Source organism: Gracilinanus agilis, chromosome 3 (genome assembly GCF_016433145.1).
Source record: "Gracilinanus agilis isolate LMUSP501 chromosome 3, AgileGrace, whole genome shotgun sequence".
NCBI lineage: Eukaryota > Metazoa > Chordata > Mammalia > Didelphimorphia > Didelphidae > Gracilinanus > Gracilinanus agilis.
In genome coordinates this window covers 362,384,639-362,456,727 of record NC_058132.1, presented here as the reverse complement: position 1 = coordinate 362,456,727, position 72,089 = coordinate 362,384,639, and positions in this window count along the sequence as shown.

The following is a 72,089-nucleotide window of genomic DNA, read 5'->3' as shown; positions in this document are numbered from 1 at the left end:
CCAAGGTCATACAGATAGTTAAGTGATAATGGGAAGAGAAACACTTGGGGTCTATTTGGTTTACACAGTGGATTCTACTCTCGCTCCATAACTGACTGATTTTCCTTCCATTTCTAATACACAGGTGATTTTATGGGGCTAAAAACTGCACCTTGAAAATATTTTTTAAAAATTTATGGAGATGAAAGAGCCTGGATGACAGAGTGAAGCACCTACACTCTCCCAAATCCCCTTCTAAATTTTAATATAAAGCCTCAAATTGAATTCTGGAGCAGCAGAACCAACAAAAGGTCAGTGACACAATTTTCCCAGTCCAAGAAAACTTAAGAAGTTAGCAGGAAATCTCTGTCTCTCCAAGGTAGTAGTCTGGCAAAGTGCAGTGAAGGCTGTGCCCCCAGCAAGCCAGCAGCAGAAGTAGCAGTAGCAGCAACAATTTAGGGAACTCTCAGCTCATGGACAGTAGTAAGGAGGTGGGACAGCTAGTCAGAAGAAGATTACAGAAGACCTTTTGCTGGCACTCTATTGCATTACCCATGCACAATTCTGGGTCCCAGTCCCATTATGAAGAGGAGTACTAGCACACTGGTAGTTGCAGCTACAGGGCAATAGATCTTAGATCCAAGGCAGAAAGGAACATTAGCAGACAAGGGGGAAAGGCACTCTGGTCACAATTCTGGAGTAAAGAACAGTGGTTAAAGAGTCACAAAAATTCACTGAAGAAAAGATCTCCTTTACAAGTAGAATTGGACAAATGGAAAAAGAAGTACAGAAGCTCTTATACCACAATAATATCCTAAAAATGAGAATCTGGCAAGTGGAATCTAATTACTTTATGAGACATCAAGAAACAATGAAATTAAATTTAAAAAATAGAATAAAATATTAAATATCTCTTTGGAAAAACTGATGCGGAGAATAGATTGAGAGAGAAAATAAATATTATTGAAAGTCACACACCAAAAAAAGAAAGAGTGTAGACATCATCTTTGGAGAAATTATCAGGAAAAACTACTCTGATATCCTAGAACCAGAAGATAAAATAGAAATTTAAAAAATCCACTAATCACCTCCTGAAAAAGATCCCAAATGAAAATTCCTAGAAATATTATTGCCAAATGTCTAGAGCTCCAGGTCAAGAAGAAAATATTGCAAACAACTGAAAAAAATTCAAATATCATGGTAACACAGTCAGGAAAATACAAGACTTAGCAACATCTACCTTAAAAGATAAAATGACTTAAAATATGATATTCTAGAAGGCAAAGAAGCTAGGATTGCAACAAACAATCACATACCCATTAAAACCCGATATGATCCTTCAGGCAGTGGGAGGCAACAGGGGTGGATATTTAATGAAAAAATATTTTCAAACATTCCTGATGAAAAGATCAGAGCTGAATAGAAAATATGACATTCCAACATAAGCTTCAAGAGAAACACAAAATGATAAATATGAAAGTGAAATCATAAGGGATACAATGAGATTAAACAATTTACATTCCTAAATAGAAAGATGCTACTTGTAACTCCTAAGAATTTATAATTATTAGGCCAATTAGAAGGAGTATAGAGAGGCAAAGGGCATAAGCATAAGTTGACTGTGTAGAATGGTTTCAACAGAATAAAATTAAAGGTGACAAAGGAAATCAACTGGGAGAGGACAAGGAAAGGAGAGGGAGAATAGAAAAAATTATTTCACATAAAAGATGAATAAAAGGAAGCAGTTTTACAATGGTGGTAAAGATGTAGGGAAGAGAGATAGGAAATGTTTGAACCTTACTCCCATCAGAATTGGTTCAAAGAGAGGGTAACATATCCACTCAGTTGAGTATAGAAACCTGTGTTACTCCACAGGGAAATAGAAGGCAAGGTGATAAAAGAAAAGCTGAAGAATTACTAAAGAAAAGGAGGGTGGATTATAGGAGGCAGTAGTCAGAAGCAAAATAGACTTTTGAAGGAAGATAGCCTAGCAGGTAGTCTTTTCAGTTGTGTCTGACTCTTTTGTGACATCATTTAGGATTTTCTTTGTAAAGATACTGGTGTGGTTTACAATTCTTTCTCCATTTTATTTTAGAGATAAAGAAACTGAGCAAACAGGTCTGAGAATTACATAGCTAGCAAGTGGCTGGGGCCAGATTTGACTTCCTAATTCCAGACCAAGTACTCTATCCACTTCCAGTTTAGCTGCCCCAGTTAGCAGTTCCAGATTTCATTACAAACTAGTAAATATCAAAAGAATCTGGTACTTGCTAAGAAATAGAGTAATGGATCCGTGAAAATGATTAAATAGATAATACAAAGGAGTAAATGACCATTACAATCTAGTGGTTGACAAGTCCAAAAATGCAAGATTTTCTGAGAAGAACTATTTGAGAAAAATTGCTGGGAAAATAGGAAAGTAGTTTGGCAGAAATAAGGTGTAGACCACTATCTCACACCATTTACTGAGATAAAGTAAAAATGGGCACATGATTTAGACCGAAAGGTTGATATCAAAACCAAATAGAGAGTATAGAAAATTTTAGTTGTCAGATCTGTGGATGAAGGAAGAATTTATGACAAAACAAGAAACAGTAAGGATCATAGGGTGGAAAATGGACCATTTTGATTACATTAAATTTAAAAGGTTCTCCACAAACAAAACCAAGATAGCCAAGATTGCGGGGGGAGGGGAAGCAGGAAATTAGAAAAAATTACAGCAGCTTTCTCTGATAAAGGTCTAATTTCTCAAATATATAGAGTAAAGGCAAATTTATAAGAATATGAGTCATTCCCCAAAAGATATATTGGTAAAAAGATATGAACCAACAATTTTCAGAAGAAGAAAACAAAGCTACCCATAGTCATATGTAAATAATATTCCAAATCACTATTGATTAGAGAAATGCAAATTAAAACAACTCTGAGGTACCATCTCATGCCTATTAGATTGGCTACTCTGACAGAAAAGGAAAATGACAAATTTTGGAGAAGATATCAAAAATTGGGACCCTAATACACTGTTCGTGGAGTTGTAAACTGATTCTAACCATTCTGACAAGCAATTTGGAAGTAAGCCCAAAGAGCTATAAAACTGCATACCCTTTGATCCAGCAATCCCACTATCAGGTCTGTATCCCAAACAGATCAAAGCAAAAGGAAAAGGATATGTGCGTGTGTGTATGTGTACAAAAATATTTATAGCAACTCTTTTTTGTAGTCATGAAGAATTGGAAATAGAAGGGTGTGCATCAGTTGAGGAGTAATTGAACAAATTATAAGATATGAGAGTGATGCTAAAAGAAATTAGTATAATGCTTTCAGAAAAACCTGGAAAAATTTACGTGAACTGATGCAGAATGAGGGGAACAAAACCAAGAGAATGCTGTGCACAATAACAGTAATTTTGTGCAATGATCAACTGTGAATGACATAGCTACTCTCAGTAGTGCAGTGATCCAAGACAATTCCAAAGGACTTATGATGAAAAATGCTATACACCTCCAAAGAAAGAACTGATGGAGTTTGAATATAAATCAAAGCATTTTTTTAACTTTTTTAAATGTTTTCTTATTTTCCTGGGGTTTTTTGCAACACAGATAAAATAGAAATTTATTTTTCATGACTGTACAGTTATAATCTATAGCAAACTGCTTCCTTTCTGAAGGAAGGAGGAAGAAAGTGAGAAGTAAAGAATTTGGAATTCAGAAAAAAATTTAAATGTTAAAAATTGCTTTTACTGTAAGTGATATATGTCTTCTTTCACAAAGTGATGAACATAGAAATATATATTACATAATATTATACATGTATAATCTATATCATTTTATCCACTGTCTTGGAGAAGGGTAGGACAGAGGGAGAGAACATGAACTGAAAATGTCAGAAAATGATTATTGAAAATTGTTCTGACATGATCTGGGGAAAAAATTAAAACATTTAAAAAAATTAAAATAAAATCCACATAAATAGTGAAAAAATATTTTACATGTAATTGAGGGAGAAATAAGATTTAAAATTAATTTTTATAATAATTTGTGAAGATAATAAGGACATAGAACATAAATCCATGTTGGTTGATACATAATGCAGAAAAGTTAGAAATCCAGAGACCTATTGGTGGCCCTGACACTACTTAAACTATACAATCATTTCATACCTCCAAGTCTGTTTTCTCACTAGTAAAATGAGGAGTTGAACCACATAATATCTAAGGTCCCCTCTAGCTCTAAAGTCCAATGAGCTCAGGATATAGATTGGTGAAGTGCACTAGTACTTTAGTCTGTTGCTTTCAGAAACAAAAAGGGGGAACTCGCCAATAAAACAGCAGGAGGAGTTTTTATACTACAATAGAGATGCCAGGAGAAAAGGTCTCCCAGAAATCTTTAATAGATCTGTATTAGCTACCCTTTCCAATATTGCTTTTCCCATACATAAAAGGGTATGCAGTTTACAATAGGTCTTGTAACACAAATAGTTGAATAACAGTGCCATCTGGTGGTACATGAAGTATGTGTTCTAGAAATGAAATTTCTGGATGCCCAGGAATCTTGCTGCATTTTGAAACTGCCCCAGTTTACACAGGCATGCTTAAAGGGATCAGCAAATGTCTCCTCCCTTCTTCTCGCCCTCACTACCCACCCTCAGCCTTCCAGAAAATGAAATTATTTAGATTGAAGGCTTAGAATATGGGAAAGAGCTTAGCATTCACTTTACTTAGTGTCAAGAAATTGGATGGCTCTTTAATCAAGAAGACTTTGGTTCAAATCCTATGTCAGATATTTGCTAGATCTTTGTTTCTCTCAGTCTCATCTGTAACACAAGCATAGTAATGACATTTATTACACAGGATTATTCTGAGGATAAATGAGATAAGTGGCACGAAGCACTTTGCAAAATTAAAAGACTTATATAAAATATCTGTTGTTGTTGTCTGTGAGGTATGTCTCTTTATTTCCCCAGAATCCAAGATTTTCAGCTACCTTTTGTGTTTTGGCTTCTCCCATTGGAATATATGTTCCTTGAGGGCAGAGATTATCTTTCTTTCCACTTCTAGTGGAAGTCCTAGGTCTTAGCCCAGTGCCTGGCACATAGTAATAAATGCTTGTTGACTTGACTTGTTACTGTGAAAGCAAGTATTGCTGAGTTTCCTAGAAAAGACAAAACTCTTTGATCTCTAAAGGATAGACTTCTTTAAGAATGAAAAAAGAGGGAATGACTAGGTAGTTCAGTGGATTGAGAAGCCAGGCTTAGAGACAGGATGTCCAGGGTTCAAATTTGGTCTCAAACACTTCCTAGCTGTGTGACCCTGGGCAAGTCACTTAACCCCCATTGCCTAGCCCTTATCACTTTTCTGCCTTGGAACCAACACATAGTATTGATTCTAAGGTAGAAGGAAAATCTGTTCAGAGATGTGAATGTCCTTTTTCCCTCTCTCCAAGGATGTCCCAACAGAAACTGCCACCACAGGCAATGCTCTGTTTCATGTAATCACCAGCAAAAGTCTCATATATTGACTATACCCATTCCTCAATCCTACTTTAGATGCTTCAGTCAATAAACAAGTATTAAGTGCCAGAGACTATATACTAAGCCAGGGGTTAGAAAAAGAGTCTAAAAACTGCTCTCAAGGATTGTGGATAGAATCATAACATAAAGTATGTTGAGCTGGAAGGGATCTCAGAAGACATCTACTCCATCATCCTCATTTTATAGGATTAGAGTTGAGATCAAGAGAAGTAGCTGCTCAAGGTCACAAAAATAGAGTTTAAATTTACATTCTTAGATTCCAAATCTGGTGCTCTTTTATTGCATTTTGCCACTTTCCCCTCCATCTTTTGCAAGCTTTCCCCTCATTCTTTGTTTTTCCCTTTCCTCAAACTGGCAAACTTTTTGACAGGCAATCAAAGGAAGCCTTTGAAAATAGGACTCCTAGCCCTTATTATAATGTCTTGTCCTGGAATGTCTTCACATAGGCCAATTTTTTTTTCTGCTTTCTCCTAGGTAATGCTAGAGTTGTCATGTGAATCAAGTCCTCATTCCTGTTTCATTCTCCTTCCCCAACAATAGAACCTTCTTTCATTATGAATGCCCTCCTCTATCCACCTCAAAGGTTTGGCACATCTAATCACGCCTCCCAGGCTCTGCACTCTTTAGATGTGAACTAGCCAGAGAATATCCTGAGTCAGAGACATCCCAGGAGCCAGGAGCAAGCCCAGGGTCTGCACACTTACAAAGTTAGAAAGCATCTCTCTTTGGCTGTCAGATCAGAGATCACCCTCTGAAATTCAAGCAATTAAATCTTTGGGAGAATGAGATGATTTCTTCGAAGGGTCTGCTTACTAGAGGAGTCTGAGAGGAAAAATAATAAAAATCACTTCTGACTCCAATAGATGACAAACTATTCTCTTCTCTTGAAAAAAGTACGTTCATAGCCTTCAAAACATTTGTTGTTTAGTCATTTTTCAGGTGTGTCTAACCCTTCATGGCCCCATTTGGGGTGTTCTTGGCAATGATAGTGGAGTGGTTTTCCATTTCCTTCTACAGCTCATTTTACAGAGAAGGAAAATGACTTGCCCAGCTAGTAAGTTTCTGAGTCTGGATTTGAACTCAGGATGAAGAATCTTCCTGACTCCAGGTCTGGCACTCTATTCACTGCACCATCTAGCTGTTCCTCCCCTTTAAAACATAGTGAATAATGATTCTGCATTCCAGTCATTCCATATATGTATGCCCATTGTGAATAAACTAGAAAATACACATTCTTTAATTTTTACATTTTATTGTTGTTATTTCAGTTGCTTCAAACATGTTCTAGTCTCCATGACCTCGTTTGTATTTTCTTGGCAAAGATACTTGAATGTTTCCCCATTTCCTTTTCCAACCCATTTTACAGATGAAAAAACTGAGGACAGCAGGGTTAAGTGATTTTCCCAGGGTCACAGAGCTAGTAAGTTTCTTGGCATGGATTTGAACACAGGTCTTGGCTGAACAAATTATGGCATATGGCTGTAATGAAATACCATGGATCCATAAGAAATATTGAACGGCATGATCACAAAAAACCTGGAAAGACATATGAAGTGATGAATGATAAAATAAGCAGAACCAGGATAACATTGTGCACAATAACAATAATGTACAATAATTAACTGTGAATGGCTCAACTATTATCAGCAAAATCAGGATCCAAGACAGCTCCAAGGGACTCAGGATGAAAAAGGCTATCCACTGCCATAGAAGGAATTGATGGAATCTGAATGTAGATTGAAAAATTCCATTTTTCACTTTATTCCTTCATGAATTTTTCTCTAGTATAAGTGATATGTGTCATCTCTCACAACATGACAGCCATGGAAAGAGGTATTGCATGCTAGCACTTGTACAATTTGTCATATTACCTTCCTTCTTGGAGAGAGGGGAGGGAGAGAACATAGATTGAAAAAATATGACTAAATAATTATTAAAATTGTATTTGCATGTAACTTGGAAAAGATATATTTAAAAAAAGAACTCAGGGCTTCCTGGCTCCACTGCTCTGACCACCACACCACCTTGTTACCCTCTTAACCCAATATTTTCTTTATTTTAAAAGCTACTCTGATACTGAATGTCATCTTCGTTAACCCAGTTGAGGAGAAAAGGAGAATTTACTGATGCTGTCATCCCTTCTTCATCTTCATTTTATCCTTTCTCTACCACATTCCCCACCAGACTTCATGCTAAACATACTAAACAGTCTAATTAATTATTGTATTAATGTATTGATGGGAGAAAATTCCATAAGTTCTTCTGGTCCACACAACATTTTAACAAGGGTCCTGTGGAAACATATTTTTTTCTTTTTCTTTTATGATCCAAGTCTTCTCCAATTGCTAGTGCTCCCTTCTGCATTCTATTTTTAAGGCAGTGAAATGGGTAAGAGAACTGGATTTAGATTCAGGAAGACTTGAATTCAAATTCTGCCTCAAATATATTTGTGTAATCCTAAACAAATTACTTAACCTCCTTCCTTCTCAATCATCCCATGTGTAAAATGGAAACAATAAGAGCACCTTCCCACAGGGATGTTATTAAACTTAAATGAGATACCATGTACAATGCTTTGTAAAGCTTAAAATGCTTTATTAATGCTATTATTATTATTAGCCTGATCTCTATATACTGTATTTTACAGCTTGCTATATTTTATTTTATGTGCCTATTATATTCTAGAGTTTTATATAAGCTTTTGGGGATCAAGAAGGTAATGTCCTCAAGGACAAAAACTGTTTTTGTTTTGTTTTTGGTTTTGCATCCTTGCAGAGTTGGTGCTTAATAAATGTACATCGTGTCATGTTATATTAGCTGAATAAATCCAGCGAAGGCAGACTGAAAGTCTAAGGAGTCTAAGCTTCTACCAGGGGCTCTTCCTCTCCCCAGTTCAAAAATCTGAACCAAGTTTTGAAAATTCAAAATACAATTTCTATCCAAACCAGAAGTAACATAATGACTTAGGGGAAAGGAAGATAGCCCCAAATTGGAATATATTTTAAATTATTCCTTGCTCAAGGACAAACAACTTTTACACAGCCATATAGGTACTAAACCTCTTTTAGTGTTTCTAAGAGCACCTAATTCAGATTTCTCTTGTTTTAAATCTGACTTCTGGTTTTTAACAGTTAGGACGTTACGGTAAAATGTTTAAAAAGTAAACCCTCTCCAACCCAAAGGCAGTCTGCTTGCTAATTCAAATAACTTTTGACTTGAGAATATTTCCTGCTCTATGATCTTTTAAAAGAGAAAAATATCCTCAAGTATTTGTAAAGAGCCCAAGATTTGTCAGTCAATACTGCTGTTTTAATAAAGCTTAGAATTTTTGTTTTGTAATATTCAAATGCATATTAAAAAATAAAAACTCTTAATCTGTCCTTCTGTAGGGCCAGGGGACTTTCTTTTCCCTACCTGTACAGCTAATCAAGGAACATCTTTTAGAGAAGTTGTTTCTCAGAAAATTTAACAAGATGCCTGTTTTTTAACAAGGCACAGTTCTGCTCTGATTCATACCTGCACCCATGGGCCCATTGTCATTCTATGTGCTCAGCATGGAGATACATCCCCTTATGTCATGGATTGCTGGGCGGTAATGTTGATTAGACCTGAAAATACCAGGTGGTGAACAGTATCAGACTCTGAGATGCTGTTACCATGGGGACAAGAAGCTGGCCCATCTCAACATAGGCACCACAGTCTGTCGTCTTTGACAAGCTATTGTTACAAAGAGAAAGAAATTTTGGCTCCTAGGTTATTAGAGCTCTTGGCTTTTAAAATATTTGTGTACAACAGCTATCCTCAACCCCCATTCCCCTTTTTAATAGTGGGAGTTCAGGCCAGTTATATGAGAAAAGAAATTTTGTGCAAGCTTTGATTTCAGTGAGATAACTCTAGGCTAGATAACTCTAGCACCACAACCAAAGCTCTTTAAAGGAAAAGTAATACATCATTCTATCTTCAAGTTATTAGTATTAATATTACTTTTAAAACTGAGTTTTGCTGAGTATATTTTAAAGTAATGAAGTCACTGACCCCTAAATAAGAAGCTTGTATGGAATAAACTCCAGTGGATAAAACTATATTGTTTTTCCTTTCCTCTTTTCCCTGAAAGTGACAGCCAAGGGATTTTTTTTTCTGGATTAGGATATTTGAAGGATCTGTGGTTGCAACCTGTGAAATAGGAAGGGAAGAGAGAGAGAGAGAGACAGAGAGAGAGACAGAGAGAGAGAGAGAGATGAAAGAGAAAGAGGATAAAAACAGCTGAGAGAGAATAAGCAAGGTAATCAAAGACAAAGTGAGAAAAAGAATAGAACTTGGATGAATAATCCCTTTCAATAAAAATAATTACCATAATAACAATAACATATTTGGCTATCACATTTATCAAGCATTTTGCATTTTATTTTCTTAATGGATTCTTACCACAACTCTGTAATATAGACACCAATTATATTTGTATTGTCTGGTTCCTTTTGGATAGAAGTCTTCCCAGAAGTAGAATTAGAAGGAACCAGGAAGGCCATCTAACCTAACCCCTATATGAATAAGAATGCCTTCTACAACACAATCCAAAACAACCCACTTTCACTTGAAGTGGAATTCACTACCAAGGCAGCCCATTCCTCTTTTGAATAGCTCTAATTTCTAGGAATATTTTTTCCTAATATCAAATCTAATCCTACCCTTCCATAACTTCAAATTACTGGTCAAAATTCTTTCCTTTGGGGCCAAGTCAAATAAATCTAATTTCTCTCACGCATGACAAATCTTCAAATACTTGAAGAGAGTTATCAGGTTAGCCCTAAGTCTTTGTTCTTCAGACTAATCATTTCCTTTTCCTTCCACCAATGCTCAAATGGCATGATGAGTACTTAAACCATAGAACATTTCACTGGGCCGCATCTGGCCGGCTGGCCAGCCATAGTTTGCCCATCACTGGTCTAAAGACATTGTGAGGTTAGATAAGAAAATGGAAGAGTTTAGAACTAATAGGATATCAATGTAGTAGCAAGAAAAGTTCTCATTGTCAAGAGATAATAATAGTTATTATTATCCCTATCTTGCATGAAGAATGAAGAAACTGAAGGGGTTTTTTTACCCATTTCCAATTACCTAATTTACCCATGATCAATACAACTAGAAGTATTTGCTCCCAAATTCAAACGTAGGTCTTCTTGATTTCAGTCCCAGAACATAATTAATTGTGCCACCTCACTGCTTGAAAAGGGAGAGGAAAAAATCTTTAAAAAGAGAAGAAAGAGAAAGAAGGAAAGAAGGAAGGAGGGAAGAAAGGAAGGAAGGATTTGAATAAATACAAGGAATTTGGGATCAGTCAAGTAAATGGAAAGGGATAGATAGAGCTGATGGGAAAAGATTAATGTCAGAATAATAAAAGCAAAATTAATTGCAGGGCAAGATAGAGAAGTGATCCACTTCTAAGAGAGATTGTTGTACATTTTCTCAGATTTATTTACTGAACTGGATGTTTTTGTGTTACTTTTTCTTTGCAAAAAAGTACAATAGTGGATTGCAATGACTAATAAAAAGAAAAAAATATCAACACATCAATAAAACTTAAAAAGATTAAACAAGAATAGAATACACTATGAATCAGGAATTTTTTTCTGATCCAGACACAATGAAATCTGAAATTAAAATTCTTCACAAGCTTTTAATCATGGGTAACATTTTTTTAAATGAGCTGATAAAGTTCAAAGAGCCCTACTAAAATACAGAAACTCATCTTCACTCTGGAAAGAAACAACACATCGAAATTTCTAGTACTTCAAGAGATATATTGGTCAGATATGCTGACAGAACAATTGAACATTCACAACCCAATGCAAAATGATAGAGAATAGACAGAGACAGAAAGAAAAAAAGTTTTTTTTTCCTACCAAATGAATTGCATTTTTGTACTCAATTGTGTGTCTATGTGTATATTTTTCCCATTTCTGGTAAGTTCATATGAGAGTGTGAACCACCTTCCTCCTTGTTACTAGGAACTCCTATTCGTGTACTTGGATTATGTGAGAAATTTTTCCATATTCTTCTTCATCTCCCTCTCTGTATGTTCTTCTTCCTCCCCTTTCTATTTTTCATCATCAGTAATGTCCCAGGAGGCACTTATATGCAGTGTGTGTGTGTATGTGCATGTGTATATATGTATACACACACTATTTATGGTATTGTGTGTGNGAAAGGGATGATTATGCTCAAAAGAATGGAGCACTAGAGGACAAAGACTAAAATGAAAGTTTGCTAATAATTCATTTTTATCCCTTCTATGACTTTCTAGTTTAAGGTTTCTAGTTGCTTCTGTTTCTAAATGTTCCTTTGATATCTCTTCCCTCACCCATTCTCTCACCTCCAAACAATCTTACCCACTCCCATTCTAGGAAGAATTCTGACATTTCTAAAAGGCTAAAAAATACTATTTACAACAGAAAGCATCCAAAGCAATTTAGGGGAAATGGTTTTTTAATCGACTATAACTCTGATGCATATCTTCCAAAATATGATTTTAAGGCCAAAAACTGTTTTTTAGTTTATTTAGTTTTTAATTTATTTAATTTATTATTTATATCTATATTTATTTTTATCTATATTATTTTAGTTTATTTAGTTATTTACCCATATCATTTATTTTTTGTTATACTTTTTTCATCCACAAAATTTGTCACTTTACCCTCCTACCTTGCTCCCCACTTCTACCTATTGATAATGGAAGGGGGAAAAAACATTTTTCAAACATGGAGGGACAAGCAAATTCCCAAATCAGCCATGTCTCAATTTGCTCTCTGGTTAGGTAGATGGCACAGTGGATAGCCCAGTCCTAAAGTTAGGAAGACTCATATTCCTAAGTTCAAATCTTGCCTCAGGCACTTATTCACTGTGTGGCCCTGATCAAGTCACTAAACCTTGTGTGCCTCAGTTTCCTCCTCTATAAAATGAGCTCTAGTACCTTTGACCAGAAAAACAGTTACAAGAATTCCAAATACAACTGAACTACAATAATGTTTTCTGAGTCCATGACCTATCTTTCAGGAGATGCTAGCAATATATCATCATGATTACACTGCAACCATGGTTGCCATTACACAATTCAGAGCTCCTAAGTCTTTCAAACATGTCTTTTCAATATTGTTGTTATTGGTATAAATTGTTCTCCTGATTCTGCTCACTTCATTCTACATACATTCGTACAAGTCTTCTCATGTTTTTCTGAAACCATCCCCTTCATTATTCTTATAGCACAATAATATTAAATTCAAATACTTTAATTTAAATAGTCATTCCCCAATTGATGGGAAATTTTTGAGGTTCTTATTATTTGCCACTACAAAAAGAGCAGTTTTTATCAATATTTTTGTAAATCATTAGGTAGAGTTTGTTGTCCTTAGGGGTATTCACTCTTTAATTTGCATTCCTTTTTATCTCCCCTTCTCTCTTCTGCTCTTCCCCTCTTTATCTTAGTTGAATAAGTTATAGTTATATATCCAATTGTGTGTATGTATGGATGCATATTCTTTCTTCCTTTAACCCACTTCCTCACTGTTTTTATAGACTACTATTTGCATACCCTGTCTTTGTGAGAAATTTTTTCCATTTCCTTTCTCCATCCAGCCCTGTACACTCTTCTCCCTTTTTATTTTTTTTAATGATCAGCAAACATAAGAGTTAAAAAATGACAATGAGCATTTAAAGAAGACCTAATATGTGCCAGGCACTATTCTAAGCACTTTATACATATCACTTCTTTATAATATATAATAATCCTCTGAGCTTGGTGCCATTATTATCAGCCCCATTTTATAGTTGAGAAAACTGAGGTAAATGGAGATTAAAATTGAATTGCACAAGGTCACACAGCTAGTAAGAATTTGAGGCTGGATTTGTACTTAAATCTTCTTGCCTTTGCGTCCAGCATTACCCACCGTGCTACCTAGCTGCCTCATAATAGAACGCCTTTCTGGCTTTCTCTATATTTAGACTCCCTCTCTGACCCCTAATGGCAATTGGATTTTGAGGGAACACATGTATTGTTTCCTCATATTAGAATGTAAACAGTTTAATCCCTTATGATTATTGACTCATGTTTAACTTTTTTGTTTCCCTTGACTCCTCTGTTGACACTTCAAATTTTGCACTTCACAGTACACTGCTCTGGTCCTATCACTGGAAATGCTCTATTTCATTAAAAAACCATTTTTCTCTATAAGATTATGTTCAGTTTTGCTGATTAAGTTATTCTTGGTTGTAAGTCTATATACTTAACCTTCTGGAATATCATATTCCAAACTCTTTCCTTCTTTAAAGTGAAAGCCACCTATTCATGTATAATCTTGACTGTTTCTTCTTTCTTTTTGGATGCTTACAATACATTTTTTCTTTAATCTAGAACTAGGCTCAGGAACATGACTACAAAGTTCTTGGGAATTTTCATTTGGGGGATTCCTTCAGGAAGTGAACAGTGGATTTCTTTTACTTCTACTTTGCCCTCTGGTTCTAAGAGATCTGGACAGTTTTCTTTTATAATCTCTTGAAATATGATGTCTAAGCTTTTTTGTTTGTTTGTTTATAGCTTGCAAATAGTATAGTGGTTCTTAACTCATTGTTTTCTTGGTCAATTGTTTCTTTTTAATAAAATATGTAACATTTTCTCCTATTCTTTTTTCAGTCTTTTGACTTTATTTTAATATTTCCTTTTTGTCTCATGGAATTGTTAACTTCCAATTGGTCCATTCTAATTTTTAGGAACTTTATTGCTTGGATGAGTTTTGTGCCTCTTATGCAACCTATTGATTAGACTTCCAATTCATTTTTCCATAGCTTTCATTTCCTGAAGATGCCATTTCATTTATTAAAAAATGTTTTTTACTCTTTTAAAAATTTTTTTTCATCTCCTCCAGGAATTCTAGTTGAACATATGCCCATACTGTTTTTTTACTCTCAGGCTTTACTTCTGTATTGTCGTGTCTTCCCCTTCTTCTGCATTCATCTCTCGAGCATCCCTGTCACTAAACTAACTCTTCATAGTGAGATTTTTAATTTGCTCATTTTTTTGGCCAGCTTCTTGACTTGAGAATTTATATTAGGGCTGGGCTCTATATTTCTGGAAGTAATATCTGAGTTGTTTTTGTGCCTTTATGGTCCTACTGCTTTCTTGGGGTATTGAATGATGTAGTAAATTCTAGGATATTAGAGACACCTAATTCTAGGGACCTGCACATTCTCAGTCAACCCAAAGTGCCCTAACCCCAGATGATTGTTGCTCTCCTGGTATAATCTCTTCAAGTTTCTGATCTGGTCTTAGGTCTGAGGAATTCCTTCCAAGACAGCCAAATCTAGAAGTAGGTCTCATCTATTGGCCCTGGATCTGTGACTCAATTGTTGTCATTCAGTTGTGTCCTACTCTTCATAACCTCATTTAGGGTTTTCTTGGTAAAGGTCCTTGAGTGGTTTGCCATTTCCTTTTCCAGCTCATTTTATAGATGAGAAAACTGAGGCAAACAGGGTTAAGTGACTTGTCTGGGGTCACCCAGCTAGTAAGTGACTGAGGCCATATTTTTTCTCAAGAAGATGAGTCTTCCCATCTTCAGGCAAAGACTTCTATTCACTGCTGCACCTAGCTACCCACATAGGATATTAAACAAAAGAAATGCTAGTTGGTGATTATAACTGCACCATGCACAACGTCAGACCCCAATGTATATGTTGGTTTCTTAACCCTTAGAATCAATACTTTGTATTGGTTTCAAGGCAGAAGAGTGGTAAGAGCTAGGCAGTGGAGGTTAAATGACTTGTCCAGAGTCACACAGCTAGGAAGTAAGTTCTGAGGTTAGATTTTATTCCAGGACTGGCTTTCAATCCACTGAGCCACCTGGGTGCCTCCCACTTCCTAATGCACATGTTAGGGATGACTTATCACCCCAATTACATAGCCTTTCCCTGCACCAGAATGCTCAATGCAATAATTTCCTATTATACTCTGTCTCCAAACCTTTCTACTTCTTTATGCTGACCTGTGCTGGAAAAATGAAACACTGATTTTTCTTTGCTTATAGGACTTGGTCCAATATACTTTCAAAATCTGTGTAAAGGAATTGTGGCACAAAATTAGCTGCATTTCCTACTTCTCTGCCACCTTTCCCACACTGGGGCTGAGGGAGAACGATATTACCTGTTATATTAATGAAGTGGAAGGTCTATAACCAAAATGTTATGGATAGAAAGGAAAGGATCTAATGGCATCATTTTGAATTGTGACTAATGGCATCATTTTGAATTGTGAGGCCCTAAAGAAAACTTTGCAAAAGGAAAGACTAGTTCACCAGTAGAGAGTATACATTTAGAAGTCTAGACCCTTGAAAAAATACAGGGCAATTTTCTTGAAAATATCCTCCTTTTCTTGGAAATACCTCTCCTTTCCTGGGTCCCTAATTATTTACCTCTCCTTGAGAAAGGAGTTCTTAACTTGGGGTTCATGAAGGTTTTTTGTAATATATTTTTGATAATTTTATCTTAATGTAATTATTTAATTATAATCCTTTGGAGTTTATTTTATACATCTAAAAACATCATTCTGAGAAGAGATCCATAAGCCTCACCTAACTGCAAAACAAGTCCACGACAAAAATAGTTACAAACTTCTGCTTTGAGAGATGATCTTGTCTTTAACTTAGTTGAGGATGGGAGAGAGGAGGGAGAAAAAGAAAATCAAGAGGCAAATTAATTCTTTTCAGTCTAGAACTTCTATGTTTCTGGATTGCTCCCTTTCGATCTGTTTATAGAGTTGAAGGTACAGTGAAGGTAAATGCTGAATAATGAAGCTTTTCCAGTATCATTCGATTCCTGACAGATCATCCATTCTATAAATATTTGATGAACTACATAGCTAGATTATAACGAAGTTTTCAATATATAATGCATTCTCTTTCCTCATTCTCCTGAGAATAATCCTCTGTGTGGCAAGAGAATATTGGAAATCAGCAGATCTCAACTATAAAGAAAAATAAACTCCTTACCATAGGCAAGCCAAGAAAATAGGCGTGGATCCACAGACTTAGGTCCTAAAAGAAATCAAGCTGTGGATTTAAGATGTGTATGTATGTTATATATAATATGATATATGAAATATATTATAATTAAATGTGAGTGTGATGAAAAGTAGGCTGAAAAAATCATCACATATATTGGTAACATGTTATAATTTTTAGGACCAGTGCTGTAGAGGCAGAAGTGACCTTAGAGGTTATCTAGTCTTACTTCTTGGTTTTATAAATAAAGCAACCGATGCTTGGAAAAGTTAAGTGATTTATAGTAAGTGACAAATCTAGTCCTTAGACTCTAAATGTACCATTCTTTCCTCTGAATCACACTGGTTCTATAAAATGCTTTCTTCTCAACAACTCTAGGAGTTGAAGCCGTGAGATTATCATTATCCTCATTTTAAGAAGAGGAAACTAAGGCAGAAGTTAAATGATTTAGTCCAAGGTTAATCCTCAAACTGGGACTGGAAAAAACCCCAACAACTTTTGCTTTTCCAATTCTATAATAGATTTTTTGGTTTCCTTGAGCATCTATATGAGGGGAAACTCAAAGTATATTTTCTATTAGTCTGATATTTCTTTTCTTGTATGACCTACAAAAAATAAGACCTTCAAAGGCTAGAAGAAGGAGAAAACAATTTCATCCAATTCAAGTTAAATCAACATTTATGTTTGTTGCCCCTACTATGTTGCAGGTATAGTGCTAAAATGAAAACAAATATTAAGCCCCTTTTACTTCGCAACCATGAATGTGCTGTTTTTACCATCTCAAGGATATATGATTTTAGGGTTAATCCTTACAGTTTCAATTCAATCTCATTCAGAAAATATAGATGTAACATTAATAGGAAGATAAAGCAGTTTGTAGAAAGCAATCTGGAGTCTTGTGGGGGTCAGAGTCTAAATCTATGATTCTGTAAGGGTCATAATTTTCAGGATGGATATTCTATTGATGCAGAACAACAACTTGTCTTAAATTACAGTCTTGGAGAACTCTCTACAGCTCTTAAGTTAAATGACTTGCTCTGGGTCACAAAGCTAATATGAGCTCAATAGTCAGGAATTAAAATGAGTTCAGTCAGCACTCTATCCAATATGCTGCACTGCCTCCCAGAGTCATGCCTGATATGTATACAATGAGAAACTAAAGGAAAAAGTATGCAGATTTGATATTGTCACATATTCAATGCAGTCTTCTGGCCCAACTGGCCAAAAGGACCAGGAATGCAGTAAAATCTTTCTCATATTCCCCAGTCTTTTTGTTTTATTCAGTCATAACTGGGCACTTACTATTGTAGTCCCAGGAGTTTAAGAGTAATTCTGAAAAACTGGAGATGGTCCAGAAAAGTAAAACAAAAATTACTACTCTGTAAGCTATTTGAGGACTTTTTTTTCTTCAGAATCCTCTGAAGTAGCTATCACAATGCTGAGCACACAGTAGCAGTTCATTAAATCCTTGTTGATTGACTCATTTATTGAAAAATTAGGGGAAGAAAATGATCCCATGAGAAAAAGGAGAAAAAGTTAAAGGAGCTAACATTATTTTAGCCCTCAGAAGAGATTACCAAGCACTGACAATCACTGACTTCAAACAGATAAAAAGTTTTTGAGGAGAATAACTAAAGATTGAATGAGTTTCTTTTAAAAAATTAATTAATAATTATTTTAAAACTACACAATTGTGGTTCTGGAGAAAATATTTTGGAGTTCCTTAGATAGCAAAGAGATAAAATCAATTAATATTTAAAGAAATTTACTGACTATTCTTTGGCAAGACAAATACTAAAGCTGAAGCTTAAATACTTTGGCCACATGATAAGATGACAGGAGTCATCAGAAAAGATTTTGATGCTAGGAAAGATTGAAGGCAAAATGAGAAGGGGACAGCAGAGGATGAGCTGATTAGATAGTGTTACATAAGCAATAAACATGGGTTTCTTGGATAGACTCTTGAGTGACAGTGGAAGACTGACAGGCCTGACATGCTTTGGTTCATGGGGTTATGAAGAGTTGGACATGACTGAACGACAACTTGATTATCAGTTCAACTAAATAAAACTTGATGTATAACGATTTTTAAATGAATGAATGAAATAGCAATTATGCCATATATAGAAATAACATTTATGCCATAAATAAATTTACACTGTATTTATACGAAATGCAAATACTATTATATACAAGAGACTATTCCTGATGTCAAAAAATTTACATTCTATAAAGGAAAATAACACTTAGGAGTGTAAGAGAAAATTGAAGTTATTAGTATAGTGAACAGAGTCATGAAGTAATCAAGTGACCCGCCTTTTCCAGAAGTAATGATAATATTGATCTGATCATTGTTTCTAGAACAAAAGTTTCAGGAGGGGAAGAAGGAGAAGTTTCAGGGTGGATTGGGACAGTTTCTGCTGCAGGCTGGTATGGGAGGTATACAAGAGTCTAAGAATATAACCTATGGCATCGTGGTTATTATAAACAGTAAAACAGCTCCCCATGGGAAAATTTACATGTAAACACCTATGTAACCTTGGACCTTGGCACTAAACCTTCTTTCTTCTACTTCTATATAATATCTGGCCTGGCCTAAGTGTGATGCAAAAATCTACCACTGCTCTGCCACTGTCCAGGACCACCCTCATAAATAACATCCCCTTCCAAAAAAATCCCATTTTCTACCATGTTGGTGTGAATTCCTCCTCTTTCTTCCCTCTCTCAGTATTTTCTATAAGGTAGAACCAGCCCTTGGGATGATCTGCCACCTTATGATTGGAATAGTTGACAGAATTCCAAAGAAATGGACTTGAGAGAGAGAACTCTGTGGAGGAAATCCAGGCCATTGTCATCCCTTGAGAGAAAGGTGGCACTACCTAACAAAGGTAATCCGAAGGGGTCATCTGAATCCCTAGAGGAAGGGGTAGCCAGTATGCTAGATTCTTTCAGCAAACCAGCTGTTTATTCATCTTGCTTAATGGAAGATTTCTAGCCCAGGCAAAAATGAAATTTTCAGCACTCTTAAGAGAGACATTGAAATGACATTTGCTCTTATTATCATAGGAAAAAGAGCAAAATACGATCAAGGGTAAATGATTGGGGCATTACGAATCAGGAATGTGGTGGGGGAAAGACAGAAGATAGTATAGAGGAAAAGGAAATAAGGAAAGTCTCTCTCTCTCTCTCTCTCTCTCTCTCTCTCTCTCTCTCTCTCTCTCTCTCTCTCTCTCTCTCTCTCTCTCTTTCTCTCTCTCCTTGTCTCTGGGTGTGAATGGTAAAGGAAGTGTCAGATCAGAATATACAAAAAAACAGAACTTGTGCAGTTTGAAAGGTAATAATTTTTTTAGGCCATGCATATTTGTGTGTGTGCGAGAGAGAGAGAGAGAGAGAGAGAGAGAGAGAGAGAGAGAGAGAGAGAGAGAGATTTGACATATCTTCTGGAGATATCTAGTTAGGACCAGACTCAAGCTAGCAATATATTTTTGAGTTTTCTTTATTATCAGGCAAAGAGAAGTAAATATACACAAAAAAATGGTGCCTGAAAGCCTTACTAGTAAGTAAATATTGGGACCACTTTCTCATAGCTGTCTCTTTGAATGTTTTCCTGTGTCTATGTTTGAGTGGGGGCAGCTGGATGGCTCAGTGGATTGAGAGCCAGGCCTAGAGACTGGAGGTCCTAGGTTCAAGTCCGGCCTTGGACACTTCCAGCTGTGTGACCTTGGGCAAGTCACTTGACCCCTATTGCCCACCCTTACCACTCCTGGGCCAAGGACTGTCCCTAGCTGGGATGAAAAAGGAGGAGGGTTGGGCGTGGGGCTAGCAACCCCACCCTGTAAAAACTACATCAGCTAAAGAAACTGCAACCTAAAGTAGGGGCAGCTGGGCTAGCTCAGTGGATTGAGAGCCAGGCCTAGAGACAAAAGGTTCTAGGTTCAAATCTGGTCTCAGACACTTCCCAGCTGGGTGACCCTGAGCGACAGTGTGACCCATTGCCTACTGGTTGTGGCCCTATGCTCCTAGAATGGAGTCCCAGGATTAAAAAAAAAAAATGTTTGAGTGTCTCTCAGTCTGTTACTAAAATTGTTTTCATAAAGATTGGAAGGAAAAATCGCCTATAAATTGATCTGTATTGTTAACTATTTTTTTCCAGAAATAAAATAACCTGGACCTCCCTGGGAAGCTCTCCAAGTTTTCAGAAAGATTTTTTTCCTTTCCCTTTTCATTCCTGTCCTATGCCCATTTTCTGAGAGTATAAAGGGAAAGAGAGATAAGAAGTAAATAAATCTTCTTCCTCAGACCATATAATGTGTTTATATTGTAAACTAATTAAAAACTAAGTTTGGGACTAAAATATAAATTCTCTACTATGATTCTCTTAATTGTGTTTTGAATCTTTTTTTTTATAAATGCCACAATATTCTAGCAGGTTTTAGGTTAACAATCTTTAGAATTTGTTTTAAGAGAATAAAGGACCCCCTCTCCACACACACCCTTAAATGACAGATTGATAGTTTTATAAGTTGGAAAGCAAGGTCATTTTCATTGATTATAAAAAGGCAGGTTTGAGGGTGGTGTCAATGAAGTTTCAAGGTAAAGAAATTTTAAAAATCAATAGATTTGAAATGTAGAAACTGCATCACTATTATTAATTCTTTCCTGGTTCACAAAAAGGAAAAAAAGGTTTTAGGACCTCTAATTAGGTACTTGTGGAATCTTAGAAATCAAAGTATTGATTTATTTTAAAATAACTTTTAAATTGTTATGTATCTTTAAATTAGAAATTCTATTGCAAATTATTTGAGATTCCTACCCATTTTTTGTAATAGATTATGTCCAATTAGAACTTTAATTCCTCCCTACTAAAAAGAGAAATTTATTTAAGGGAGAAAGAAGAGCGAGCCAAAACTCTTCTTAGAACTTCCAGATAGATAAGGTGGAATAACTTGGGGAAAATCCTGCCCTATGGATCCATAATTGAGTTATGAAATTCGGTAGGGACTGGAAAAATTATGGGGGAAAGGTACAAAGAAAAGACCTTGTCAAATCCCCTTATTTGTAAATTTGCCAGGTTTATTGAAACCATCTGCTTGGTCAAGGTTGTAAGTCTTGTTCATAGGAAGAAGAGCATTTATCATTTACCCTTGATCGTATTTTGCTCTTCTTCCTATGATCAAGACTTATAACCTTGATCTGATGGGTGCAAGGGAGATCATTTTATATGCCCAAAAAATGGATGAGAGCATGTTTCTTCCTGTGCTGGCTTCTTAAGCTCAGTCTAAATCCCTCCCTAAGATTTTCTAATTGGCCAGGGTTTCACTTCAGGCCCTATACTTCACATCCCTTAACTTCCACTAGTCAGGAATCTCACCTGCTCACTGGCATATTAAAGCACATGGCTCTGTGACTCTTAAAAGGTGAAACTTCCAGGATCTAGTGGTCTCCTAGATATTTATTCACATGGTGCTTTCTAATAACTGATTTTTTTAAACACCAAAATGAGTTAATAAACTCGAGGAGAAAAAGAACAAGAAAGGGACACTAAGTGAAATCATGTGTGTCATGGTAAAATTTTGTTGCTTATTGCAATAATATGGGAGTAATGATTATATCTAGTCCTAAGCTATCATTACTGAAACAGTAATAGAGATAAAATCTTACAGGACTATAATTAATATTATACTGAGTTTTTAATTCAGGTAAAGTTATCTGATCATTGTCAGTAATCCACTCTTCAAGAGAAATGCCACAAGATGCTCAGAGGAAGTGTGAAACTAAAATTGTTATAGGTGGATGTCTATAACTGGAAGGAATGAGAGGATGACACTGGCATGGCCAAATGTAGGATCCTCTAGACTCAGTTTCCCTAATTTGTTACTTCCTTAGGAATAGACCTGTTCCCACTTGTTTAATCCTGTGACTGGGTATGAGATGGAGTCTTGTTATCACAGACTGTTCCAAAAACTTAACTGTGACACTTGAAATCAAATAGCAAAGGATGATTTATCCTGGTATACATGTATTGAGTCATTCAATGCTGTTAGACTTGTGGAACTTTTTTGATGCTATTATAATCATAGTCCTTGCTTTTCCCTTTTCTAACAAATTTCTATAATCAAAGCAGGGGTTCAGTAAAATATATGAATACACTGAAATTATGTAAGATCTTATTATTTTCCATCTGAATGTGTGCCATTCTATATTCCAAACAACTAAGTTAATTAATGCTTGGGCTTGTTATCTGACTGCTAATAGTTACATAGTCATATATAAGATTAAATCCCTAAAGTAGCATATTCATTCAGAATGCTATGACAATAGTGGGGAAAATGGGGGAAAAGAAGCTTGTAGAAAAAAAAGATATGAACTTATTAATTTGTCAGATTAAAGACAGAAATCTCTCCCATTTTTATTTTAAGGAAGAGAATTTCATGGCAATCAGTTATATCAGCTATCTTAGTGGAAAGAAACATATGAACTGTCTTGTTACCTAAGAGGGAACTCCAACTTTACTTAGGATTGTTATTTAATCTTTTATTTAGACGTTATTTAAACATTATCTTGAAATATATGAAAATTGTTCAAGAATTACCTTAATGTTGTTCCTACTTTTTAAAGAACTTCTAAGAGCTGTACTCTATATTTGTGTAAAATCTATTACATTTGAATATGGTGAACAACTGAACATATTTTATTATAGACAATTCATTTAATATATGCAAACTGTATACAGTTTGGAATTAATTACTTAGAATATCTACACATTTTATCCCAACCCTTTTTTTATAATTGAAGTAAGTTCAAACTACCAAAAATTTATTTTATAAAACTAAAAAAAATAACAAAATTCATCAGAAGAAACCAAAGGTCAAGAATATCAAGAAAATTTATGGAGGAAAATGTTAAAGAAGGTGCCTGAGCAGTACAAATTCTTAAACTATTATAAAGCAGTAAACATCAAAACAATCTGGTATTAGCTAATAAATAGAGTAGTGAATCAGCGAAATGGATCAAGTAGTACACAATAGTAAATGACCATAATAATCTAGTGTCTGATAAACACAAAGACACAAACTTTTGGGACAAGAACTCAATATATGCAAAAACAGCTAGGGAAGCTGGAAAATGGTATGGCAAAGACTAGAAATAGACCAAAATTGTATATTGTATCCCAAGATACAGTCAACATGGGGTACATGATTTAGACTTAAAGGACACTACCATAAGCAAATTAGGGGGGCCTGGAATAGTTTATCTGTCAGATCTATGGATCAGGGAAGAATTTATGACCAAACAAGAAACAGAGCATTATGAGATAGGAAAGGTTTTGCACAAATAAAATCAATGCCACTAAGATTAGAAGCACAGCAGAAAGCTGGGGGAAATTTTAAAAATATATATATTTGATATAGGCCTCATTTTTCAACTATATGGAGAACTAAGTCAAATTTATAACAATACAAGTCATTCCCCAACTGAGAAATTGCCATATGAAAAATTTTTCTAAATCACTATTGATTAGAGAAATGCAAATTAAAACAACTCTGAGGTACCACCTCTCACCTATCAGAATGGTTAATAATACAGAAAAGGAAAATGATCAATGTTAGAGGTCAGGTGGGGACATTAGGACTCTAATGCACTGTTGGTGGAATTATGGATCCAACTATTTTAGAAAGCTCTTTGGAACTATGTTTAAAGATCCATAAAACAGTGCATACCCTTTGATTCAGCAATACCACCACTAGGTCTGTATCCCAAAAAGATCTTTTTAAAGAGAAAATATTCCTAGCAGTTTTTTTCCTGGTGGCAAAGAATTAGAAATTGAGGAAATATCCATTAAGTGGGGAATGGCCAAATAAGTTGTGTTATATGATTGTAATGGAATATTACTGTGCTATAATAAATGATGAGCAGAATGATTTTAGAAAAACCTGGAAAAGTTTACATTAATTGATGCAGAGTGAAGTGAACAGAACCAAGAGAACATTGTACACCGTAATAACAATTTTGTATGATGATCCATTGTGGATGACAGCTATTCTCAGCAATATAATGATCCAACATAATTTCAAATGATTTCTGATGAAAAAGTACTATTCACTTCCAGAGAAAGAACTGATGCAATCTGAAAACAGACGAAAGCATATGGGGTTTTGAATGGTTTTTTTTCTGTCATTATGGGGGGGGGAGGGGATGTTTATTTTTTGTTATGGAAATATGTTTTTGCCTGACTGCGCATGTATAATTGATATTAAATTGCTTGCCTTTTCATGGAGATGTAAAGGGAAGGAGCTAGATTGAGAATTTGGAATTCTAATTTTTAAAAAAACAATTGTTAAAAAAATTTTATACAACTAATTGGAAAAAAATGTAAAATTTTAAAAGCATTTTAAAAAGATACTTACAATTAAAGTCAGTTACGTGTCTGCCTTGAATTGTTTAGATGTTAACCTTCCTGAAGGTAAAAGACTAGACCAGACAATCCCATGAGATCCCGCTAAAAACTTGATTCCACAGTCTGTCTTCCATTTTGAAGATATCTGCTATATAATGATCCATGTTTTAATCATAATCAACATGATCTGATAAAATGATTACATGATGTTCTTAGGCAGTATATAAAATGGTCTGGTTTAATATTTATTGAGTTCCCAAATGCACAGTCACAAATCTAATTTCCTTTCATTGGCTTACCTAGACAATTTGGAATCCAATCTAGGATTTTCATCTCCAGGTCTCAAGCCCTAAATAGTTTTGGGGACCTAGTCACCTTGGAAACTAACATCCTGTCCTTTTGTTCTACTTATTTACACTGGTTAATATGTAATCTAAATAGAGAATGCACCCGTAGGCAAAATTATAAATTCTGATCCTGGCTTAACTTCATTCCAACAGTATATATGTCCTCCATCTTCCACCTTTCCCCTTTCTCCTACTCTACACATCCACACCAGGAAGCCTATTGTATGGTTCTGAATAATAAGAATTCTCATATCTCCTCCCTGTTTCTGGACTTATTCTTGTCAAACTGTTCTCATAGTCTTTAACCCAGAGACATCATTTCAGAAAGCATATATTCCAGAAGATTAGATTTAGAGCTGGCAGGAACCCTCAAGGTCATTGAATCCAACTACTTCATTTTACCAATATGGTAACTGGGACCTAAAAGGGATTAAAGAGATTTGCCCAGCTCACACAGAAAGTATAGCCAAACCAGGATGTGAATTCAATCCCTCTGATTTCAAATTTCACGTCTTCCCAAATTTAATTTTCCAGATACCCAGTGCATCAACTAATAAATCTAATAACTTACATCTTAATCTCTCTTATCATGCCAATTTGAGAAGGTTAAAGGTATTACATATGCATTTTAAATGTGGCATTTTGGAGATAATGGTCTGATTTTTTATTGTCTATCTCTTTAGGGATTCTAAGACAAGAACTTTGGGACAGTTAAGAGGGAAAGAAAGCCAAAAATAAACAAATAATTTTGAGAAACAAAATTATTTGGAGGCTTAGTCTTGTCATTTTCTCAGGTAAATGCCATCTTTCCCAATTAATTTCACTTTACTTCCCCTTGCTACTTTCCTATCAAATTGACCCACTTTGCAATCATTGACATGCTTATTTCCCAACACTATGCATTTGTATCTGCTGTCCCCTAAATGTAGGGCTATCCTTGGCTAAAAGAGGAGCTTTCCAAGTTAACAATCAGAAGTGAAATTCATTCTCCATATGTAGTACCAAAATATGCTTCTTCATTTCAAATTAAAGAAAGAAGATAGGAAAGGGATATAAATACACAAAAGCAATATCAACCATCCATAAAAGATAAGAATCTTGATAGTACTTGATGTCAAATAGATAGGAGGAGCCCTGAAACACAATTCCACACCCTCTTGCACCTCCCAGAAAAATCAGACCTCCTAAAAAGTTACTAGCAGAGAACAGTTTCCAATAGAGATTTTTTTTTGGCTAACATCAGCCCTTCTAGCCACCATCTGAACAAAAGACAGCCCCACCCAGCCCCAACATTCTTTTGCAAAAACTGTATGGACTAGACTAAGGACTAACTCTGGTAGTTTTATAAACAAAGATGTCAGTTTGGAATTGACTCATAAAAGCAAGTAGAATGGAGAAAGTAGTATTTGGAGAATCAGCAGGCAAGGGGGAATGCTTGTGAAGTATCTGTAATTCCTCATGTAATTAAATAATGGGCCAATCCTATATATGTCCTCCTTAGTCATTAGTAAATCTCTTTATGAACATGTTTATGCATGTGTGTATGTGTATGTACAAAAAATTGATGCCGCAAAAACCATATTAGTTAATTAACCTAAAACTATTAACATATTAACCTAAAACTACCAAGACTTTGGGGATATTTTGTATAAATGTGTACCAAAATATATATGATTTTTTAATTCCAATGTTGTTGTACTATATAGTTTCAAGTCATGGAACATTACAATCCATGAAGAATTGAAATGGAAGATTACTCATAAAAAGGGTAATGGAGAAGTGTATGGAGGCTGCAATTCTTTACAAACCAGAAATTAAAAGAGTAAAGGAAAAAAATATAAAAGCATGAGGTGGTGAAATAATGAGAGTGAGGACAGTCCATGTGCTCCTTTGATTCTCGTGAAGTCAAGAGAACTTAAAGAAGGCCTCCAGCACATTGGGTAGACCTTCTGGAGTGAAATCTATGAGACATGATTAATACTAAAGAAAATGCCTTAGACAAGGGAGATGACAGTAGTGAAAATATAGGAAATGAATGGCATGAATGCCCATTAAAAGCAGCCTTACATGAAACCGGAGCCTCATCTAAAGACTAGTAAGAGGCATTTATTTTCATTGATATGTAAATACTTTCAAATATTACCCCAGGCTTCTGTTTGAAAGAATGAGGAGAAAAAAAGGTGAAGGCATGGGGGAAATGAAGTGGTTTGTAATATCAGCCAAGAGAAGTGATTCTGGATAATGTATGGCATACTTGAGATGACAAATCGCTTTTTAATGGAGTTTGTAATGAAAGTGCCATAGATGGGTAATAGTCTAAGGGTCTCTGTCATACTTTGTAACTAAGTATAGTAATTGTTAGTGATTATTTCCAGAGTCAATGCCCTAGAAAAACATGACATGCAGGAAACAGTGTGTGCATTCCAGACATTAGCCTCAGTTGTATGCTGTTTTCTAGTACTGTGCAGAGGTAGCAGCAGCTTCAGTTATATAAATGTTTAGATAGGAAAAATAGGGAGAAAAGATTCCATTCCAATTGCCGTCCCTCTTTTCTATGATGCTCTTTAGAGAGAAATCACTGTTTTCCAGCTTCACCCTTGGTCTAATGACTGAGTAACAGTACAAAAGAGATCTGGGTAATTATATTGGTGCTTTAGCTTAGCCTGGGCTTAGCCAGTTGAGAGAGAACCTGGAGGAAGAAGGACTTTTGCTTTGTTTCTTACCCAGATAACGTTTTGTTTCCCTGGCACTGCCAATGTCTCAAAAGAGCTCTCTACTCTGCTCTCTGTACCTCTCTTTTAAATAGCTCATCTTTTCTCATGGTGATGCTGGCTTTAATTCACTTAAGCCTCTCTTCCCTTAATTCTGTCCTGAGCACCAAGTCTCTACTATCTTTTTGGCCAGCTTGAATAATCAATATTGTCATCACCAAGTGACTGATATAGCACTGTATTGGTGAAAGTTTAATACTCTCCAGGATCTGGTTTTTCATTATTTGAACAAAAAATCCTGATTCAGTCAACAAATTAATTATTTTTCAGTCATTTTTTCAGTCTTGTCTGACTCTTCAGGACTCCATTTGGGATTTTCTCGGAAAAGACACTGGAGCGGCTTGCCGTTTCCTTCTCCAGCTCATTTTACAGATTAAGAAAAAAAAAAAAAACAAGGAGAAAAGGTTTATATGATGTGCCCAAAGGCCTATATTTATCAAAGTGTCTAAAGACAGATTTGAATGCAGGTCTTCCTTACTCCAGGCCCAGTGTGCCACCTGGCTGTTTCTATAAATTAAGTATGTTGTATTTGGATTGAACTTAAGAACTTTGGCCTTCCAGATTTGATTTGGACTAATTTCTCAGAGAATGTCAGCTGAGCCTCTTGGCTATATAAGCTCTCCTGAGTATATGGCTTTAGGAATGACTAAAAGAGGGGAAATTAATATAACATAACATAATATAATAATTTTATATTAGATATATGATATATGAAATGGCATTATATGATATATGATTAATATGATTACAATGCTTCCTTAACAAGCCTAGAATCCATATATGACTATTCAAAGTCTTCTTTCATGAAGCCTTCCTACTATTGCCAGATAGAAAGGATCCCCCCTTCCCTCCCATGAAAACTCATGGGACCTTGTTTCTATTCCTCTTTCACACACATCACATTCTATTTCACATAGTCTAGTCTACTTATCGCTGTTCTGGTTTTGGTTTTTTTGTTTGTTTTTATGGCCAATTATTCAAGTACAAATGTTATGTCAGTGCCTTCAGATACAAAGCAATACATGACAGGGACAATTGGAAAAATAAATATTATTAAATTTCTGCTTAGAAGTTAACACATGATTTAAACATAAAATAAACTTTTTTCCTCTCTAATCTCAAGATATAAACAAAAAAGCTTAAACGTTTATCTCTGTTTATTTCCATTTACTTTTTTTTATTGTTTGCCATTTTAGTTTCTGACACAAACCTCTGAATAAAAGTTGATAACGGTAATATAGTACATTTTTAGTTGCCTTTCCACTATCATTAATATAGTAATCTGTTCTTCCTGGATTTGAATTTGGTCCTTCAGAACAGGATAATACTAAATGTGCAAAGAAGAAAAACAGTTGGCCTCGAGAAGCTTCCATTCTAATGGGGAAGACAGCATGTATATATGTATATATGTATATATATGTATATAAATACAACAAACAAAGCTGACCCAAAGGTAGCCTTAAAAAGTAAGGCAACAGAAAGGCCAAAAAAATCTGCAAAAATGGCCTTGAACTGAGTCCTGAAGAAACCTGTGGATTTTAAGAAGGGTATGTGAGCATCGAGAACATTCTTTGCATGTATAACAGTCATCCAATGGAAACTGGGTGATGGAGCATGAGAAGACTAGCAAGTAGAATGACTGACTGGACCTCAGGAGAGCAAGTTGCAAGACTAGAAAGATAAAGAAACACCAGATTATAAAGAGTTTTAAGTGTTAAACAATTAAATTTATGTTTGATCCTAGAAGTCATAAAAAAAAAAAAACACTAGAGATTACTGAATTGGGTGACATGGTAAGACCTGCTCTTTAGGAAAACCATTTTGGCAGCTACTTGGAAGATGAATTGGAGCAAGGAGAGAAGAAGTAGATACTAAGTGCCTTATTTATCTCTTTACTTCTCTCAGAGCCTAGCAATGTGTCTTGCCAAAGTAGATGTTTGAGAAATATTTGAGGGGTGAAAGAAAGAACAGATTTATTAAGATTCAAAAGTTGACAGGTTTGTTTTAATGATGAAAATACTTAAATATAAATTATTATAAAATAAGAGGAAGGACCATTGGGTTTTTATTGCTAATCATAACATATCTCCCTCCGATTTAGATTTAAAAAATGGTGAGCCAGTGGTAGCCACAGCAATAGCCCTTCTGGGAAGCAAAACTAGTCCCATATGGCATAGGTTAAAAGCCCTCACACATTCTCAACTGATAGCAACAAAGTGCTTGCTATAATCCTTTTTCTGACCACTATGGACCCTTTCTCTTGACCTACCTTGCTTCTGAGCTTGCTGATTTACTATTTTGGTCCATAACTTGGATTTTCTTTTCTACTCTTGGTTTTTATTGCTTAGCTCTCTGACCCATATCACTTTAAACTCATCTTTTTGCCTCTGATCTTTTCAGCCTCTATTTTGGCCCACTTACCACTGACCTCTTTGCAACAATTAACCCTGGCCTCAATCCCCCCCAACTCACCATCACTTAGTCAGTCACTGATCCTGGTACCAAGACACTTTAGCTAGTACCCAAGAGAATTCTCAGTTGTCTCATACCAATCAGACCTACCCCTAGCCCCAACAAAATTAAGCCAGTCTGAACAAGATCATTACAGAGTTATGCAAGGCAATACATGAATTTATCTTTGTATGTACATCTCATATACAATGTAGAATACATCCTCTGTAGCATACCAAAGCTTCATGAAATCATACCAAGATAATAAGAATAATAACACTGTACAGGTTTTCTCATTTGATCTTCACAACAACCATGACAGGTAAGTGCTAATAGTATCCCCATTTCACATATGAGGAAACTGAGTTGAGGAGAGATGAAGTGGATTTTCCAGGGTCACAGAAAATATCTGTGGCAGGATTTGAACTTACATCTTCCTGACTCCATGGCAAGAGCTCTTTCCACAAACTAGATATAGAAACATGAATTTTTCTTGTATTCTATTCTAGTACTTGCCTAAGCAGGCTGCTTAGCTTTACAGTTTAATTTTTCACTTTCTTTTTAAAAGATCATGACATTTCAATTCATTCCCCACACAGCAACATAATGAGGATAAAAGAAATAGTTTTTATTATAGGTTTTCAATTACTTCAGAAACCTATATAATACACATTTAAAGCATTAATATGTATAATTAACTCCACTACACAGGATGCTATATATACTTAAATCCAATTCATGCACGAGTCAAGTCATCACCCTACAATGTCATCGGTCCTCTTCAAAAATGAAGAGCAGACAATAACAATAACACACATCCACAAACACGCATTAACCTATGAGTTTAAAATTTGCAGCTCGCTACTCCTTTATTGATTCTTTTCTCTAGAAAAGCAGAAAATAATACCGGATGGCAAACAATGCCATTTTACTGAAGCCAGCCCTAAAGAGAATGAATTGCATGAATGACCTGGTACAGAACTACAGCCAAGCTGTGGACCGAGTTTCTATCTGTCACAATAACAGTGCTTCCTCTTGTTCCAGCTCTCTGATCCCCACAAAGAACTCTGCTGTGGCTGACATTAAGTAACCATTCATTTCAAAGAATGCAACGCTCACCTTTATGTTGTTACAGGATGGAAGTTAGGACAGAACAAAATGTGAAGGAGTCACCTGCGGCAGGCAAATGATTGTTGTACTTGGATTATCAGGGTACACTTCATCCAAGCATTACATATGCTTTTCAAACATTTTATCAAGATGCAAATAGATGAAAAAAAAACCTCTGGAATTTGCTCAAGGTCATACAAGGAGGCAATTAGTGGCAGAACTAGAATTAGAACCAATTTTCTGGACTCTCATAGCAGTGCTTATATTACCTAATAAATTAAATACAGGAATAAGTCTGAATCTGGAGGTCAGTTATCCAGAAATCTTACTTATTTTGAATATAGTCAAGAGAAGGGAAAAGTAAGAACATGAATCATGTAACCAGGGAAAATTTTTCTAAAAGATAAAATTTAAAAAAAAGAAAAAGAAAAAAGGCATCTTGTGCAGAGGGAGCTCTACACTCCTTTCCCAGTAATCAATTGTGACCAACTCTGAGAAGGAAATGGAAAATAAACTTAAAAGGGAAGGAAGGAGAACATAAAAAGGGATTCAGATAACAAAATGACATGGAATAAAGAAACCTTGTTTCCAAAAAAAAGTGAATATAGTCAAGAACTTGGAGAAAAGGAGAGAAAAGGCAAATAAAAGACGATAAGCAAACAAAACTGATTTCACAGTAGTCATTCACTAAAGTATATATTTCATTGTTTAAGGAGAAACACTCGGGTCCTTGTTCTATAACTATTTCTCTTTATTTTAAACACAATTTTTAAAAACACATTATCCTGTATTAGAATCAATACTAAGTATTGGTTTTAAGGCGGAAAGATGGTTAAGGCTAGGCATTGGGGTTAAGTGACACACAGGTAGGAAGTATCTGAGACAAATCTGAACCCAAGACTTCCAGTCTCCAGGCCCGGCTCTCTGCCCTGAGCCATCTAGTTCCCCCTAGACACAAATTTTAACAAAAATGGTAGCATCATTTCCAAGCCTTTAGCACGTTTAAAGTAAAAAGGAGGTGACTACAGGCAGGCACATAAATAGAAGCAAGAAGTGAACATTAAGAGCAATACTAAAAACAGACACAAGTCTCAAAACCCACCATAGTCTGAACTCATTTTTCTGTTGGTATAAACAGTCCTACATACCTCTGTAGATTCTTAAGACATCATTCTATTCCAGTCCTGGGAATGTGGGAAGAAATACCCAAAAATCACATAAAGAGGGGAGGGCAGGAAGAGTTTGATCTTCATCATTGAGAAAGATGTTATAAATAAGAGCATAGACTGATTGGTGTATTGGAACAAAACGAGTAATGATAATACTTTCTTGAAACTATCTCAGAGGAAAGCTTTGGTATGCATAAGTACCTTAAATGCTCTTGAATTAAATCCTATAAATTATTTTATTCTTTTTATCTATTTTAAGTTAGAAGCCTTCCAAATTAGATCAGAAGTGAAGCAAGGATGCCCATTATCACCACTACTATTTGATATTGTTCTAGAAATTCTAGCTTTAGCAATAAGGAAAGAAAAAGAAATTGAAGGAATTAAAGTAGGCAACAAGGAAACTAAAATATCACTTTTTTGCAGATGATATGATGCCATACTTAGAGAATCCTAGAGAATTGACTAAAAAATTGTTGAAATACTTAATAACTTTAGTAAACTTGCAAGATACAAAATAAATACACATAAATCATGAGCATTTCTATATATCACCAACAAAGTTCAGCAGCAAAAGATAAAAAGAGAAAATTCTCTTTTAATCTAACTTTAGATAATATAAAATACCTGCGAATCTAGTTGTCAAGACAAACCCAGGAATTATATGAACACAATTACAAAACACTTTTCACACAAAGTCAGATCTAAACAATGGGGAAAATATGAATTGCTCATTTGGTAGGGAGATCTAATAAAATAAAGAATAACAATTCTACCCAAATTAATTTACTAATTTAGTGCCATGCCAATCAAACTAGCAAATAATTATTTTATAGAACTAGAAAAATAATAACAAAATTCATCTGTTAGGAAAAAAAGTCAAGAATATCAAGGGAACTAATGAAAAAAAAATTAGAAGGAGGATGGCCTACTGGTACCAGATCTCAAATTGTACTATAAAGCAGTAAATATCAAAACAGTCTGGTAGCGGCTAAGAAATAGAATGGTAGATCAGTGGAATAGATTAGATACACAATATACAAGGGTAAATGACCTCAGTGCTGGGAAAACATGAAATTGGTATAGTAGAAAATGGGTATAGATCAATATCTCACACCCAATTCCAAGATAAGGTCAAAATGGGCATATGATTTAGATATAAAGAGTGATACCAAAACTAAATTAGAGATTGGCTGAAACAATAGTACAGGAAAGTGATAAATTTTGGAGGGGATGTGGCAGAATTGGGACACCAATACATTATTAGTGTAGTTGAGAATTGATCCAACCATTCTGTAGGACAATTTGGAACTATAGCCAAAGGACTATAAAATTGTGCATACCCTTTGATCCTGTAATATCATTACTGGATCTGTAACCCAATGAGATAGTAAAAAAAAAGGGGGAAAGGACCTACTTGTACAAAAATATTTATAGTAGCTCTTTTTTGTAGTAGCAAAGAATTAGAAATTGAAGGCACATCCATCAATTGGGCAATGGCTGAACAAATTGTGATATGGGTTGGTGATGAAATACTATTGTGCTATAAGAAATGAAAGCAAGATGATTTCAGAAAAACCTGGAAAGATTTGCATGAACTGATGCAGATCAAAATAAGGAGAACTGAGAGAACATTATACAAAATTGCAATTTTGTATGATGATCAGCTGTGAAAACTTAGCTCCTCCCCATGCAATGATACTTATGATGGGGAATGCTATCCATCTCCAGAGAAAGAACTGTTGGGATTGGATGGATGCATATCAAAGCATGCTATCTTTCACATCAGTGTATTTATTTTAGTTTGGGGTTTGAGTTATGGATGAGTGTGCTCTTACAATAATGACCAATATGGAAGTGTGATTTGCATGATAATAATTTTTTTTAAATAAAGTGCTTGGAACATAGTAGGCACTTAATAAATTCTTCCTTTTTCCCCCTCCTTGATATGGGAAACTTCAACTAAACAATACAATGTGAAAACATGAGTGTTGATCTAGTTCCAAGAAAACTTTTTTTTTAATTTTCCAATAAAATAATATTCTGGTGTCAAAAAAAATCTATTGATTTAGATTTTCTAGTTACTAGTGGAAGGAATTATATAGGGAGCAAAATACAATAAGTGAAACAGTTTCATTTTTCTGGACCCAGGAAAAAGATAGGAGAGATAACAAATCCATACTTCTAGGCATCCATTATCCCAAGATTTTGAGTCATGGCATTATGAAGTTGTTGACAAAAACTCTTATGACAGCTATTTCTTTCACTCTACTGCCTCTTTTTTCCCTAATGAATTACCTTCTAACACAGCCACTGGACATGTCTTCTTTCCTGGCAGGTTTCAAAGAACCTGGTATCATGGACAAGAATAAAAATGCCATAGGCCAAAACTGTTTTGGAAAATTGAGATCCTGAATTGTCATATTAGCTAAAGAAATCTGCAAAGAGTCTATGACCATTTCTCTTCCTTTTAAAAAATTGATCTTTTCTTTAATAAAGATATTCAATTTGGCATGTACTCTTCATCCTTATCACTTCATCTTTATGATTTTCATAACTTACTTTTTCTGAACCATATCACAATTCAAAGGACAGTAAAATACTCATAAAATGTATAGATTCATAGAATTCAGAGTCAGAAGAGATCTTGGGAATCAGTATCCTCATTTCACAGATGAGAATTTGAATGAATGCTGAGTGGAAAGAGCTGAACACAGAACTCATTTCTAATTCCCAGATTATCTCTTTTGACTATAGCATATTGCTCCTCAAGTAATTAATTAGTCTAGCAATATTGTTTCTCTTTGTGTGAATTTGTGCTTTATTTTTAATATATTTGTTTATTAGAAAAATCATATTATATAGCGATTTTAACATGTTATAAACTTTCAAGTAAATATATAATATGAAACTATCATTTATCAAGGGAAAAGGTAAAATAAAATAATTCTTTAGCAGTAGACAGCTAACTCTGAAAACTTTTTCTATTATTCTACCAATATATTCCTTTAGAAAACAATTCATTTTTTGTATAAATATATAATAAATCATAATAAATATGCTTATCCAAGAGAAACAATTCTCACATTAGCTATGTCCAAAAATCTGTCTCATTTTTTTTCTTCCCCTCCTTCCCATTCCTTCCCCTTCCCCAAGAAAGCAGGTAATATGATATAGGTCATTTACAGCTAATCATTATGTTATTTTTGTTACTGTGTACAGCTTTCTCCTAATTCTACTCATTTCACTTTGCATTGCTTCAAATAAGTCTTTCCAAGTTTGGGGGGATTATCATCTTGTTTGTCATTTCTTATGAAACTATAATATTCAATTACAATCACATGCCACAACTTGTTCAGCCATTCTCCAATTGATGGACATCCCTTTATATTCCAGGTCTTTGCCACCGCAAAAAAATGCTTCTGTGTATATATATATATATTAGAACATATAGTTTTGTTTCCTTTTTCCTTGATCACCATAGGAAATAAACCTAATAGTAGTATTACTAGGTCAAAAGGTATACACAGTTTTATAACTCTCTGAGTGTAGTTCCAGATTGTTCTCCAAAATGGCTGGATCAGTTAGCAGTTCCACCAACACTAATGTAATAGTGTCTCTATTTTTCCACATCCCCTCTAATATTTGTCATTTTGCCCGTTTATCTTTAGCCAATCTGATAGGTGCAAGATGATATCTCAGATCTATTTTGATTTGCATTTCTCTAATCAACAATGATTTAGAGCAATTTTTCATAGTTATAATATAGCTTTAATTTCTTCAACCAAAAACCATGCCAATATTTTGACCTTTTATCAATTGGGGAATGACTCACACTCATAAATTTGACAAAGTTCTCTCTGTATTTTAGATATTAGACCTGTATCTGAGAAACTGTTCACAAATTTTTTTCCAAATTTATTTCTTTCCTTCTAACCTTAGCTACATTAGTTTTATTTATACAAAAACTCTTCAGTTTAATGTGTTCAAAATTTTCCATTGAACATTTCACAATGTTTTCTATCTCTTGTTCATGCTTCCAGCTCTGTCTCCAGGAGCATGAAATTTATTATATATATATATATATTTCAAGACTCATTTCACACAAAAGAACCCCCCCAAAAAAACTTTGCAGATGCACAGAAGTTATAAATTATGTCATATCAAAACACAAAAGGTCTCATTGGCATCAAAACAGAACAAGGCCAAGGCTGAATTTTGACTGGGTTCTTATCAGAAAGCCAAGTCGGGGAATATTTTTCTCAAGGTTGAATTGCCAAGGTTTTGGCCTTGGCTATACCAGGCAGCTGCATTCCTGGCCAAAGGGGGAGAGTGTTAACCTTTTAAATGATGCCCTGCTAGGAACCTAAAGCTCTTCAATAAGGCCACAATACTTTTCAACAAGAAATCACAAGGATCACAAAAGGGGTCAAAAGAGGAGTCTCAGATTTTTATCTATTCTCTTATTGGCTTCCCACATCTTGTTCATTCATAAATCCTTCACAACTATAAATCTGATGGGCAATATGTTCCCTGTTCTAATCTGTTTATAATATCTCCCTGTATACTTAGGTCATGAATCTATTTTGGTAAATTGTGTAAGACATTAGTCAGTATCTGTTTCTTCCAAACTGCCTTTCAGTTTTCTCAGTAATTTTTACCAAATATCAAATTCTTATTCCAAAAAATGAGAACTTCACTTTTGTCAAATATGAGGTTATTATAATATCTTATAGCTGTCTATTCTGTTCTATTGATATATTTTTCTATTTCTTAGCCCATACCAGATGTTTCTGATAATTATTCCTTTATGATATAATTTGAAATCTAGTACTACTGGACCTCTTTCCTTAATATTTTTATCATTATTCATTTTTTCTCCTTAAATTATTTTATTCACAATAGTCAGGACTGATAGGGGCTGGAGTTTGTTGAGTTGAGCCCTAAGTCTATGAAGTTCCCGGTGTTACCCTCCCCATAGCAGGAAACAACACGGAGATGAAGGGATTCCCTCCAAAGTCTTCCAGGGAAGAAGAGAACCTGGGATGGAAAATAAGGAAGCCAACATACTCCTCCCCCCCAAAAAAAATTAGATATAAGTCTAGGTCCCTTTGAAATCCAACCCTAGCTCAGGCCAGAATTTATCAATGTGCTTCCCAAAGCTTAATATTAGGAGCCCCCCAATATTGGGGACCAAAATCTGTCCAGGCAAGAGGTGGCCCAGGAGTATGGGGAGAGTGGAAGAACAAAGAGACATTGCCTGCCCTGTGATAGAAGAAACACATATGTGGGGAGGGGACTAAGGAGAGGAGCAGGGCAAGAATTAAGGTCCCCTTTCTGCCCCATAATCCTGGCCAGGAAAGGAAGAAGAGCCCAGGCTTGGATAGGGTGGTACAAATTCCCACCTCTCACCCCAGCAGAGGGCCTTCACCACCCCTCTAGGGAATCATCCAGGGGATAGAAGACCCCTGACTGGCCCTGGGTCAGAGTCCAGGCCACAGGATGCTAAGCAGAGAATGCCTGGGCTATTTAGGAATGCTGGACTTCTTTGGGGTAGTGGGCTTCTTGGTCTGCCAAAAGTGTCTCTGGTTGGTGATGGCATCCACACTTACAGATATGGTCTTGGCAGGAATCTATATGAAGAGTTTCCAGTCTGAGCTGTACTTGTAGATCCCCTCAACTATGGACTTGGTAATGGTTCAGGGGCCACAGACAGCCAAGTGTAGCACCTCTTCCATGTCCCCAGAGAATGTTTACAGTGCCCAAAAACTGGCAGTTTGAGCCCCAGAAGAAGAACCCAGAAAGTAGTTGGCTTTGCTCTTCCCAATTTCCTCCAGGATGTGGTTCTTGTAAAATTTATTGACCTTGCCAGTCAGACAACAGTGGGCCAATGCACTGTGGGTGATGTACTTGTTGGAGTTGACACTCAGTTCCTTGTATAGCCTGGGGCCTGTGTATTCTGGGACAGAGGCTGGTAATGAGGCAGTACTCTCACTTTCCCAATCCCAATCTCCATTGTCCAAAAGGCAGTTGGGGGACATCAGACAGGATGGAGAAGGAGCCCTGGATATGGGCCTTTTTACCCCAAGTTTGTTGGGAGAATCATTAGACACAGTGGAAAGGGTCAGGGTGGATTGGGAGTAGACTTTGCTAAGTCAGGGCCCCAGGAGATCTCAAGGACTAGGACCAAGTCATCACAGCAGCTAGATTGAGGTGAAGGAGGCTGATGGGCAACATATCTTTCAGGCCTGCCCTCTGCCTCCCCCAACTTTGTCCAGGTCATCCATCAACTTTAGCTATGCCCACCTCTCATTCTTGTCATGTAAAGTCTCCTCTCCAGGCTTTCCCTATTGGTCTTTCCAACTCAAATGTGGACCTATGAATCTGCCACTAGTATCTATTTGCCAAAAAAACTACCTAGGAATCCACCCTACCTAGAGACCCTGAGCTCAAGACAACCCTTAGAGTGTCATCTTCCTGCTTACTTTATCTCTCTCTTCAAATACGTGGCATTCCAACTCTACAGTAAATAGAGTTTTATAATGAAATTCTGTGTAATGATTTTTTCTGCATATAGTTCCCTCTCTGTCTCAATAGATACATACACACACATATATACACATACACATATACATATGCATTTCAATGTGGTTTGCATTTGGAGGCAACCCATATTCACACCCAGTAGTACTTTTTAATTCTTTATTAAACATAGGACTTGACCAACAGTATAACTATTTTTTAATTTTATTTTTTCCATAGTTACATGATTCATGTTGTCTCCCTCCTCTCTTCTCTCCCCACTCCCAGAGTTGACAAACAATTCCACTGGGTTATTATACATGTATTATCACTCAAAATCTATTTCCAGATTATTCGTTTTTGTGGTAATCTTTTTTAAACCAAAACCCCAAATCATATACCCATATAAACAAGTGACAAATCATATGTTTTCTTCTACATTGCTACTCCCACAGTTCTTTCTCTGGATGTGGATAGCATTCTTTTTCATAAGTCCCTTGGAATTGTTCTAGATCATTGCATTGCTTTTAGTGAAGACTACTGCGTTTGATCACCCGATAATGTTTTAGTTACTGTGTATAATGTTCTCCTGGTTCTGCTCCTTTCAACTCTGCATCAGTTCATGTAGGAAGTGTGACTATTTTTTAAATGTTATGCTTGTCATTATTTCTGAGGTCCAGAATGTTATTAACCCTAAAAATATGAGGAAAAAAGATATCCCCTCCTTTTCAGGGAATCCTAAAAAGTGAAAAGCACCCAGAATAAGTTGAAATATTCCATCCACAGTTGAATAGAGAATGAACTACTTTCCTCTCCTTTTTGACAATGAAGTTTTGGCTTTGTCTGAAAATAGAGATATGTATTCAGGAAAAAGTGTTATGTCCATTCGGGGGGTTAAAGTATTCAGTTACCTGTGAGTAAAAAATAACATTTTTTAAACTACGTTGAATTCTTAAAAGGAGGCCATTTTCAAGTAATATGAAATCTCTTTTAAATTAATTTCATTAATGTTCTCAACCTTGAAAAAACAGTTTTTCCAAAATAGGATATTTTCTGCATATGGGTTTTTATGTGAGCAGATGAGCAAAATGCATGAGTTGGAGGTATGTTTGGATTTCTTTGCTCAAATAGATTTTGATTTCCTCAAAGGCAAGATCTTGTTCTCCACTTCCTGCTGTAACTAATAGTGTTCTTCACTAGGGAGGCTTTCACATATCAGTGTTAATTGAATGTATTCATTCTAGACACTGACTATAATATGCAGTGAAGTGTGCTTAGGTGCATTGTACCAGGAGTCAGGAGAGCTAGGTTTTAATCCCTTCTCTGTCACTACCTAGCGTTTCAGCTAAAAAGCAAGTTACCTAATTTCCCTGGGTTTCATTTTCCTTATCTACAAAATGAATGTCTTGGATTAAATAATTCCTAAGGTCATTTTTAAGTTCTAAATTTCCATGATAAACAAATAACACTTATGTTTAAAAGCCATTTACCTACTATGTCAGATTTTTTGAGCACTGATCTCATTTCCCATTGGGGTAATATATGTTAAATATGTCTTCATAAAACACCTGCTAAATCCTATTTTAGTTTACAAGGAACATTCAAGCTTCAATTTATCAATAAATTCATGATCCCACTGCTTTAGGAATGCCTTCCATTGGACTAGCTCATGGCCCCACTATGCCTCCTTAATCTGTGTTATTCTTATCCAAGTTTTTCCATAAATCCTTCTCTAATTCCTTTAATTTTTCATGGATAACAGTGCAACAACATTTGGTCTATCCACCTCTTATTCTTAAATTACCTGATCTGTATACTTCCTTTTCCAACTATCTACATCCTTCCATATCTTCCATACTGCTTCTTGTACACAAATCATAACTGGTAAAATGCTAAAGACAACTAATGCTTTCATGACCTTTAATTCATCCAAAAGTCTGACTTAAAGGGAGATAGTTGTGGCATAGTGAAAAGAGTGTTGGACATGGAATCTCAGGGAACAAGGTTGTTCCAAGTTGTTGACCACTATTAGATGTGAACCATCTCTTTGGTAGAACTTGGCATTTGTTCTCTCTGGTTTGCTTTCATCTCCATGTCTTTGCTCCCATTTCTCCCCTTCCCCCTGTGCCTGAAACACCCTGATCCTTTATCTCCTCCTGGTAAATCCCTACCTTTTTTCAATACTTAACTGAGGTATCACCTCCTCTATGAAATCTCCCGTGATTCTCTCAGGTAAAAGTGGTTTTCCTCTCCTCAGTTTTCTCATAAATCTTTGCTTGGACCCATCCTTTAAACAATCCTTTATATCAAAGTAATTTGTGTAAATATCGTCCTCCTCACCTGCCAACACACCCTTTGACATCAGGGTCAGTGCCAAATCTACCTTTGTGCTTCCGATGCAAAGTTCAGTCCCTTGCACATAGTGAGCGCTTGAAAAAAACTATATTTAATTGAACTGAAATGAATTAGAATAGACAAATCAAATTGATTACTTAAAAATGAAGCATAGTTGAACAATTTTCAGAGAAGAATTTGAAGCCAAAGAAAAGCCTTCCCCTTTTGCTCCAGCATGTGTCCCTTGCACCATCCAGAGCTCTGAGGGGATAACTGAGTTCACAGTTCCTGTGATTTTTTTAATGTATCTAGTTTTCTCTTCAACATATCATTATTACTGTCAGTGGGTGTAAGTATTTAAATTAACAATTTTATTGTTTTTGTGCCCTGAGGATTTTTTAGTGGAAAAGAATAAGCTTTTAAAGCCCAATAAATTAGATAGAGGGAAAATGAAAAGTGAAGACAGAAGAACCAGATCACATTAATTTTCTTTCAGTGAAATTTCTTCATCCCAAGAAGGTCAAAAGGCACCTTGAGTAAATCCAAAAGTTGAATCTATATTATCTTGCCAATCGAGTAACATAGCTTTATGTGTTTCTGACAGTTTTAGTTGGATGAAGTATATTTATGGGTTTTCAATGTTGTTATCCATCTGTCGTACCTGAGATATACTTACTGGTATTATTAATCAACCAACAAGAATTTAATAAATATCTCTTGTGTTCCAATCACTGTGCTAGGTGATGGGAATACCAAGGTTAAAAAGAAACAATGTCTGCCCTCAAGTTGGTGGCATTCTATATGGTGAAAAACACGGATGTACATGAGTGTTTGCCAAAGATATGAAAACTAGAAAAAAGATAATTCAACTGTGAAGGGAGTGACACTAGTAGCTGTCTGAATCAGGAAAGTCTTCACGGAAGAGACAGTGTCGAGTTTTGTAGGAAACGAAGTATTCTAAGAAACAGAGCGGATAAGGAAGCATTGCAGACCCATGAAATACAAAGATATGAAAGTCTTCTAATGTGGGAGGGCTAGTCTGGCTGGACCATAGAATGGATAAGAGGTTAATGCAAAATAAGTTTTGAAAAATAGGTTGGAGACAGATTGGAAAGACTTTAATTGCAAACAGAGGAGTTTTATTTGATCCTAGAGATAAAGTCATTAGAGTTTATGAGCAGATTCTCCAAGTTGTCTACCATGCCATAATATGAAAAGTAGGCATTCCTTGAGGGCAGCTAGATGGCACAATGGATGGAGCACTGGCCTTAGAACCAAAAGGACCTGACTTAAATCTGGCCTCAGATACTTACTAACTGTGTGACCCTGGACAAGTTATTTAATCCTGTTTGCCTCTGTTTCCTCATCTATAACATGAGCTAGGGAGGGAAATGGCAAATCACTCCAGTATCTTTGCCAAGAAAACTTCAAATGTGGGGTCATGAAGTGTTTGAAATAACTAAACAATAAGACTTTGTGAAAGGTTAGAACAAACCTTTTTAATTGGTTTTATGGATTTTTCCCCAAGAGACTTCAAAGCCATCCATGACTGGATTAAACCAGCAAAACATCATCTGCAAAAAGATGCATTTGAAAAAACCTTAAAATGGACTCTGCAATGGATCTCTTCCATGAGAATGGCAAAGTGATTTCTGTTAAGCTTATATCTCCACATTTTCTTTCTCGATGGAATGTTAAGGATTAGAGTATCCTATAACAAGGTTCTGTTGTTATATCTCTCAAGGAATCTTTTATAATTTTGATGTATGCATGAGAAGAGTCAGAATCAAGCAGGAGAAAAAAGGCAGACTAGATTACCTTGGGGAAATTGCAAATTCCTTTTATGAAACAAAATATTCTTTTTGAGGCACAAGTCTATCTTTTATAATACCAATACTTTACTGATATAAACCATGGAGTGCTACATTCACCAAAAAATTAAAAACTAGCATTCCCCAAAAGACAAGATGGGTGTGAATCAATGCAACACATAATAATATTAGGAACAATGAAGAACAGCTAGAGTGAAGAATACCATTACAAAGAGGGAGAAGAGAAGGAAAAGGAGGAGGAGATGCTAGTTATGTGGCAAGAGACAACAATAACTAAAGGGTATTCTGTGTGCTCTACTGATAAACTTGTGCTATCAAGAAAAAATGAGGAAGTCATCCAGTATATTGAGTAGACTCCCCACTCCACCATAAATATGTCAAACTTATGGGAAAACATGGACAAGAGACACATACAAATGGATAGAATGTGGTCTGATCACCAAAGTGAATATCCAAATCAGTGATCCATTTGAGTACTGAGTATTTAATGTCAAAATCTACTTCCTCCCTCAATAGGGCCATAGTTATTAACTCAGAACATTTAAAGATACTTATACACTCTTTCATTATTCTTTGAAATAGTGATATGACAGAAGTAAATATTCATACTATTTATATTTTTAATATAAAATTCAGGCTATAGAACGAACTTTGATTCAGCAGACAAGAGTAAGTTTACCAGAATTTTTAAGTTACCATTCAAATACTGAAAGTTTTTTCCACTTAGGGCAAAAACAAGAGACACCATCAACCAATATGAATACAAGATAATACTGATATCTAATAAGCAAAGATAAAAAAAAAAAGCTAGTTTCCTATATCCAATCTACTGCTGGTGAGTAGAGGTGAAAAGTCTCTAACAACTGGATTCTAAAAAATTTTAGTGACTTTTTTTAGTTTTACATTACAAACATCGACAGATAACTACCACTTTTTGTAAAATACATATTGTGATAAAGTAAAACAATTAAGTAAAAATAATAATAGTGCATCAACTAAAAATGAAAATATACTACATCACCTGTAGAACTCCATCCAACTCTCCACATCTTTTTGAATGAACAGAAAGCAATTTTCCCTCCCTCCCATTCACTACACTACTGGGGAGAATGAAAGACAAATTTCTTCTTGTGATAAATTTGCATAAGTAGGCAAAATAAATTCCCTCAGGGCGCGTAAACTATATATATATATATATATATATATATACGTATATATATATATATATATATTTTCCATTCTGCACCCTAAATCATTACCTTTCTGTTCAGATAGCATCTTTCATCATCAGTCCTACAACTTTCCAGGTCATTTTCTAAGCTTATTTTTACAGTGTTGCTGTTATTATATAAATTGTTCTCCTGGCTCTACTCATTTCATTCTTCATCAGTTTATAGAAGTCCTATCTGACACCTCAAAGGGCTTGATTGGGGATGAGGTGGGGTGTAGATTCTCTCCAAATAGTGGCTGGCCTCTGAACCATTTCTCCTCAGCATAACATGTTGACTTTTTCTAGGATTTGTGAAGCCTTTGTTTTCCCAAGTTTCTTAAATGCCAACCTTTGGCTGCTGAGAACACTCAGTAGGATGTTAATAGCCTCTTTAAGAGAGCAAAAAAAATCATAATGAATAATCTTAGTTCTAGAAAACAGATCAGAAAATCCATCTTCCTCCTCTCAGTAAAGAAGTGAGGACTACAGTTATGGAATATGATACCATATTCATTCAGGCTCATCACTGTGTTGTGTTGAATTTGTTTAAATGTTTTTCTAACAAATTCTTGAAGGGAAGTATGAGTAAGGGGAAATAGCTATGGTATAAAAATGAAAACTAGCAAAGCTTTTAAAAAAGAAAATGTATAAGACCTGATTAGAAATCTTTTGAAATGTGAGAATGATGTAATCCCTGTTCATATTTTGTCTGCCCTCCATTTCCCTCCTCTTATCCCATTCTCTACATGCCATCTCAAATTTTGCATTGTTCCTTGATTCAGGTTTAGAGTTGACAATAGAACCTTGAGGGGTTTTTTTCCAGAGAAAAAGAGCTTCTACATCAAGTTAATAAATGAATAGGCTTCAAGGCATTCTGAGAAGTTAGAATTTTAACAATGATCACATTGCAGATTTTTCAACAGGTATAAGATTTTTTTAATAGCTTTTGAATGTTGGTACTGTTCATTTTCAGTGGTCAAGCTACTTCCTCATCAGGACACATGGAGGTGGAAATGATATATCTCCAACTTCTGTCCAAATAAGTCCCTTACATATTAAAAATTCATTCAATTCTTGTGTCCTAACTGGAAGGTGGATTGTGACAAAACAAAACATATTGCCTGACTCCAGCCTGGAGAACAAGCACAGAAGAACCATGGTCCAGTGTTTTTAGATAACATTTTTTTTCATAATAATTGTTAGCCTGCTATCAATTGTTGTTGATGTACACATACTTTGACCTGTAACAATTTATTATTCATTAGTGGTAGTCTTATTCTATAGTAATATGAAGAATACATCCACATCCACAAATACAAATTTACCCCTCATCTTCATTTATTTTCCCAAAGAATGGATCCAATGTTCAGTAAACTAGCATAAGTCCAAATTCCTAAAGACTATATGAAATCAAGTCATCCCTTAGAGAAATCAATCTGTGGGCACAAAAAGAAATAAATATGTTTTGCCTTTTCTCATTTTAAAAACCGGGTTAGCATAGAAATTTGTTCATGAGAGTAGACTCTTGAATGTTATTTGACTTGTAGCATATATTAATTATATTTAAGGGAGAAAGAGTGGTATTGCAAAGTGAGAGTAATGTCACTCGACATTTTTCCAGGCTTGTAGATATTTAAGATGTGTCTGCGAGGATAGGACTATAAGTCAAGCCTAGCACATTTACCAGATTTGCAGAAGTTGAAAAAGGCCAGTGTCGTCATGTTTCTCCTCACCAGGGGAAATGAATGGTTCCCTCTTGTCTCCCTCCTGGTTAAGAAATGTTTTCTTTCCATTTTCTCCTTTAAAAACCTTTTCTAACTTGCCAGATTCCCGTAAATATCATACTGTCAAAGGCAAAAAGGAAGTGGCAAAAAGCACAGGATAAATTCATTCGGAAGGTTTTATATCTTGTATTCTTCTATTAACTTAATCAATTTCCGACGGCTGGAATTGCTCCTGTCTAAAAATTTAATTTCAGTTCAGTGGAATGAGAGGCAAGTGCTCAGTTTAATAAGATGTTTGGTCAAGCAAGCTGATAACTCCATATACCACAAATCTGAATTAACATGCGCTTTTATGCAACATAACGTTTGAATTAGTATTTATCTCGTGCGTCATGGAGGTTGAGATGTTTCATTAAATTTATCAGATGGAGGGTCAGGTCACAGCTATTGTCTCCATAAGGAGTAGATGCTTAATTTTTTATGCTGTTCCTTGTATTGTTTAGTTGATGGCAGATTAAAAACAAGAGCCTATAAACTCCAGGGCAGTAGGCCTAGTTTGGCAAGCGGCCCCTTGAATTCATCTGTGACTCTACTCCATGCTTATGCATGAACTCCTGCTGCTGGGTTGGATAGAGATAAAGCAGAAAGACCTGGTTCTAGGCCCAAATGAAATTTTACTTGTGTAGAAAAATCAAGAGGGGAAATTAGAGCTCAGTTGGCAGACTCTGGGCCATAGGAAATAGCTTAACTGTAGGAGATGCAAATTATATATTCTTTTGAATAATATCTAAGTTTCTACTGTGGTTTTGTGAATAACTGTAGTCCCACCTGCTCTAAAAAAATAATAATTTCTACTCTAGGAGAGCTACAATTGGTGATTGCCTCACTCAAATACCAGAGGTTCACTTTGTGAATAGACTGGCTATTTTAATTTTTTTCTTTTAAAATAATATTTTTCCTATTAGACGTAAAACAATTTTGTTAGCATTCAGTTTTTTTTAGGTTTTGAGTTCTAAATTTTCTCCCTTCTTCTGACCTTTCCTCACTCCCTCCCTGCTCTTCCACCTTCCTGAGATGGCAAACAATCTGTTATAAATTTTACATGTCTAGCCATTTTTTAAATCAGTTGAGATCTTGATATATTCCCTGGATTTGAAGGCTTTATCGAAATCCCTCTGCTGCTATGTTCTTATGCTCTTGAAATCAGCTTGTAATTACTTATCTGTACTAATTTCATCCCAACATATTCCTTTCTCTAATAGAACATAAGCTCCTTGAGGTCAGGAACCACTTTATCTTTGCTTTGCATCTCTCGAGCCTACCACAGTGCCTGACATTCTAAGTAACTAATTACAAAGACCACAGTTTGTTGGAATAAATAATAAAATGATCATACTTGCTGATTAGTCTGCCTCGAGACACTTGGACTAGAAGCCCAAGTAATTCTCAACCTAAGTTATATGAATAACAGAGATCTATTTCCCCTTTTCTGCTTTCCTCACAGGGAAATACTTTACTAATTTGTCTCCAGTTACATAGCTAACCGCTAAATGTAGAAATGGGGCAACTATATGGCTCAGTAGGTAAAACTACTGAGTGGCTTGGAGTCAGGAAGACCTGAGTTCAAATTCAGCCTCAGACATTTATTAGCTGTGTGACGCTGGGCAAGTCACTTAATATCTGCTTGCCTTAATCCATTGGAAAAAGAAATAGCAAACCACTCCATTATCCTTGCCAAAAAAAAGACAAAAAACCACAGACAGTATGGATTCACAGAGTCATGAAGAGTTAGACACAACCGAACAGCAATACTAGCAATAAATATAGAAACAACTAAATATTATGAATATTTTCCTGGTCAACTCCTATTGCAGTGTACATTCACACACTCCCACTGCCTCCCAAACAGAAAAGTCATTCTTCCTTTATGTAACCTTCCTATATTTCTTTTAAATATTCTTTTTTCATCATTTTTATACTCCAATAATATTTCAGTAACAAGAGCTTGCATTTCTATAGCACTTTCAGGTTTCCAAAATTATTTTTACCTATATTATAACATTTGGTCCTAATGACAACCCTGGAAGTTAAGGTTAAGTAGAAACTCTAATCTCCATTTTGGCTGCAAAAGATTAAGTGATTTACCCAGGGTCACACAGACATTAAGTGACTGAAACAGGATTTGAACTCATGTCTTCCAGACTCTAAATTCAGTATTCCCACTATGCCACATATTTACTTTGCTAACTTTACATTTTTCTGATTATTGGAGAATTTGAATCCTTCTCTATGTATTTGCTGATCATTTCTGTTTCTCCTTTCAAGAACTGCCAAATAGGATAGGGAACATATTCTTATAAATTTGTATCAACTTCTCAAAGATCTTGAATGTTTGCATGAAATATTATGTCAGATTTTTCCCAAAAGGGATTTACTAGAGAAGATTTGCATTTTTATTGTTTATGCATTATTTTTTGCTGTGCAAAAGCTCTAGTTCTGTCTAATTAACTATTTCTATTTTGTCACCTATAATTTTATAAATAAAAAATTCAATTTCTCTATAATCATAACAGATAGAACTTTATCATCTAATTTTCAATGGCATTTTAAAATATTAAATCATTGAAATTCAGATATAACTTATTTATTTTATTATTTGAGCCACCAATTTTCCTTAAAATAATATCTAATATTCCTAATAGTTTTTATTGAATAATAAGTTCCTTCCCAAGAGTTCTGTGGTTCTGGATTTGTCCAACTGTATTCTATTATAGTCATTTCATTATAGTTCTGAATTATCAGAACTGTTCAATGATCTATTTTTTATCCAGTAAGTTTTTATAATTAATGTTTTATCTGTCATCTGAGATCTGACTTTCAAATCCTTTCTTTTTTCCATCATTTTCCTTTATATCCTTGACAATTTGTTCCTCCATAAAAATTTTATTTTCATCTACTGATATTTTAATCTAATTTTGTGAATTATTTTTCACTCATATTTTGGATGAGATTTCATGAAATCCAAAGATGAACACTGCTTTCATTCCAATATTAGCTCTATTTCTCAATATAATTGATGAATAACTCCCTAATTATTTATTTCCTCCATGTAACTGATAAATCCTCCTTCTTCAGTAGACTGTTTCTTGGATCCAGAAACTATGGTCTGCTACTAGGGCTGTACATAAAGCCCTTTGAGCATGACAAAACAAAGCAGGGTGAGAACATGACTCTAAAGAATTCAAAATAATCTTTATGCCACAAATGAGGCATTGGTTTGGGTTGGTTTTTTAATGCCACACTTCTTTTAAAAAGTCATACTAAGTAAAAATATTCCCATTTTCTATATTCTGTTGTAATTTTTACATAAATAATTGTGAGTGAAGGAATCTAGATGGAAGAGCAATTCACAAGCTACGAAGACAGATTTCAGTCTTGAAATAAAATACAGAGAGAATTTGAGTTTTACTGTGGGTTGGATTTACTTATGCATCATCAGATACTGCCCAAGCAGGACAAACTTTGGAGGGGGCTGCAACTAACAACATGAGGACACTGGCTGCCAAGGTGCCACATAACACTGGAAAGAGAAAGTAGGAGTGTATAGAAAGGGAATATAGATTTAGAACTAGAAGAAACCCTCAAGGTCATCCAATCAAGCCCCTTTACTCCATAGATTAGTAAACTAAGCTTCAGTGATATCATTGATTCATAAATATAGAATGAAATGGGCCTCTGTTCATCATTTAGTTAGAATCATAAATATATAACTGGAAAATATAAAACTTAGAAATGAATATATAACATATATCATATATTTTATATACTATATATTAAATACAACATATATAAAGTAAATATGTAACTTAGATATCAACCCCTTCATATTTCTGACAAGAAAACTAAAACCCAGAGAGGTTAAAGGACTTGCCCAAAGTTATATAGGTAGTTAATGGCCGAGCTGGAATTTGAATCCAGGTCCAGTGACTGCAAGTTCAGTTCTCTTTCAACTTTGCCATTCTACTTCCCAATTTCTTTTTCTACACTTAAGGAAATGGAGGACCAGAAAGGACAAGTAATTAGCTGAAGGTCATAGAGATAAAGTGAATTATCAGAAAGGTAAGAGAACACAGGAGTCTAACTACAATGTTTCCAGGGCCATTTATTTGTTAGCTATTGGAAGTATAAGTTAGTGAGTCAGAGGGACACAAAGAGTTATTGTTGTTGCTGTTGTTGTTGATTCATTTCATTCATATCCTACTCTTTGTGAGCCTATTTTGGAGTTTTTTGGCAAAGATATTGGAGTGGTTTGCCATTTCTTTCTCCAGCTCATTTTACAGATGAGAAAAATAAGGCAAACAAAGTTAAGTGATTTGCCCAGGATCCCATGGCTACGAAGTGTCTGAGACTGGATTTGAACTCATGAAAATGAATTCATGATTACCATGTGTTCTTTATAAAACAGAAGACTAAGCTTCAGAGTAGCTGGAGATTTCCACTAACTCACACAGTTAATCAACAATATCTCTGGGACTGGAGATTAATGCTCTTTTCCACTAGATTATATTCCTCTGCATTTGTATGGTATAATGGACACTAAAGAAAATGAGAAGACACTGTCCAGAAAGAGAAGACAACACAGAGCCAGGCAAACATGCAGATGACAAGTTTTCTCACCTCTGTGTTTAAACTGTTTACTGAAAAGAAACCTAGCCATGTTCCCCTAACTGAAGTGTCGGATGCAGTCAAAACAGAGCTCTGCAGTTAAGTCTGAAGCAATAAACTGTCCAGATAGAAACTGGAGTAACAAAAAAAAAGTTTAGTGAAAAGAGGTCAAAAAATAGAAATATAGAAAAATAGAAAAACCAACTCTATAATCGCTTTAGTAGGCTACTATCAGAGAATCAGAATGGGATCTGACCAATTCTCTAAACTATAATTTACAAGTGAGTTGCCCATATAAAAAGATAGTGGGAGTTCCTATACCAGGAAATCATAGATCTAGACCGAAAGGAAAAAAGAAAAAGAAATTTCTGCAACATTAGTTATTGTTAACACTAAAAAGTTAGTGATAGAGTCCTAGCAGCAGTACTTTATTTCTAATGTTTGGGAAGGGAAGTAACATCTAACAGGACAGGAAAGATAGGCAGGAGTCAAGTTGTGAAAAGCTTTAAAAGCCAGAGTTTATATTTTATCTTGGAGGCAAAAAGGGGTCACTGAACTTTATTGAAAGAAGAGATATGGTCAGATCTGAACTTAAGGAAAATGACTTTGGCAGTTCTGTGGGGAATGGATCAGAGTATGAGGAGATTTGAGGTTGAGACCAATTAGGAGACCTAGACGAGACAAGCCTAGACAAGAATTCATAGAATCATAAGATGATAGACATAGAGCTACAGTCAGCAATGGCTCAGTGGTTAAGAGCACTAGACCTCAAGTGAGGAAGATCTGAGTTCAAATCTGACCCCAGATACTTTCTAACTATGTGATCATGGGTATGTCACTTAACCTCTAAGAACCACTAGAAGTATTGGAGAAGGAAATGGCAAACTACACCATTATCCTGGCCAAGAAAATCCCATTGATATCTATGGTCCATGGGGCCACAGAGAGTCAGTCATAACTGAGCAACAGTTAAATGAGAGCAAGAAGGAAATAGCTACCAATCTTATTTTTACAGAAGAGAAAACTTAAACTCAGAGAGAGTAAGGGGTTTGTCACCAAAGTCACACATTTAGTATCAGAGGTAAGATTTGAATCCAGACTTCCTTGGTGCAGATCAAAGTACTTTCCAATAGGTCGTCTCTTTTTCTGAATTATAAAAAGCTTACTATGGGAAGGCAATAATAGAAAACTTTTTCTCTCAATATTTCTGCATATTTGAGCAGAGCTATTCTTGGGAATAATAATTGTGGGTTTTTTTAAGTATCTTTTGATTTGATTCCCTTTTTTGCGGCTCATTGCTCTATAATGCTTATGCCTATTCAACCTTCGACTTTTGTGTAAAAAAAATGCTTCTGTAGGATTTATGACATCCTCATCTTGTGGCTCTTTCTAGGCTGAAACTGATAAGAAATGAAACTTTACATAAATAAAACTCCTATTGCACAGAGGCTCTTCCCTCTCCTCATTTCAGATGTTCTCTCTATTGCAACTGATAGTAGACTGGCTGGTTCTAATCGAGCTTTTTAGAGAACTTTAAAACAAAACCCTTACCTTTCATCTTAGAATCAATACTGTGTATTAGTTCCAAGGCAGAAAAGTGGTAAGGGTTTAATAAACATTGGGGCTTAAGTGACTTGCCCAGGGTCACATCTAATGCCAGATTTGAAACAGGACTTCCTGTCCCTATTCTTGACTCTCAATCCACTAAGCCTCCTATCTGCCCCTCAAGAACTTTTAAAAATAAAAAAAAAAGTTAGACCAAGGTTCTGTAGAAGTTTTATTCCATTTTTAGACACTTTAGTTATTTCTCCAAATGCAATAAATTTCATTTAGGAGATGCACCCACTCACCCTGACATTAACTTGTCACCCTGAATAGCATTCTGTCTTCTTCATCAAGTTGTCCAATAATATAAAAATGTGTCACATCCCTTTCATTTGTTCCCTGCATGTTTGTTAAATGATCTCTCCACAAAACAACCTGACAAAATCATGGCAAATGAATGCTTTTTTTTTCAATGTTTAGACCCTATTTTCCAATTGCAATTCATGTGCATAAATATAAAAGCATTATAGTTAATGAGATGAATTTTGGGTAACTGCATATATATAGAGAGAGAAAATCAAGGACTGGTTGTTCTGACAGCCATCGGGTCTACAAGAGCTTACTGCCAGTTTAAAAATATTTGCTCCCACTTCAGTAGGTAGAGTGGCATTTCTGGACCTTCCTTTTTTACCCACAAGGATATCAAAAATGCCACATTGGTCACATATAATTGAAAAATGGCTATCTTCTTTCCCAGAGCTTTCTTTAATTTAGGTGTCTTTTGTGATATGCAAAACATATTTATGCCTGATCCATTTTTACAGTCTGTTTTCTAATGAATATAGCTGTGGTTCACTTTGACAGAGACTTCTTTAATAGACATTCTTTTGCTGTCCAGATGGAGAGAAAAGAAAAGCATCAATCATAGATAGTTGATATTCATGAATTTCTAGAGACCAAGAGTCCAGATAAATAATAAGGGATTTAATCTTCTAAGATCATCAGCTATACACAATTGTTATCTATGATTTTCTTACTTTATAGTAATGCTTGCCAGAGTAAATGGAGCATCAGCTGGAAAAATCCTTTTTTTAAATTGCCTTTAGAATCAAGGCTTTTAATATCTCTTTAAAAAAATAAAACTAAAATCCTTGAAGAAACTTTCAAAGTTTCCAGTACAAAATATGATCTTTTTGCAACTTGATTCTCTTTGGAATAACTAGTTTTCTGGCTTTCAATCAAGGACTCATTCCTCAGATACATTTCCTATGTCTCACTGAAATTGTTTGGTAATTTATGTTGTGTCCAATCCTTTGGGGTTTTTTTTGGCAAAGATGCTCTAATAGTTTGCCATTTCTTTCTCCATCTCACTTTACAAATGAGGAAACTGAGGGAAACAGGATTATGTAATTTGCTCAGAGCTGCCCAACCAGTAAGTGTGTGAGGTCAGATTTGAACTCAAGGAGATGAGTCTTTCTGACTCCAAGATTAGCACTCTATCCACTGCCCCACCTAGCTGTACATGTATTATTGCAATACGCTTCTTAAACTTGCAACCCCACAACCTACTCTAAAGACAGTTAGTCAATGGCAACACGAATCAGATGTGTTAAGAGACAAAGCCCATGTTAAATACAGTTTAATTATAACTGGCATTTATATGATACTTTATTGTTCACAAAACCTGGGCCTTCCCATTCCAAAGGACTCACGATGAAAAATGCTAACTACCTCCAAAGAAAGAATCAATGAATCCTGAGTAAAAACGGAAGCATTTTTTCCACTTTATTATTTTCTTGGGTCTTTTGCAACACATATTTTGCAACAAACAAGAAAATTTTCTCTATGGCTTCTCATGTACAATGGGCATCAGATTACTTGCCTTCTCAAGGGGTTGGGGAGAAGCCAGAGTCAGGGAGAGAATTTGGAGCTCAAAAATTTTTAATGAATGTTAAATCTGAGTCTTCCTGACATTAACTCCAATATTATATTTACTATACCACCAAGATTCTCATAATGAATGACCTACAAGTTGGGCAGGTAGGCAAGGAATTCATCAGTGAGAAAAAGAGGGGAGTGTCCGTCAATTGGGAAATGGCCAAAAAAATTATGGAACGTGTTAGTGATAGAATACTGCTCTGCTATGAGAAGTGATAAGCAGGATGATTTCAGAAAAAGCTGGAAAGATTTACATGAACTGATGCATAGTGAAATAAGCAAACCTGGGAGAACACTGTACAGAGTAAGAGCGATATTGGACAATGATTCTCTGTGAAAACTTGACTTTTCTCAGCAATGCAATGAAATGGTACAATCCTGAAAGACTTATGACGGGGAATGTTATCTAGCTCTGGAGGAAGAACTATTGGAGTTGGGTGGATGTAGATCAAAGAGTACTATCTTTCACATCTGTTTTAGTTTGGGGTTTGGGTTATATATGAGTTTGCTCTTACAACAATGACCAAAGTGGAAATGTATTTTACATGAAAATAAAAAGAAAATTAAAAAGAAAAAGAAAAAGAGAGAAAGAGGTCAACATGGCAGAGGGATATTGCCAGGTAAGAAGAGGCCAGACCTTTAGGAAAGCTCCAGGGTGAGAATGTTGCTGAGGCATGGTGGAAAAGAGTCAGAAACACACCTGGGAGGGAAATGAAGTATGATTAACCAGGGTGGATCCTCAAAATGGTCTAAAACCCCAGAAGTACCTTACTGGTAGGGAAAGGGAGTGGGCATGGCAGGGGGAGAAGACCCTAGTCATGCTCCTAGATCAGTGATTCCCAAAGTGGGCACTACCGCCACCTGGTGGGTGCTGCAGCGATCCAGGGGGAATGGTGAAGGCCACAGGCGCATTTGGGGACAGTGAATAACTGTAAGGGGGCAGTGATAGTATGTGACAGGGGGTGCTAAGTAATATTTTTTCTGGAAAGGGGGTGGTAGGCCAAAAAAGTTTGGGAACCACTGTCCTAGATGAAAGGGAATTAAATCATGGTGGTGGAGTTTGTAGGGTCAGAAACGCAGCTAGAAAGGGAGAAGAACTCAGATATAATGGGGAAAGCCCTGGCTTTGAAGTAAAAAAACCTGGGTTCAAATCCTGCCTGTCATCTACTACTTGTATGACCTTCGTTAAAGTACTTAACTTCTCTGGGTTTTCTTATAAGGAGGTTGGACTGAATGGCTTCTAAGCTTTCTTCCAGTTTTAAATCTATAATCCTATAAGAACTATGATGAATAAATTTAAAACGTGGTGAATAGTCTCCTGGGGCCTAGTTGAATATAAGGGGTATCCCAAAAGTCTTAGTGAAATTTTAAGTTGTTCAGACTGAAAACTGCACTAAGAATTTTAGGACATATTGTATTAAAAGATCTCACCAAAGATTCAGATACTTTTCAACAATTCAATGGATATTTACTCAGTGCCTACTTTCTCAAAAACACCAGAACTAGACTCTGAGAAAAAAATTGTGGAATTTGTACTATAGTAGGTAAATAGGACACATGCAGATAACTGCAATACAAAATATACAATTAGTTCATAAAAAAGGTAAAGTGTTAAGTGAGGTCTAAAAAGGAGGAAGATCTAATAAATGAATCCCAGTTCGAAACTAACTTCTCCCATGAATTCTTCCCAGATTTCAATGACCAAAAAAGAGGTTTCATTTAATTTGATCTCCTTTAACACTTTTATACATAATATATGTCACATTTCTTTATATTTTCTTACATATTGTCTTAAAATTAGAACAACTGCTTCCATTTGCATAACACTATAAAGTCTGGACATTTCTACCTTTACCAGAAATTAGCAGCTGGCATTGCAAATAGCTTTGTCCCCATATTACAGATAAGAATACTGAGTCTCAAAGAGATGAAGTGGCTGGTCAGGCCACTCCTGACGTCAAGAAAAGTGTTCCTTCCACTCTCTTCCACTATGGATACTATAAATTACCTCAAATTTTCTGAAAATTTGTAGAATATCTGGAATTAGAGAAAACTTGGGACTTTAGCACAAGTAGGAAAGAGTGGATTGTTAGAAGACCACAAGGAGGGCTTCCAAAACAGTTAGTAGGTAGATCCTATTATGAAGGATTTATGGAAGAATATAATGAATAACCATAAAGATAAGAAGATATAAATGTGATGGGATCTGCAGAGGTAGAGAGAGTACAAACTAACATAAGAGAATATGAATTTAAGAGAAGGAATAATTGCCATTCCATCTTTAACGAAAATTCCAAATACAAAAAGCTCTTTTTAAGAGCAGCTAGGTGGTCCAGAGCATAGAGTGGCAGACCTAAATCTTCTTGAGTTAAAATCTGGGCTCAAATACTCACTTGCTAGGTTGTTCTGGGCAGGTCCCTTAACCCTTATTTGTCTCAGTTTCCTCATCTGTCAAGTGAGCTAGAGAAGGAAGTAGCAAACCACTCCAGTATCTTTGCCTAGAAAATCCCAAATGAGGTCACAAAAGAGTCAGAAGTGATTGAAAAACACAACTCTTCTTAATGTAGTTCCCAAGATACCTCCAAAAAAACTACTTCAGGTTCAAGGCACTCTGGGGATCAATATCTTCTTAAAACTATAGTTCAGGAATCCTTACTGTTGTATTTACTCTTATGAGCCATCCAGAGGACACATAAAAAATAAACAAAAGAAAGAAATCCATTCCTTTGAAACAAAACAAACGAAAGAAATTTAATCAAACAGCAAAGGAAAAGAGAAGTACTTAAAGATAAGAAAAAGGAGGAGGCAGTTAACTTGTGTCAAATAAGAAAAGGTTAAATGGAACAGATTGATAGGTAAATTAAACTGGCAAAGTAAATTATTGGGTAAAACAATTGAATGAAAGAGGCTGGTATGACTGGACAGTGGGGTAAAATGGGTCTATGGCTTTGAGACTAAGGAAAGGAAATCGATATGAATTTCAGGTTACCATACAGAGCTAATAGACTGTAAAGGTCTTAACTAGGTTTGAGGGGTAAATACTCATAAGTAGTCCAATAAAATAAGACTAAACATTCTACTTAATTTGGAGAATATAGTGAATTTTGCACTCACTTGCATTGAGAGTGATATTTTCATTTTCACCCTATATAAACAACTATAATGTAGGCTATTCTCTCTACCAGAAAAACAGATAAATGGAAATTATGAATCTCTCTCTATAATCCTAGTTATTGAGGATATCAGTGTTCCTTTAAAAAAAGGACAAAAGAAAAATGAAATTGAGGTATATAGGGAATGAGTTGGGGGGAATGAAGTATTTGATATAGAAAGGACATTTGGTTTTTCTCAAGAAATTGGAGAGTTGAAGACTGTCACAAAGAAGATAAAGGAAAGAAAAGAAGAAATGTATATCAGGACCTATACAACAAATTCAAGACTCTTTTTGGAAATAGAGGTACTTGGATAGCCTAAGGAGAAGCAGCTATTTGTCTTCCAAGGAAGGATATAATAGAGTCACAGAAGCTATCAGATAGGATATGATCTAATAAAAATAAACAGAGTAGTGGTGATTGGTATGCTCAATCCTAACTGGTACCCAAGCAGCTATTTTTCAACCTAAAAACAATAGAGAAATCTGTTATCGCCCTGAGGCACATGTGTAAGTCAAAACAGAACCTCCCAAGACATAAAATGGATGATTTTATACTTACTTCTAGGGAGTAACATAGACACAAATGATAATAACAGAGAAAAAAATTCTGAAAAATATAGCAAATTTTATGAAATCTTGGGCAAGAAATTGAGGACCACAAGGGCACAGAGTATGTGTTCCTTCCCGGTGTCTATTGAAGACAAGGCATGCAAAAGAGGAAGACTTATTTGTAAAATAAACTGGCTAAGATGGTGATATATAAAAATGGTATCTGGATTTCTGAACCATAGTATCAAGCAGAGAAATGAAAGACCCTCAATCAAGAATGGAGTACATTTAGTAAAGACAGGTGAGAACATATTGGCCAAGTATCATAGAGATGTAATGAAAGAGACTTTAAACTAAAAATGATAGAGGAGGGAGAAAACAACTCACAGATATCCTTCGAAGTAAGTAGAATAACAGAAAATACAGGCACATCTCACTTTTTTTACTTCACTTTATTGTACTTTGCAGATATTGAATTTTTCAAAAACTGAAGGTTTGTGGCAACCTCAGGTCAAGCAGTCTATCAGCACCATATTTCTAGCAGCCTGCATTTACCTTCTGTCTCTATGTCACATTTTGGTAATTCTCATAATATTGCAAACTTTTTATGATTATATATCTATTATGATAATCTTTGATCAATAATCTTTGGTGGTGTTGTCATTGTTTGGGGGCACCACAAACCATGCCCATATAAAACAGTTAAACCAATCAATAACTGTTGTGTGTGTTCTGACTGCTCCCACTGAGCAGTCATTCCCCATTTCTTTCACTCTTCTCCGACCTCCCTATTCCCTAAGACAAAACAATATTGAAGAAAATTACATAAATTTAGCTGATAAAGCAGCAGCAGAGTTTGAGAAGATTGACTTCAATATTGAAAGAAGTTCTACTGTGGGTAAAATGCTGTCAAGCAGCACCACGTGCTACACAGAACTCTTTCATAAAAGGAAGTCAATCAATGTGACAAACTTCATTATTGTCTTATTTTGAGAAACTGCCAAAGGCACCCCAACCTTCAGCAACTACCACTCTGATTAGTCAGAAGCCATCATCAACACTGAGGCAAGACTTTCCACCAGCAAAAAAAAAAAAAAATTACCGCTAACTAAAGGCTCGGATGATAGTATTTTTTTAGCAACAAAATATTTGTAATTAAGATACATACATGGAGAGTTGGATATAAGACTATTGCACACATAAAATGCTACAGTATAGTGTAAATATAACTTGTATGTATCGGGAAACCAAAAAAAATTGTATGGTTTTATTTTTGCAATTTGCAATATTGTGGTGGTCTGGAACTGAATTGGTAATATCTTTGAGGTATGCCTGTAGTTACAAGGAGGGAAGAATAACAGTAGAGATTGAGAAGTTCTTAGGAGATGAAATCCAAGAATGGAAGGAGTAGTAAAACATACGATCTCAAATGTTTATGTAGCCTGAGGCTTAAAGTTCATTTTTGCAAGATTCTTCTCATTGGTAGAGATAGTTTACTCAACTGCCTGATTAGAAGAGAGCTTGGGAGAAGAGATCCTGGTCTTCTATTTTAGGAAAGAAGCCACAGGTTTTCAGGGAAAGGGTCCATAAAAGGAGAAAATGTCAAAGTGTAGAGAGCTAGCACCTTGATCATGAAGACGTCAAAGCATAGAGAGCTAGCACCTTGATCATGCCCCCACAGTCAGCTTACTACACTAGAACTTCAAGGAACTTCCTCTTGGGTAAGATATACAACTCTTCCTTTTAGTTGAGCTGAAAGTTCCCAGGAGGAGAGTTCATTCCATCTTGTATCTTGTCTGACATATTGTTATAGGGAAATTATAGTTATAGATATAGACTTAAGGTGAGACAGAGAACTGACAGCTTGGAGCAAGTCCTGACCTTAATGCATGGACATTCCATGAATGGAATGAAGCCAGAGGTTTGAATAAGGAGAGAGTTGTCTTGGCCAAGCTGAGTGAAGGAGGGTGTGTTGTGTGGTGCAACTTGCCTGAGATCTAAGGAGCTGAGAAGATTGGGATTTATAGAAGATTTGAGAGAAGAGACCGTCAAGCAACTAGCTCAGCCTAGGTAGAGAGAAGATTCAAAATCTTCTGCTGGTGGACAGCTGATAAAAAAAAAAAACCTATACTCCCTAGTGCTTTTCTTTGGACTTAACTGGCTGTGCAAGGATTGATCCTGGTTCCTGTATCATCTTGGAGCATCTTGGAGCAATGTGGTGAGAACCCCAATACTTCTGCCCTCTCCAGATTAAATAGAGCTGTCGATAGCTTAGTAGACTATTGCCTTAGTGATAGAAACCCTCTCACCCACTTTCCCAAAATTACCAATGATAAAATTAGTTTATTTATATTCCTGTGGCTTCTCTAAGCCACCAAGATCCCACTATTGGAGTTATAAGAACAACACTGGTATCCCTGGCTGTTAGGTGTCATTTTAACTGACAAACTGTCATTCCCCATTCCTCACATCCTTATGTTATTTATTCTGTGTTAACCTGCCAGTCCTTTCCCTGGTGAGGTGTGGGAGTGTCTCCAGTTTGTGTAATTCCCTGGCTGGCACCGAGTTTGTCCCTAACCCCCTACATACTTTTTTCAATATTCTCATCTGTATTCCTGTTCTGATTTCTGCTTGCTATCAGCTTGGATAAATGAATTTCTTTCCTAATTGCTACAAGTGGTAGCACATTTTTGGAACAGGCACATTTGGTGTAAAGTGAGCCAAACTTTGTATATGTGGCTTAAGGCATTCTTTCCCCAGTAAGGGATAGAAATTAGGATGCTCAACTTCAGTCAATCAGTGGGGCATTAAACATTTATTAGGCCCCTACTATGCTCAGGACACTATTCTAAGCAATAGAGATACAAAAAGGGTTAAAAGACAATTCCTATCCTTAAGGAGCCCACAATCTAATGGGGAAGACAACAAGCAAACAAATATGTACAAACAAACTGCAGACTAGATAAATATGAAATAAATAAAAGAAGGAATAGCTAGAATTAACAGGACTTGGGGAAGAAAATTTCCTGTAGACGATGGGATTTTATGTAGGACTTAAAAGGAAGCAAGGGAAGCCTAAAGGGAAAGATGAAGAAGGAAAGTGTTTTGGCATTGCCAATAGCCAAAGAAAATGTCTGGAGCTGAGAGACAGAACTTCTTGTTGAAGGAAGAGCCAGGCGGCAAATATCACTGGATCAAAGAGTATATGGTGAGAAGTAAGGTTTAAGAATACTTGAAAGACAGGAAGAAGCTAGATTATGAAGGGGTTTGAATGCCAGATTTTGAATTTGATCCCAAAGATGATAGGAAGCCACTCTGGTGACTGAAAGGAGACTGGATTGGAGTGGGGAGAAACTTGAAGCAGGCAAACGCATCCCCAGGTTATTGCAATAGTCCAGGTGTGAGAGGTTGAGTACCTGCACTAGGATGGTAGCAGTGTCAGAGAGAAGGAGGCATATTCAAGAGATGTTGCAAAGGTATAATCAATAGGTCTTGGCAACAAATTAGATCTGAGCAGGTTAGGAAGGGAGAGTTGAGGAAGGATTAAGAGATAATGAAGGAGGCAGCTGGGTGGTTCAGTGGATTGAAAGCCAGGCTCAGAGACTAGAGGTCCTAGGTTCAAATCTGACCTCAGACACTTCCTAGCTGTGTGACCCTGGGCAAGTCACTTAACGCCCATTGCCTAGCCTTTACCACTCTTCTGCCTTATAACCAATACAAAGTATTGATTCTAAAGTGGAAAGAAACAAACAAACAAACAAACAAACAAACAAAGAGAAAACGAGAAGAGGGCAGCTTCGTTGCTCAGTGGATTGAGAGCCTGTTCAAGAGATGGGGAGGTCCTAGTTCAAATCAAGCCTCAGAAATTTCTTAGCTGTGTGACCCTGGGCAAGTCACATAACCCCCATTGCCTCACTCTTACCCCGCTTCTGCCTTGGATCCAATACAAAGTATTACTTCTAAGATAGAAGGTGATGGTTTAAAAAAAAGAAAAAAAGAAACGGAAGTCCAGGATGACACCTAGATTATGAGCCTGAGAGGACTGGGAGGATGATGCTGTCCTTTCCAGTAATAGGGAAGTTAGAAGGGGGAGAGTCTATGGGGAAAGATAATGAATTCTGGTTTTGTCATGCTGAGTTTAAGATGGAGATTCGACATATTATTCAAGATATCTGAAAAATAGTTGAAGACATGAGCCTGGAAATCAGTAGAGACTTTGGGACAGGATATTTAGATTTAAGAATCATGAGCATAGAGAGAATAATCACATTTTCCTGCTTCCCTTCCTGGCAGCAAAGTCTCCCTTGGAGAAGGCTACACAGAGGTCAGTTGGTCAATAAACATTTATTTAGTGCCTACTATGTGCTAGGCACTGTGCTAAGCAAAGGGAATACAAAAGTATGAAAAGACAATTGCTACCCTCAAAGAGCTAGATATATCTATTTGACCTTTATGGACATTTATAACCTATGTGACCAACACTGCACATCACCCCTCTATGTGTATACTAAATGGTCAAAGTGTAGGCTACAATAAAAAGGAACTAGAAGACCTAATTTAAAGAGGCAAATGTGATTTTATATTACTGATACTTTGAGGGATGAAACCCATGAGAGATATTACTGAGAGTAGGAGAGATGAAATCCATGCTTACAGAGAGGTGTAACTTATTCAGAGGAATCAATATATAGATGAAGAGGGACATGGAGGTAGCATTATATATTAAAATAATGCATATTCACACAAAGATTTCCTGGCATCTTAGTGGGGAGGCATGATGGAGTGAAGATTGTAAGGGAAGATCAGTGGAGGAAAGAAAGAGAAGCAATTTTTTCATCAGTCTATTACAGATCACCTGTAGAGAAATGAGAAACAGAGAAAGAATTCAGGAAACAGATTGTATCTGGCACAGAGGCATTATATAGTAGTTGTGAGTGACTTCAATTATCCAGATACCTGCAGAAATTCTCTCCTGCCAAAAGCATAGTAGCTAATAACTTATTGACTTGCCTTAAGGTTAATTTCATCCTTCAAAAGGTAGATGAACAAAACCAGGCATAATTCTGTACTGAATCTGATTCTCACTAATGAGGAGGAAGTGATTATTGGGATAGAAATTACGGGAACAATGCAGAGCCATTTCCCCTCCTTCTTAGAATTCATAATAGAGGAGAAGAAAGATGAATGTAGTCAAAATATGCTCTTTAGATTTTGAGAAAGATCTCAAAGGTTTCAGAAAAAAACTAGGGAGGATAATGGACTTGATGCCCCAAAAAAGTAAGTAGCTAGTAAAAGCTGTATTTGATGAATTCAAGCTACTGGCCCAGAAAAACTACAACTTTGGTTTAAAAGAAAAGACTGGCAGATATGGTTGCTGAAACACAGTCATTAATATTTAAAAGATTAAAAACAAGAAAGCAACTACAGGACTAGAGAAGAGCAAGTGACCCAATTTTCCATAAAGGGAAGAAAACAACCTTCAAACTAAAGACCAGGGAACTTGACTAACTACATTAAGAGAGACAGAGCTCCAGAAATAAGCTGACAGTACTTTTGTATTCTGCCCTAAACAGAAAATATCTGGAAATTGTGTCCAATTCTAGATGTAACAATTTAGGAAGGGTATTGTTAAGCTGATGAACATCAACCTGGATGGTAAAAAGTCTTGAATCCATGTCACATAGAATAGATTGAAAGAAATAGGGAAGTTTACCCTAAATAAGAGAAGATTCTTAGGGGACAAGTCACTTTCAGTATTCGAAGGATTGTCATGTGGAAGAGAGATGAAATTTGCTCATTTTGGTCCCAGAGGGCCAAACTAAGAGTTCTTTTTGGCCTAATGTCAGGAAATATTTTCTAATAATTGGTGTTGTTCAGCCACGAGCCCATTTGGGATTTTCCTGGCAAAGATACTAGAATGGATGGAATACTATTGTGCTGTAAGGAATGATTTCAGAAAGAAATAGAAACACCTACATGCAAAGTAACATAAGCAGAACCAGACGAACATTACACATAGTAACTGAAATATTGTGTAACAATCAAATGTGTTAGATTTTGCTACAAATAGCAATGCAGCGATCCAGAACAATTCTGAGGGATTTATGAAAAAGAATGCTATCTGCATCTAGAGAAAGAGCTGTTGGAATAAAAATGCACATGAAAAAATATGATTTATCATTTGCTTATTTGGGTATATGATTGGGGCTTTGGTTTTATAAGATTAACCTCTTACAAAAATGAATAATATGGAAATATGTTTTTAGTGATAATATATGTAAAACCCAGTGGAATTGCTTGTCAACTCTGGAAGTGAGAGGAATGAAGGGAGGGAAACAATATGAATTATGTAACCTTGGAAAACTTATGTGTAAATTTGTTATTGAAATAAAATAAAGATAATTTTTAAATGAAATTACTGGAATAGTTTGCATTTTCTTTTCCAGCTCATTTTACAGATGAGGAAACTAAGGCAAATAGGGTGAAGTGACTTGTCCAGGGTCACACAACTACAAGTGCCTGAGGCCATGAATTCAGAGGGAGGAGACTTCCAGATTTCAGGCCCAAATTCTATTTACTGAGCTACCTCACTTTCCTTTCTAATAAGTAGATTCTTCCAAAAGTAGAATAGTTGACTTCAAGAAATAATGGATTCTTCTAATAGAGATTGGATGACCATTTTTCACACAAGTCATTGGGGAGTTTCTTTTGGAGTATTGATTAGAATGAATCCTGAGTTCTGTTCCATATCTGAAATTCAAAAAAAAAAAAAATATTCCCTCTCTGCTCACGAGCTACATTTCCTCTACAGGGTACTATGCCATCAATAAATAAGGACACATACCTGACACAAGATCATAAATTTCAAAATCTATAAGCAGAAAACCTGTGTGATTGAAGTATATGAGTAGCCAGAGAAATATCTTTGACTCTATAGGGCAACTTGCATTCTCTAGTGATATCATGCTGTTTCTGCTGAGTTGGGGATGTTTCTACAATGTACCTGAGGCTGCAGGACATTGTTCTATGATAAACTCCTTCTGGACTTCCTACCAGTAATTTTGACTTCTAGCTGAGACACAGTCATTAATATTTAAAAGATTAAAAACAAGAAATGCAGTGACCAGAATACCTCTCCTGGATAACAGCAGGCTGACCACAATTTAGCCAAAATTAGAGGATCTGGGTAAGGGACTTCAAAACTAAAGTCAAACAGAATGCTCTCAGGTTAAGTTATAATTTCTTGAATCTAGGACTCAGCTAAAGTTCCAGACAGCTCTCTAAGTTAAAGTTAGAAAGTCGCATGTATCTTTCTTTTGTGCAAGCAAATGAATTTTGTCTGTGTGTTCCCCTCCATTTTGACTTCCTCCTTTGATTCTGCTTTTTTTCTTATCCTTCTTACCTTCCCCTCCAACTTTTCACTTTCTGCCCCCTTTCCCCTCCCTAATGTTACTCTCCTTTCGGCCCCCTCCCTTCTTATTATTCCCCTCTTATTATAATACCTTTAAATGACCAACAATATCTCCCTCCCTTGTATTGCTCTCCTCCCCACCAGCCTGTTTTTAACCCTTATATTTATCTATAGGGGATCTGACTGTTCTTCCCTCTTTGAGTCAATTCCAATGAGTGTAAGATTTATTACCTGTTGCCAATCTCGTCCTCCCCTCCATTGTATTGGTCTTCTCTCCCTCCCCCCATGCACTTTTTTATGAAATATATATTTATCCCATTTTATCTCTTTTCCCATTTACTTGGTATTATCCTCTTTTTTACCCCTAGTTTTTATAAATGTTTTGACATATAATTCTACACAGTTTATTACTGTAACCTCTGAGTATACTACTTCTAGTTACCTCAATGATAATAACAATTTTTAAGAATTACCAATATCATCTTTTCATATAAGAATACAAATCATTTGAACTTGTTGGGTCCCTTAATTTTTTTTCCTTTCTTAATTACCTTTTGGTGATTCTCTTGAGTTCTATATTTGAGCATCAATTTTTCTGTTTAAGTCGAGCCTTTTCTTCAGGAATGCTTGGAAATTTTCTATTTTGTTAAATAACCATATTTTCTTCTGTAAGAATATAGTCAATTTTCTTCTCTACTAGCCGCAATGCAAGGATCCAGAGCAAGGCCGAGGGACTTATGAGAAAGAAAACTAGCCACATTCAGAGTAAGAATTGTGGGAGGAGAAACACAGAAGAAAAATAACTGCTTGAACACATGGGCTGATAGGGATATTATTGGAGATGTAGAAAGTAAATAATAACTCTAGTCCAACTATCAAAAATATGGAATTAGGCCTTGATCAATGATACATGTAAAACCCAGTGGAATTATATGTCAGCTAAGGGGGGTCTGGGGGGAGAGGGAAAGAACATGTAATATGTAACTATGGGAAAATATTCAAAAATTTTTAAAAAGGAAGAATATAGTCAATTTTGCTGGGTAGTTGGTTGTTGGTTATAGGCCCAATTCCCTTGCTTTCCAAAATATTACTTGCCATGCCTTCTGGTCCTTCAGTGTAGATACAGCCAGATCCTGTGTAATCCTCACTGTAGCTCCATGATATTTGAATTATTTCTTTTTAGCAGCTTGTAATATCGTTTCCTTGGTTTGGAAATTCTTGAACTTGGCTATAACATTCCTGGACATTGTCAATTGGGGATGTAATGAAGGAGGTGATCTGTGGAGTGTTTCAATCTCTACTTTACCCTCTTGTTCAAGAATATCAGGGTAGTTTTCTTGGATAATTTCCTATAGAATGACATTCAGGATTTTTCTTTGATCATGATTTCTCCGTAGACGAATAATTCTTAAATTGTTTCTTCTATATCTATTTTCCATGTCTGTTGTTTTATCAATGAGGTGTTTCATATTTTCCTCATTTTTTTTCATTCTTTTGATTTTGTTTTATAGATTCTTGCTGCCTTGTGAAGCCATTTGCTTCTAATTGTTCAATTCTAATTTTTAAAGACTGAATTTCATCCCTGATATTTTGAACCTCCCTTTCCCTTTAATCTATTTTTCTTTGTAGGTCATTGTTTTTGTCTTTTACCTTCTTTGCCTCATTTTTAAGCTGGCCAGTTTGGGCTTTTAAAACACTATTTTCTTGTTTTAGTTCATGTGCTTCTGTTTCCAGATTACCTATTTTTCCTTTTAAGTTCTTTTCCTAATTTTCTTCAATCTCTCTTAATTGTTCTTTGAATTGTATTTTAAATTCTTCCAGAATCTGGATCCAATTTGCTGAAGTTCCTGAATTTTTTCTTGGTGTTCCTTGGTCCTCCTCTATTCCATTTGTTCTTTGCTCATTACCTGAATAAAAGCTGTCAATTATAATTTCTTTTTTCTTTTTCTGTTGTTTACTCATATTTTTTCCTTCTTTTCCCCTCCTTATTGGCTGTATTCTTACTCCCCTGTTTATTTGCTGGATCTGTGAATTTGGGCTTTTCTGTCCTGAAGGGGTTTCTTCTCTGCTCAGATGATTAAGTGGAATAAGCTAATGGAGCTGGCCATTTGTATTAATGTGCCCTCAGGCCAGATTTTCCCCAGCTGACAGCAGAGGCCTTCAGGTTGGATTGAGCAGGAGAAACCATTGGTGAGCCCAGTCTGAGTGGCTATCTACTCTGCACCCTTGCTCCTCTGGTTTTCTGCCAGCTCCATGATATTGAGCCCTTCTGCCCTCTGGAGGCTTCTTTTCTGCACTATTGATAAACTAGATTAAACCAGCTGATCTGATATGCAGAGCTGAATGTGCCCTGAGGCCAAAACTTCCAGAAGCAGAGGGCCAAAATGGAGGTGTGGTGGCTGCAGGCTGTGACCAGTCTGCAGTCTTCTCTACTTCTCCGCTCCAGCTGCCTCCTTGCCAGCTATAGTCCCTGCACTTCATGCAGTTGTGGTAGCAAGGCACTCTGTCCCAGTTGGAGCCCTCTTCCTGAGATCCCACCAACAGCCCAAGTAGGTTGGAGAAGGGCCCTAGGACCTGAGAATTCAACCTTCTCTGCATACCTTTTAAGTTGAATTGAGCAGGAGGTCCCTCAGGTCTGTCTTCTTGTTGGATTTGGTTTTTCTGTCCCCCTTGAAGAGCTGTGTTTTTGATTGGTGTGGAAGGGTTTTCACAGAGGAATACACTTTTGCTGCTTCTAAGCCACCATCTTGACTCTGCCCCTGAAAATTTCCATTTCCAAGGACTGCTCACAATATTCATATGAATGTTATCTAGTAGTGTTCTCAACCATTAAATATGTTTATATTGGTTACTTAGAGACAGACTCTATTCTGTCTTCCAATTTCATTGTATTTCTTGGTTTATCTAGTCTTCCAGTTTCTGAATACTCCTTGGGCAGACTAAAACCTATTTGTTTCTACCAACTTTAGACTGAAGACACCAAGGTTCAGCATAGCTGATGCCCACTCCTAATTCTCAGTTTCCCACTCCAAGTAACAATTTAGTCACTTAAAACCTGCACATTGCAATCCAGGACAATTCTGAGGGACTTATGAAAAAGAATGCTATCCACCACCAGGGAAAGAATTGTTGGAGTAGAAACGTAGATGAAAACATAGGATTTATCACCTGTTTATTTGAATATATGATTTGTGATTTGGGTTTTATAAAATTATTCTCTTTCAAAAAATGAATTATATGGAAATTAAAAAAAAACAACTTCGCATATTGCTTTCCTCCCAACAACCCATTGGGACAGTGATGGGCAACCTTTTGAGCTTGGTGTGTGAAAATTCGCCAAAAAACCAAGCATAACTCAGGTGGTGTGTCACTTCGAGAAAAAACCATAATTTCATGCTATTTTTAGTTAAAATAACAAAAATGTATAATTGTAATATATAACTATATTTAATTAATAAACCAAAATAGGTAAATTAATAGAGGTAGAATTGTCATCTATAGAGCACAGTGTCTACACTACACTACAGCAAATGTTTCATCCTCAGCATGTGGCTCCATACTTCTCTGTATGCAGCCACATGCAGCCACGTGTCATCAAAAATGACTATGCGTGTCAGTGCTGACACACATGTCATAAGTTTGCCATCACCATACTGGGATAATAATAATAATAGATAGCATTTATACATCATCTACAAAATACAGGCATTCTGTAAGATGCTTTACAAATATTATCTTGTTTAATCCTCAGCCCTAGGAAATAGGTGCTATTATTATCCTCATTTTACATTTGATGAAACTAAATTAGAGGTTAAATAACTAGCCCAAGGTCACAGGACTAATAAATGTCCTAGACTGCATCTGAACTCAGGTCTTGCTGACTCTCTGGGCTCAGTGCACTATCCATTGTACCACTGACCTGTCACCTAAGGTACTGTAAGTATTATCAGTATACTTAAATAAGAAAACTGGTCCTTGGAGTATGATTTGCTCATACTCATCCAGGGATAGTGATTCAGATTCTACCACACTTCACCACTCTGCCTCTCTGACAATGTCTAACCTAATTTCTCATTTCATGTCTATGTCCTTTAAATTTTTAGAGAATGGTCATTTATCCTACTGTTTTTATATTGCCTACAGGACCAAATTGGGCATATGTTAGAGCCTTTAAAATGATCATCGAATAAACAAATGGAAGAATATTCTACACCCTTAAATTTTCTAAGCACTTCAACCAAAATGAGCAATGATCCAAGGGCTCCTTGGAATGAAAAGCCGTTTGATGTTCACATAAGAGAGTTACACAAATTTTAAGAGAGCTCATTTAAGTGAATAGTAGCACATTAAGAGGAAGCAGCAAGGCATCTCATTTCCAGGTAGGAAATCTTGGAGACAGTTTGAAACACTAGGCTGATTCAAAACCATCAGCCAACAAACACCAATCATGCCTGCTGGGTGCTAAAGGAGGTGGAAAGGATGAAATCCTGGTTCTTTCTCCAAATGCCCTGAATACTGGCTTCTATGAAACCAAGAAATGTGGAGCCCTGACGAGGACCCAGTCTGGTCAATTAGATGGCCAAGAACAGTGGATCGATGATCTGCAGGCTTATATCAGACATATAACTGGAGGCACAATTCAGTTTTTTAAAAACTGACTGACCATCGATGAATCTTATAATATCCACAAAAAAGACATTAGCACTGGGTAGGATTTGCTTCAGATATATTTAGAAAGGGTTCCATCTACTGGTGAGAAACCAGAAAAAGAATCATTTGATCGTAAATGAATGCATCTCACTTTACCCAAATGTGACCCTGTATAGTTTTAGTAAAAGTCTAAAAACCTTCTTATGTTTCATTATCTCTAGAGGAGCTTGCTATTGCTATCAATCTATTTTTACAAAGACAAGTCTTCTTTTATGTAAATACTTGTCTCTAGTGTAATTATTTCTGTGTTTAGATTACTATAATCAGTTCTATCTCATTTTATCCAATGATACATTGCTAAAAAGTTGTACATAGTGAAGTTATTTTGTAAATTCAGACACATTTTCCCATTGAATATTGTAATAATTTCAGACCCATTATAATTTCAGGGGCCAAATGACTTGATTCTATGATATCTTTTTTGTTTTGTTTTGTTTTTAAACCCTTAACTTCTGTGTATTGGCTCCTAGGTGGAAGAGTGGTAAGGATGGGCAATGGGGGTCAAGTGACTTGCCCAGGGTCACACAGCTGGGAAGTGGCTGAGGCCGGATTTGAACCTAGAACCTCCCATCTCTAGGCCTGACTCTCAATCCACTGAGCTACCCAGCTGCCCCCTGTGATATCTTTTAAATGAATTAGTCAACAAAAGCCTACAACATGCCAGGAGCTGTTTTAAAAGCCAAAACTGACCAGCTTGAAAATGAGGCAAAGGAGGTAAAAGATAAAAACAATAACATACAAAAAATAAATAAATTTAAAAAATGAAAGTCTTTCTCCCAATATGCTCATGTACCAATTAGGAAAGACAACAGGTACTTATATAAGCATGTGCAAAATAAATATAAAGAGAATAAACATAATATAATTAAGGAGAACACTAGCAATTCCCCCAATTTCTCAGTCAGAAAAAGATTTCCATTTAAAAGGTAGTACTTGTGTTATAATTTCTTAAAAAAAAAATTACCTGGGAACAGCTGGGTGGCTCAGTGGATTGAGAGCCAGGCCTAGAGACGGGAGGTCCTAGGTTCAAATCTAGCCTCAGACACTTCCTAGCTGTGTGACCCTGGGCAAGTCACTTGACCCCCATTGCCTACCCTTACCACTCTTCTGCCTTGGTGCCAATACACAGTATTGACTCTAAGATGGAAGGTAAGGGTTTAAAAAAATACCTAATAAAATCATATGATAGGAGCATAATTTTCTAATAAATAATTTTAACTCTAATACTGTGCTGAATGAATGTAGAATTCCTAACCATATGGTTATTGCTAGGGAAACATGAGAATGGAGAAGTCTCATTTTACTTGCAAAATATATTCATAAAGTTTTATTTTTTTAAATTGAAAATTGAAGGTGAGAAGAGTGATTTCAGTCTTCTTTTGCATTTCCCTGTAACTATATTTTTCATTTACCAGTCTTTTTCTAACATCTTTAATATAGAGAGGGAGTATATAATAAAAATGTAATGCTTAGACCTTGACACTAAAATGCAGGTGTGCTATTTCTGACGGAGTTGCCATGCCCCTTAGCTAAATCATTTCTAGTCCTCTTACTTATGCTTTTATTTATTTCTTGGTAAAGAGAATGGAAAGAAGAAAAAGATAAAACCCAAAAAGACAGTAGAAATTCCAAATCAGGAATACACATGCATATACATACATACACAGCAAGATTAGAGAAGCATCCCGACCTGCCTGTCTAA